A 72,089-nucleotide genomic window follows, 5' to 3' on the forward strand; every position below is an offset into this window, starting at 1 on the left:
TATATATATCTATATAGGTATACATGGCCATACATCTGTAGATAGCAATGGCAGATTAACGAATACACATATGTTCACATACACCGTAAATAGGGTTGAGAGGCCCCACACACTATACATTTCGTACGAATAGGCACCCCCCCCACAGCCAAACATGTGCACCCTGCAATACATTACTAAGTACAGTCTGCCTCCCATAGGACATGTAATATGTGGAAGCCATCAACATCCCCAGGATACAGATACACAGACACAGATATGCAGATACAGATATACATATGTGTGTATATATATATATATATATATATATATATATATATATATATATATATATATATATATATACATACACACACACGTGACTACACATACACACGCAGATATATGTACAGTATGATACATATGTAGAAGGTGCACACAATATGGAACAGCTACTATGCCTACAATGAACACCTGAACAAGTGAACACTGTATGGGCCACCCATACAAATGTCAATCGTTGCCTGCAACATATACCCATAGAAAGGTCATAGGAAAGATGCCATACACAGGTTTGCAGAAATGGGAAACCTTTAATTGTGTACTATTACAGTTCTATATGCCATGTCATATAGCTGTTCAGACACTGACAACCATATGAACAGAGTACTGCAACTGTGAAACAGTTACACTAATACAGTAGACTGGAAAGGTTCACAACTGTTGCTGTCCAGGCCACGCCCTTCAAATTGTACATTAGTGAAGACAGACTGGGCCACAGGATACCAAACAACCAACAGTATGTACTGCAGGTGTGTAGTTCAGTGGCCTCTATCTACACTCTGTACAAACTCAGTAGGTGGTAAAGATGTTATGTGATCAGATGGGTTGTAACTGGTACATAACAAGGCATAACTGACACCATCATGAGCACACCGACAAACAGAACAGTCTGAATGGCAGGAGTCAGTAGGGTTGCAGTACACCAATTAATGTAAGTAATGTAAATATAGATGAATTATATGGTACTGTACATCCAAATACCTTGCGGCAGCTCACTCCTGATACTCCCACATTTTGTAACAGCCTAGGTCATTTATAGTGCTCCCCACCTAGACTCAATAATACAGGCCCATATACCACTGTTACATACACTGGCCTCTGTAGTGCATAAGGACACACATGTATTGTGTAGGTGACGCCCACACATATATGGCCCCGGCCCCACTGTATGTGTGGGGGATACAACAGCAGTAGACTAATGGCAGCAGTGGTAGTGTGATATACTCACAGCCCACTTCAGAACAACCCCCAACAGCATGACATATGTGCAAAGCTTGGTATGTAGATGGAGGATAGAGGCTGGGACACAGGCACATATATGGAACAGTGTTGCCATACACTAAGCAAGGTGCTGGTGTTACAGGATAGTCTGCAACGTACCCTTAGTCAGGGAATTGAGGTTAGAAACAGAATTGGATGTAGCCTTGTACTGGTAGCGCGTAACAGACACACTGCCAGTGTAATATCTGACACAGGACCTGTGTGGTGGATGGACAACACATGATAGGCATACCTCTGTCCAGCAAGAGGATATGCCCACAGTAGTGAGCTATGCAGACAGACTGCATTCCAAGGTAAACTGGTATGTACACACACACACCCTGTAACACCAGTACTATAAACAGCATATCACAACTCTACTCACACTCTGTCTGTAGTTCCTGATCCTCCTAAAAAATATGTGGCTGCTTTGAGTGTGCAGGTTCTCCTGTAAGTGGTATTGCTACCTGCTGTCTGTAACACTGATGCCCACACACAGGAAGGATGTCCATCACACAGGAAATGTAAAGGGACCACACCCACATGATATAAGGATTCATAGTGGGTGGTTGCCATGACAGTGGTAATTGGAAGTACTACACATGTGTAATCATATATATATATATATATATATATATATATATATATATACACATATATATATATATATATATATATATATATATATATATATATCTATATATAGATCTGGATAAGTATATGTACATATATTTCCACCATATGTCCTGGACAATGAGTGTAGCCCTACCCCAGCCCCTATAGTCCCAATGTCGTAGTGCAAGGGGATGTCAGGTATGTATAACAGGTATATTACTAGACTATTGCTACTGTCATTGGGATTGTCTTCACAGACATGGTGTGTGTGGAAGGTCACATCTGCTTATGACATGTGTGCCATTGGCTACTGACAGACATCCTAAGGAAATCATTGTAATGTACCACTGCTAGCATGTAATGGCCATGTGGAATGCAGCAGAGATATTGGCCAATATATGTGGAACTTCAGACACACACACTGTACAGTCCAGAGGTATGCACATAATCCCTTAGTCACTTAGTCACTGTATGGCTTGTTATCAGATATGATGATAGTATTTATGGTGTACAGCACATATGCACCACTTCTTGCATGACATATGTACAAAGGTTGACAGAGATGTGGCTGACAGCACATACACAGGGCCAGTATAGACATGTTGCTGTGATAACCTCATACATTTTCCATTGTAATGGGGTTTGTTGCTACATATGTCCTATGAGGGATATGAAGTCAGTAACTGTCACGGCCTTCACCATCTACAGACTGCAATCCACACACTACCTTCTGCATTCCACAAATAGATGCACCGTGGCTAACATATGAAACCAAAGGCACAACACTCCCCAGCCTGCAGATGTCCCTGCAGATGGGGATTCCTCATATACATGGAACTGACATGGCAGATATTGCGACATATACAACAGGCATATCCAGACAAACACTGTTAAACCAACATTACTCCAAATGCAGTATAGCAGCACTTACAGTCTGTAGTCAGGTCAGGCACCCCCCCTCCTTTTTGTTGCCCTCTTTCCACAGTGTATGTTGTTAGAGGTAAATCCCCAATCCATCTGAGATGCTGTTTGCCAAACAAAAGATCTAGTTCCTGCTCTCAGTGACTGAAAAGGGCCAACACCACCATGATGCTCCTAGGTATTGGAGTATGTTTCCATGCAATTGGCTATGGGAATGTTACCATAGCTATTCCACATGCAATCAGCTAGAGGAGGGCTGCAATTCATGCAGAGGCCATCCGCTGATCATGAGCATCACTTAAAATACACATGCTGCTGCCTAAGCAAAGCAGGTGTGGGTCTCCACATCCACCAGAGAGAGAATGTGGGAGTCAGATAGAGGCAAATACATGTCAGGGAAGGGTGGAAGAGTAAAACTGAAGCATGTTTGTGTCACACACCTACCAACACAGGGTATCCAACCCCAAACAACTATGTAGTGTTATCACAATTCGATGCAATTACTGGATGCACCACATGGGTTACCTGATGTGGAGCACTCAGAACATATATGTGAGGGTGAGTGACATCTGCAGCAGGGATACAATAGATATACAGTAGGTGACGTACACGGGCCTGTCTGCATGAACAGGTGCCAGTGTCAACACAGGCACACTCACACAGGGATGCACACACATTGACACACTTGGCAGGGCCAGGAGTGCAACTCATCACTAGTGGGATTGCCACAACACATCAATGTGCAGGTATCACATGCACCACACAGGTCATACGGAGGTCGTATGGGCAAAGAGTATGAGGAGGTGTCAGACACCAGACAGCATACTTCAGTATGCCTTGGGGGGGTGTAGTCAGTGTGGATGTGGACATACGCACTATACAACACACCCACAAACACATAGGGTGGAAGTTCTGACATGCATGGGTGCATGTCTGCACGGGTGTGTGGTGGTCAACTGTGCCAGCAGGCTGCACAAGGTAGGCGATGGGTATACCTTGGCATCAGGCCACATGATAATGGTCTGCATTGTGGCTCAGGCCTGTAGTTTCTGCATTTGCCCACACAGGTGGGTATTGCATCCCCCATCCAGTCACCTGGGTGACTATTGTGTGTGGCCAATACTGTGCATCACTTGCCATGTATGTGTTCCTTAGTCCATGACATGGATGGTGTCTGGGATGTGCACACCTCCCACATGCATGTACACTGACATGTGGAACTGTACCTGGGGTGTCTGGCCCATGTTGTGAACACAGATTATCATCAGATGTGCCAGTCTTGCCGACCTGTGGCAGGAATTGGTAATGGGCAGCAGGTTTACCCTGCACCTACATTGATAGCATGCTAACAGCATTCCCTGATGTCAGTGTCATCTGTCCATACAGGGCATGTTGTCAGGCATGGCATGTCTGTTGTGAGTCACATATGAAAGTGCCACAGGTGGTGCAGGTGTCCATTGGGGAACATGGTGGAGGTGCACTGTCTGCATGTACATGCATATTAGACAGATGGGCAGGGTGACATGCCCTCTGTAGCCCACTGCTGTCACTGCATAGTTACAAACTGGGTAGTAGTGGGGTTGCTAACTGTGATTGGCTGGCTTTGATGTCACATGTATGGGTATGGCTTTGCACCCCAGCCTCTAAGCTGATTTACAAGTGTTATCCCTGTATGGTTGACATTGTGATATATAGTAGGGCCAACATAAAAGAAATAAGCAAAACCCCCTCCACATTGCCCACACACTCACAACCACCTCTACACAGGATATGAGTTACAAACACACACCTGTCATGTCTGGGAGTAGAACCCCTACCTAACTAGTTTATTACGCTATAGCCCTATGCAGTTATGGTACACGCCATGGATATTCCTAGAGACATCTTTCCCCAAAGGTGTATTTCACACTGAATGACATCAGCAAGTTTATCAAAGTAGGGCATTTCAACTGCACTGCGAGTGACTAGCCTAAAATGCATTGTGTTCCCTACAAAGACAGTGAGACACTCACAAAACATCTACAACTGACACGTGTGGGTATAGAACCACTGATCGAGGTCTATATCACACTATAGCATGGAGCTGTTATAGGATGCACCACAGGGATCACTAGAAACAGCCTTCCTCAAAGGTGTATTTCACACTGAATGACATCGGCAGGTTTACCAAAGTATGGCATTTCAACTGTACTGCGAGTGACTAGCCTAAAATGCATTGCTCCCTACACAGACAGTAAGAAACACACAAAACATCCACAACGGACATGTGTGGGTATAAAACCCCTGACTGAGATCTATATCATATTACAGCATGGAGCTGTTATAGGATGCACCACAGGGATTACTAGAGAAATCCTTCCCCAAATGTATTTCACAATGACTGACATCGGCAGGATTACCAAACTAGGGCATTTGAAATGTACTGCGAGTGAGTAGCCCAAAATGCATTGCTCCATACACAGACATTGAAACACACACAAAACATCCAGAACTGCCATGGGTGGAGATGGAATCCTACCACAGTTCTAAATCACACTACAGCAGTACGCAGTTACAGGACACACTACAGAGATTACTAAGCTACAACCTACCCAGAGGTGTATTTCTAGGTGGGTGATATCAGCAACCTTGCCAAAGTTGAGTATATGAATTCTAAGGAGTGTGAGTACCCTAAAAAGCATTGTTCTGTACTCAGTCAGAGACACACAGATTCACACACACACAGTTGCCAAGTCTGGGGGTTGGAATATTGACCTAACTACATTATCACACTACAGCAGTATGCAGTTACAGGACGCGCTACAGAGATTACTGGGCTACACCATTCCCAGAGGTGTATGTCTAAGTGAGTGACATCAGCAGCCTTGCCAAAGTTAAGTATATGAATTGTATGGAGTGTGAGTAGCCTAAAACGCATAGTTCTCTATGCAGAAGTACGCAATCACAGTTGCCAAGTGTGGGGTTAGAACACCTACCTAATTACTTTATCACACTAGAGCAGTATGCAGTTACAGGACACACTACAGAGAATACCTGGTTATAACTTTCCCAGAGGTGTATTTCTAGGTGAATGACATCAGCATCCTTGCCAAAGTTGAGTATATGAATTGTATGTAGTGTGAGTAGCCTAAAAAGCATTGCTCTCTACTCAGTCAGACACACATGCACACACACACATTCACAGTTATTAAGTCTGGGGTTAGAACACCTACCTAACTACTTTATCACACTACAGCAGTACACAGTTACATGACACGCTACAGAGATTACTGGGTCATGATTTTCCCGGAGGTGTATTTCTGGGAGAGTGACATCAGCAGCCTTGCCAAAGTTGAGTATATAAATTGTACGGTGTAAGTAGCCTAAAAAGCTTTGCTCTCTACTCAGTCAGACACACACACACACACACACACACACACACACACACACACTTGCCAGGTCTGGGGTTAGAACACCTACCTAACTACTTTATCATACCACAGCAGTGCGCAGTTACAGGACGCACTACAGCTATTACTGGGCTATGACTTTCCCAGAGGTGTATTTCTAGGTGAGTGACATCAGCAGCCTTGCCAAAGTTGAGTATATGAATTGTATGGAGTGTGAGTAGCCTAAAAAGCATTGCTCTCTATTCAGTCAAAGACAGATACACACACACACACACACACACACACTCACACAATTGCCAAGTCTGGGGTTAGAACTACTACCTAATTGTTTATCACTGCAGAAGTATGCAGTTATGGGACGTGCCATGGAGATTACTGAGCTACAGCTCTCCCAAAGGTGTATTTCACATTGAATGACCTCAGCAGGCTTGTCATAATACTGCTATGGGGAGGGCAGTGTGTGCATGGGCAATAACCCATTCACGTAGGGGTTGACATGCCACATGCGGGCACACACGGGATCATATGTCACAAGTACATGTATACAGCTACTAGATGACTACTTCCTTATACAATCATGTTGCACAGCTGGCACGTGCACCACATAGTCTGTCATGCTAACAGATACTGCACCACATAGTCTGTCATGCTGACAGATACTGGTGGCTAGCATCTGCAGTGAGTGACATCTGCACCGCATGTGTTTGGGGCCCTTTACTGTGTGCTGGGTGGGACAGGCCCAGATGACTCCTTGTCACGGTCACCCTCTTCCACACATCTATGTCCGTCTACATTTGGCTTATTATAGTGTGTTGTCCTTACATATATGTCTGTATTCCTATCCACTGTGTGTGCAAGGCAGGAGTGGTGCATACTGACATGTGTCTGCACTAAGAACTGCGACTTCCAGATATGTCTGGTCTACTGGTGTTTGCAGAAATGGCCTTCATGTTTTTAAGTGTGTGAGCATGCCCAGTATGGCCATCTGTATTGCATGTATGGATCAAGTCTAGGTAGTTTGTACTGTGGTGCTGACCTTTGTGTTGTACACCGACAGGTAGCATGCTGTGTCTGCAGGGTATCCATCGGTCATTTGGCATTGACTGTTGCTAAATTTCTGCATAGTGGGGGGGGCACCTGACTGTTTCTACATTTCTACACAGGTTTGGGGAGGGCCACACCTGACTGTTATGATATTTCTATGTAGGATGGGGGGAGGGCACACCTGACTATTTCTACATTTCTACACAGGAGTGGGGGGGGCACACCTGACTGTTACTATAAGTGTACGTAGGATGGGAGGCACACCTGATACTTGTACACATTTGATAGGACTGTACTGGTATGTCGGGTACTTCATTTCAGTCTGTAGTCTTACCTATCGTGCTGGCTAGAGGCATAACCAATGTACAACAGCTCTTAGCTTTAATTACCTACATATTGGTTTCTGACTTCCTAGCCTTCACAACTTACATCCAACTGCCTAGCCTGCTGTAGTCTGTCTGAGTAGGCTTGGGGGAGGGGTTACCCATAAGGCTCATTCAGAGGCCATAGTACAGCATTTGTTTGTGTTTGTCTACACCTATCCTGCTGGCTGTAACTGTTGTTAGGTATGTGAGCCCCCCAACTGGCATGTGTGTGTCACTTACCTTGTGGGTGTCCCAGTACTGAGGGTAGTGCTGCAGGACTTCCTATGTCTGATGCACATAGTACACTTCCTATACATGGTTGAGCACAGGTAGTGTCATGTTTGGCATCCCTTTTACTGTATGTGTGAGTCAGAAAGAGGTGTCATTCTGTGGGTCCCTCCTGTGTCAGTGCATGTGCTATGCAGTGCCTCTTTGCCAAGGCCAGGGCATACTGGGCATGCCTCCTTCTGCCTACTGGGGCAGGCTCTGGTTGTTCCTCCTATGAGTCTCTCTTTCCTGTGCAGGCCTTGGCAATGGTGGGGAGCTGTGTGGCCCTGCCCCATGCTGTTCCTGCTGCAGCTGTTTCCACAGGATCATATTGTGTAGCATGGCACGTACAAGGACAATTTGGGTACATGTAGTTGGTGAGTACTGCAAGGCTCCACCAGATGTGTTCAGGCACCGGAACCTTGACTTGAGCATCCCAAACACATGCTCTATTATGATTCGTGTTTGTGCGCATGCCTCATTATGGAGTTCTTGTTCGGGTGTGTGTGCATTTCTGATAGGTGTCATCAGCCATGGCTCCAGTGCGTATCCAGCATCCCCCACTAGGTGACCGTGTGGGATGTCCCCACTGGCAAATGTCTGGTACAGCTGCATCAGATGCCAGATGTGGGAATTGTGATAGCTTCCAGGGCAGCCAGCACACACATTCATTATTATGCCCTGGGCATCGCACACGACCTAGCAGTTGATGGAGGGGAAGCCCTTGCTGTTGATGTAGACCCTACCATGCTCACCAGGTGGTGCTTTGATGCATATGTGCATGCAGTCTATTGCACCCACTACCTCAGGGTATTCTGCTATTTGGTGGAAGAGACGCATATTGCTGGCCAACGCCTCATGGGTGATGGGGAAATATGCATGCTCACCGACATGTGCTGACATAGCATCCAGGAACTGGTGGAGTACCCTGGATGCTGATGCCTGTGAAATCTCCATCATATCCCTATTTGGCCTTTAGAAGGTACCTGTAGCTAGTATATTCTTAGGCCTACACATACCTTGGTATCCACTGGGATGGGTTCCCCTCTGTTAGTTCTGTGTGTGAGGCATGGCCGGCACAGCTCAACAATTTGCTGTAGGAGGTCCCTGTCTACCCTATAGTGCTCCACTATCTCCAGCTCATGTAGCCCTTGGTAGGTCACCCTGGGTCTATACACTCTTCTCCGTCTCCTCACTGTGGGTTGCTCAGCAGCATTCACATCCTCACCACTCTCAGCCTCTTGCACATGCTGGTTTATGATAGCAAAAGCAGCCCCTAACATTTTTTCTCTTGCTTTCATTTCGTAATATTTGCCTGTTCGTATACACCGGTGGTGCAGAGTTTTGGGGAAAAACAAGGGGGAAAGGTGTTTGCATAGTTTATAGTGGTGTGCTGGGCTGGTCTGGTCTGCTGCCTGTGTAATTGGCTGATTCTGATACATTTCACCTGTCAGCTGAGCTAGTTCTCCTTGATTACCTTCCTACTGCTGTTTTCCCCTCCTATTGCCTTCCTGTTTAAGCCCGTGTGCGCATTGCGCAAACACATGTATGTGCTGTAAGCACGTTTTACAGGATTTTGGCTTGTTCTACCTGTGTACACCATGATTTTCTTGGTGTAAGATAGGACAGCCCTAGACACACCCCCTGCCTTAGCTTAGCTTAGCTAAGGGCAAACATGAGCCACAGTGTTCCAATTAGTTTACAGCATGCCTGACACACCCCCTTCTGATGTCAGCTATGTCTAGGGCTTACACTCATAGTTTTCCTAGTCCTACACTCTTGGGTGTAGGCTTGCACTGACAGGGAATCTGGGATTCTCTATTCTTCCCCTCATTTGTATAGGATTGCCTGCTAATGCATAGTTGCATGTCCCACACTGAGCCTTCCCCCTTAGCAACCATTACTCACTGGCCAGGTTGTCTTCTGCCTGTCATTGACTTGCATGGCAAAATACTGCTTTTAGTTAGAATGCTTATTTTAGGTTTATTTTCTTATTTTCCCCCGATCACATTTGTACGCCGCTGCCCTATGCTTAAACAGGCGAGATCGGTGAAAAAATAAATAAAAGTTGTTTTTTTATTTTTTTAAACATTTTGCAATGCCAGTGGCCTTCTACTTGGCCATTGGCATGCATCCTCAATAATATACAGCCTTTATTTGGAGCTGTCATAGCTCTGTTTTGTAGTTTCTGCAGACTGCACTCATCCTGCACTGACAGCTGCTGGCTTCCTGAATCACAAATTACCCTCATTTGCATGGTTTTCACCTGCAAATGAGGGTAATTTGCATACAGGAGCTCAGTCCGCGCAGGATTAGTCTAAGAGCTCATGTGCACGTCCCGGGAGCTCGTTCTTGGATCGCACTTTGGCCATATTACCGAAAATAGCTCTTAGACTAATCCTGCTTGCAATAAAGGGCTTCGTAAATCCGGGGGTTTGTTAATGTTTATTTTGAATTGTCAAAAATGTATTTCTATTCTTGTTTTGGAGTTTTTCTCCCCAGGCCTCCAGTGAAAATTGGCATTTCAGTTCCCAGGCAGACTTTCCTGGTAAACAAAAGCATATTAATAAATAAATAAATAATATAATGTTTTTCTTGAATTTTAGTTTGCATCCTAGCTTCAAAGGCTTTTAATTTAAGTCCCTGCTTAATTGGGGGGGAAGTACAATAGCCGTAGCTTGAGTTATAAAATAACTTATTTCTTGATTAAATTGCACCATGTATATGGGCAGGATTCACGAAGCCTCCATGTAAGAGTTACAAGGCTTACACGGAGGCTGCAGTTAAACGGTGTGACGTCAGCATGTCATGCATATGCATGAGGGCATGCTGAATCACACCTAAGGCTAACACGGTCCGTGGAAGACAGTAGGGGGCGTGTCCGTAGGCCGAGCCCTGCAAATGGACACGCCCCCAGAAGAGTAAAAGTCCCGAAAGTAAACCCCCACGACAGAGCCCGTGTAAATGTGAATAAACACAACACAACACATGCCCCCACAATCTACGAACATAAAATGTAGAAATGAACATCTTATAATTTTTTTTTAAATTGTAAAGATGTTTGCCCATGAGTGTGCTCGTTTGCGCGGGCGTGCCCGTAGCTTAGCCACAGTTAGCAGTCAGTGGAAAAGCATATAAAAACTAAATATGCAAAGTAAGCCAAGAAGCAATAGCATAGCGGTAGAGACGTTGGCTGAAGAGCAGGCAGTCATGGTTCGAGCCCCCACAACATCAATTTTTATTTTTAGTGAAATAAGCACGAAACAAGTCCCTGACATATATGTACACATATAAAATTATATTTTATGTAAAATGTAATGAAATGGGCCATGTATTTTGAAGAAATGTGAGATAATAAAAAAAAAATGTCAGATGTGCCTATAGCTGAGCTACAGTCTAACAAGTTGAGTACATCTGCCTGTAGGTGAGCAGTGTTTTAACAGGTATAAAATCAGTGCCCGTAAGTGAGTAGTGGTTTAACAGGTGTAAAATGAGTGCCCATAGGTGAGCAGTGGTTTAATACGCTGAAACTGTGTGCCCATAGCTGAGCTGAGCGTAATATGCATGCTGACAGCCAAATGACGCATAAACCAGTGTAACCCGTTTGCGCAAAGCTGCGCACAGCGCCAACAAGCTAACCAACGGGCAACGGTGAGCAAGCTGTAACAAAACTGCCTTTACACAGACACACCTCCTAGCCTGTGTAAACAGTCATAAAATATAAAAAACAGTGGCCAGGTTCGAACCCAGGATACCATGCACCATAGTCAAGATACTGAACCACTAAGCCATGACAGTTGCACTTAGAAATGCAGTAATAGCATATATATAGGAATGAATAGAAAGAGGAGTGTGACAAAGCAGGTTTTGTGAAGCTGATACAATTCCAAAATGGCCAATCACAGATAAGTGCGGGAAAAACGGCATATATAAGCCCCATAGGTGGGAATACACAGCATAACCGATTGTAGAACCAACTTGCAGCCAGAATGTCAGGTGTAGGTGAGGGTAGTTGCTTCCGAGCACAGAGGTGGGGCATTGAGGAGTCCAAATATATGGTTTGGCTCCTTGTCCACAATCATGAGGCCCAACTCATGCAGGGCCAGGTCCTGTGGGGAGCATATAGGGCTGAGGCGTGAGACCGGTTGGCTCATGATCTCACCAGTGCCACAGGGATACCAAGGACTGGTGAGCAGGTCCGTCACCACCATGCGGACCTGAAGAGATGGAAGCAGGACCAACTGAACCGTTGGATCCAGGAGGCTCGGCAAATGCCCAATGCCCCGCTACTGAGTAAGTTACATGTAATTATTTATGTAAGAAATTAACCTAGCTGATATTATGGAGATGTGTATTCCAATATTACTTTATTTATATTACAGCTGCAGGTGTCCGTTCTGCGAACCGTAGAGCCTATGCCGATAAGCTGGCATGGTTGTGCCACCAGGCAGGTCAGTAATTCTCTCCCTGTAACTGTAAATAAATATATAAGTATGACAGTTAGCAAAAGAGTGCAGTGTAGTCACTAATTAATAAAATGTGCAAGTAACAGTGTAAGAGGGTTTGCAAGTATTGCTTGATTACAAAAGTGTGATGCAGCCTGTAATCCAAACATAAAAATGAAACAAGTCTGAAATAAAGATCTCCCACCTGTAATATAATAGTACATAACCTGCAGCAGGCTGAAAAGTACAGCTGCAGAAGCTGAGTAATACACATGTGTGAAATATATCCCTGTTGAAATACAGAAACATGACAGAAGTGAGACTGTTGGAAAGGATTGTTATAACTACAGGTAAAACATGTCAATAAAGCCTAGAATTAAGTACCATCCTGAATTGTAAAAATAAAACAAGTGAGAGAGTGTGAGAAAGAGTTATGAATCCACCAATAAAGTAGTAATAACTCCTGAATAAAGTATACTGCAGTCAGTACAGAATGAAATGAATGTGACAGGCAGAACCAAACAGTAGCATGTGTTGAAAATGGTACTGCAGCTGGAATGTGTATCCCAAAATCTGGATATGTTGCTCTCAGTCTGCAATATGCAGATAGTATGGTTGTCTGAAATACCAAACATCCACAGTTGTCTATAGCTATATAAAGCAAATGTAGCAGGATGATGTAGCTGAACAGAGCCAGATATGAATGTGTATGAATAAAAATGAAAATGTATATTGATGTAGCAGTAACATTCCTATCACCGACTTGAAGTGGTTATCACATAGGAAACTGTAGGCAGAACTGTAGTGTGTATATATCTGCAGCTATTAGAAATGTACAGCATATGTATTGGTATTTGAAGTTAATTAAATTTTCTTCACCCTACCCAATAACCACATATAATCCATTCCACGTGAAATTGGTATGTGCAATCACAATTAACACCCCTGGACATTTGTCCTGTTGGTTCATACATATTTGCATGTACGTTGATGCATCTGCCCTGTTCATACATCCAAACCTGATGGCCTGTTGCACTTCAATCCACCCTGCATGTTGTTGGACTGTGTATTGCTGTTCAAAATATGCATGTGTTATGCTTGCTGTTCAATGGTTTGAATAACTGGGTGTTTGGTTAATGGGAATACTAATGCATGCTGTTACAACTAATTGTGAATGGTATTGTACGTTACTAACCCAAACTGTCATGACATAATGCAAAACATAGGACGACAGGGAAGGCGGGTTCTAGCGGACCCACCTCTCCCTCCTCAGCTGGCGAGTGCACCTGGCAGTAGTGCCCAGGCCGGACCCTCCTCCGGTGGCCCTGTGCCACCTGTGGGTGGAAGCGCTGCAGGGGATGGGGCTCGTCCCCCCTCTGCAAGTGTGGCCAGAGGAGAACATCCACTCACCCTCCGTAATGTCCAGACTGTGGTGCGTAGGGAGATCCGGGACACTGTTCTTGGGCCCCTACGCCAGCTTGAGGCACGGGTGCCACAACTAACGGGTGTGCCTGCTGCCTGGCCTACACAGCCCCCAGCACAGCCCCGTCCTGGGCAGTGAAGGCACAGTGGCAACTGCCCATGGGTGGGGATATCAGTTCCACTGTTGCCATCTGTGGGCTCATGGGCTCTAGATATCCAAACATCTGTCCCCGTCAATTATGTAACCCCCCACATGTGTCATACACTGCCCCTGTATGCGTCTTGTTTGTCTTGTCTGTTAACCTACCCAACCTACCTCCCCAGCTATACCGACTTCCTGTACCTGACATACCACTCTCACCTGAAAAAAAAAAAGGGCACTCTGTACCCACAAAAAAATTATGCCCCATACATAGCTGCCCATTTCGCACACATGTCTGCTGGACATGGAAACTGTCAATTACAATTGGCTGTACAACAAGTATTATTGTTGTCCTTACACCTCTCTCAGGGGTGGAAGTTTTCAAATGTCACATCAAATTACAAACATATGCACAGCTGTTGCTGATGAAGAAATGGGCAGTTATGGGCCTTACCTACACCCCTCCTGCAAAACCCGAACTTGTTTCCCTGCTGTCTTACCCTCTTTGTGACCCCTTTTTCACCACTTTCCTGTCTCCCCATTTTCATTTCTTTCAAAGAAATTAGCGCGGGTGTGCGCAAGAGTAAGCACTTTTAAGCAGTTGTAAGTGGGTGTGCGCGGAGCTGAACACCAGTGCGCATGCGTGAGCTCTGCGCAAACCAGTGCTAACCCAGTTACAACTGCTTAAAAGTGCCTTAGTCACTCTGAATGACAAGGCCTGTAGTCTGCTCAAAAGCAAAATAAAATCCCACTGTCAGTCCCGAACCCAGGACCTTGGAAACAGTAGTCTGCATAACTTACCACTAAGCCATGACTGTTATATAAGAACATTGTGCTACAATAAATATATCATGTAATAGTAGGAATGAATGTAAATGGAATATAGGATGTGTAGTACACAAAGCATGCCATGTATATTTACTGTCAAATGTAGTGGATTTCTATAATAGTAGTGTGTGAACAGAAACAGCCATGCTGGTTGGTAGCTAGTAGGTAATAATGTCACTGTAGCACCTTGCAAGCCACACACATACTCACAGCAGGATAATCACTGCCCATACCCCACAACCTCTTACAGCAACACATCCGGACTAAGTAATAAAAAATGTGGAGCAAAGGCCCAAAAACAGGGACACATTCCAAATATTGCTCCAACAAACTTAGTTGAGAGAGTAACAGGTTTTGCATTATGTTGGATGTTTGGAAGGGTATGAAGTCTGAAACTGAAATGTTTGTCACTATAGTCTGACTTGAGCCCAGAGTGATTTGCCAGAAAAAGCTGTTTATGAGATATGGACCAAAATATGAGGCAAAAATGTGGACATCCTGCAAATATCTGTACACTTGAGAGGTCTGATACTGCCATATCTGAATAGTTAAGAGTCTAGACATAGCAACAGTGACTGAGTTACAGGGATGCCCCACAGACTCCCTGTGAAATGTACAAACAGTAGGCAGAAAGGTGTTACAACACATGCAATGGTAACTATGAAGTACTGGAAGTATGCACCACTTGCACTTCGGAAATAGTGTAGTAATACATATGTTCATGCTAACCCACAGTCACAACTGCAGAATACCAGGCAATTTAATGGGTGTACCCCACTGATATGTACCATTCCATGAGGCAGATAAAAGATGCACCTGAGAGTCTCTGGGGCCTACTCAGCAGCATACTCAAATACCCTAATAGATGTCAAGGCCCACACCATGGCCAGACCACACTGCATGCAGTAACACCCTAGCAGATATAGCAAGCAGTCCAAGGTGTGAATGTACATGGAAAATAGGAAAGCCACAGCAACACACTACAGTCAAGACACCTAGCAGGCATACAAGTAGTGAATGTAAAGGGCAAATATTGAAGCCATAGCAACAAAGTGCAAGAGCCACTGCTATATACCAGTTACACCACATGTCCCACAGGAAAGCACACACACCCACATTAACAGTAGTAGTAGTCTTAGGTGTCAGTGTACATACACACTTAGTACAGGAAACTGGAGAAATGAATGGAGAAATGTTAATCTACAACACAGCCAGAAATATGAGATACTAACCTTTACACTCACAGAACAGTGTCCACAGCATACCAGCATGGTCCCTGCCCTTAAACTCTGAAAGGGCTACGCCTATCTCACATACCTTTTTATAGCACTGTCCTGGAATCACAGTGAGAACTGCAATCAGTACACAACTGGCTGCATGCAATTAGCAAATGCTGGCTAACAATTGGTGCAGAGGCCATCACATGGACATATGCAGATACCTACAAAAGCATGCTGTACTCCCAGTCCACACATGCAATACTTTCATTGCACCCTCTGGAGGTAGGGAGAGAGAGAGAGAGAGAAAAAAACATACACAAACAAAAACACTCATCAAAACCGACTAGAAAGCTGACATCTGCCAACTGGAGCAGCAGCAGGACACCAAACCAAACGGCAATGCAAGCAGCTGTGACAAACACAGGTAATGTAAAGTAATACTTTAAAAGTCTACATACTGTGAACCCTCCATATGTGTCATTGGTCTGTATCCATATGTATATGAAGATGTGCATAGGGCAGGGGACATACAGCAACTATCAGTGAAGGCTGTACATACATATGTATGTGAGGGCATCTATGTGCACATATCAATGTAGGTTGAATGTAGGTTGTAGTGCAATGTACAAAGTAGGTTTCACAGTTATGTATGTTTAGCAGTATGTTAGTGTGTGTATACAGTTTTGTAAACAAACATGTTGATATACCTATCTATCATATGGATACGTATGTATGTCAATATATGTATGTATGTATATATATATATATATATATATATATATATATATATATATATATATATATACATATATATATATATATATATATATATATATATATATATATATATAATATGCATATATGTATATATACATAGAGAGGGATGTAGGAATACATAGACAGATGTAGATAGATAGAATATGTAGAAACATATATATGTAATACACACATACAGATATAGATATATGTAGATACATATACATAGACAGACAGATCTATCTACAGATATGACTGTATATGACGATCTCACACTCTCCCTGTCCCACCCCCTCTGTCACTCTCACTCCCTCTCTGTCACACTCCCCCCCCTCTCTCCATATCTATAGCAATATTTGTACATCGAGATATATATATGTGTATATGTATACAGACATATATATATATATATATATATATATATATATATATATATATATATATATATATATATATATATATACATATATATATATATATATATATATATATATATATATATATATATACATATATAAATATATATATATATATATATAGAGAGAGAGAGATGTATATATATTCTGAGTGAGGCACATGTGTACAGATGCATTGCAACAGGTGCCTGGTGACAAAGGCATGGAGTGAACACCAGTGTCGAAACTGGAGTACCATACCCCATTTCAAATCACCTACACCAGTAACCACCAGAAATGTGATTGGCTGCCCACCACTGCATGTGTCAGGGGTGAACAGGGTCATAAATGTGTACAACAGTCCCCCCAATGATAGTTACAGTGGCACACTATTCCTGGAATACCTGCACATGGTATGTGTCAGCAGACATGGTGTGTCAGCTATGGACATGTAGGTCAGTGTACCCCTCCACACCACACAATGGCTGCCACGGTATGTACCTCACATGACAGCTACAGATATGGAGAAGGACACAGTGACATGTACAACACTGTGACAATGCACTCAAACACATTACCAATGCACAGTGACTGACAACACCACAGTGTACACACATACTACCCACATAGAGGTTACCACTCCTGGATTTACATACTTAAGTCACACCCATGACAGATATCCAACAACCATAGTAACACCTCACACCATCCACAACCTAAATGACTGCTGTGTGTCATCCTTGACACCACAGTAGAGAGCACATGGTGGAGGTACAGGTTCCTACCCACAGATAAGACATACCCTGCAATAAACCACACAGCGTTAAGAAGCAAGACTCCTCATGAGTACATGTCACACACACCCCTGCTGAATGTTAGTCAGATAGGTAATATGCCATATGAGTCACCCTGTGTAACTGTTTGACAGGAGCAGGTACCATCACATCACATGTGTCACAATGGTCAGGGTAGCAGAACAGTATGCTGCTGTAGTCCCAGGGGCAATAGTATATTGTATTGTATTGTATGGATTGTGTTGTATTGTATTGATATGTAGAGGTGCCTCTTTCGTGGAGTGGAACCACTGCTGCTGTACGCCAGTGTACAGGTACATATCCTGTAGTCAGGCTAGTGTTACATAGCACTTCTATATGTGTGTTTAGCTCCTCTTGGAGTTCATGTAGCATGCAACCGGGGATACCATCAGGTCCCATTGATGCTGTGTTTTCTGCTTTTCTGAGGGCGGCTCTCACCTGGACATCTGTGATGACAGGGAGGTTACATTCAGCTGGGATAAGTATGTCTTAGTTTGGAGGAGAGGAGGAAACTTGCACTGAACCTGTCTGCCACAATGTTGCCAATATCTGTGGGTTCAGTGAATTATTTGTTGTTGTGTACTAACTATGAGCATATTGGAGGGTTTCTGACCAGGTTTCTAACATAACTGAAGAAGGCCTTGTGGTTATCTGTAGTGTCCCCGGTGATTTCCCTCTCAAAGTTGCCCATAGATGTTTGTATGAGAGAACATAGCTCTTTACTAGTGCTGATCAGACATGCCTTCCCTTTATGGAATTATGCTCTGTCTTGCAGTAGCTTCCATCTTTTGTTATACAATCTGTCTACGGCTGGGGTCCACCAGACAGGATGCTTTCCCTTTGTGGAGAGTGTCTTGGTCTTATATGGGATTGCATGATCCATGCATTCTCGGAGATGTCCGTAGAAATCATTTGTGAAGGAGTCAGCATTGTGGGTTGTGTCTTCCACTGGCCCAGTGGGCTTAAAGGATACCATCTCAGTGTTACGAAGTGTAAAGTTTGCATTTGAAATGTTATTCACTGTAGTCGTTTTGTGCTGGTAGTGGAGGTGGGATATGTATATCCAGGGCAATTAGTTTGTGGTCAGATCACAGTAGTTGATGATGTACCCCATACAGTACCTCGATACAAACCCACAGAGTGAGGAGGTGCTTTGGACCTGAATCAGTGTTCTGACTGCTGGGGTTTGGTAGTATGTCGTATGGAGTGTGCCAGGTACTGTTGCACAGTTGTTGGCTAAGCACTGATACCTGGCCATTTACATGTGTATCCACCAATAGACAGACAGATGCTATATATGTGAGATATGTTGTATCACAACAGTCAAGTAGCATGTGTAGTATGTGTGCCAAATTCTGCTGACATATTTTGCTGATATCATTTTATTTCCTTTTTCAGGACCATGGCTCACCAGCGCAATCCAGCATACTCTGCAGCTGAGGATGAGGAAATACACTAGAGCCTGGTGCGGGATTATGCAATACTCTTTTCCCGCACCAGCCAGAATCAGCAGGAGAGGGCTGCACTGTGGCAAGACCTGGTCCATCGGGTAAATGACATAGGCACGCATAATAGGACATATGAGCAGGTACGACATCACTGCAGTGATTTAATCAGAAATGTCCGTCAGCGTGCGTCGGATATCCACAGGCATCAGGTTGCCACAGGTGGTGGGGTGGCTACACATCCCCCACTCACCAGATGGGAGGGACTACTCATAAGTGTTGTGGCTTCAGCCCGCCAACAACAACAACAGCAGCAGACCTGCATTATGATGGAGGCTGGAGCCACACAGCACCAAGACTACGAGCGTGCAGGTAATATGCCATATGTATAGTTGACTGTTGTGTACACTGGTAGTTAATGCATGTGTGAGGTGTGTCCTTGGTTTGTAGCTGTCATCATAGTATTTAATGTGCAAGTGTGATATTCTCAATATCAGCAGCTGACCTGTGAAAGGCAACTGTTGTACTACTGACCTGTATCATACTCAGTAACAATGGCACAGTTGTGCCCACTGACATTAATTTCCTCACTTCTGCAGGTCCCTCCGGTGTAACAGCAATGCAGCCTATCCATGCTGGTGAGTGTGTATTAACAATACCTTTAATAGTCTGCTCAGACAAGCTCCATGTGGGTTTACAGAGTGGTCCTAGCAGCAAGGAACTCAAAAAAGCGACTACCTTCTGGATTTAAGTATCTTTGTTTTTTTTTCACTTGAAATAGCTTCTGTAGCTTACCTTGAACTAGCCTGAACTGTTTTTTAACTGATTGCTGCATTATTTTAAAATCTGCACTTAAAGTTACATTTTAGTCGAATTTGATCGAAAGTTTGCTTGTTTGTTTGTTTAATTTAACTGTGGAGGCTGCCCACTAAAGTGTGCTAGCCTGTGTAACTAATTTATCACTGTCTCTACATTTTCTGTGTGTTTCTACCGAAAAAACAAAAAATAATCCTTGTTTTCCCGCCTTCCTCGACTAGTTTAGACCAGTTTACAGGCATTGCTGTATTCTGGGCTGTAGTGTAGTTCCTGTGTTGTCCATTACCTTACTTGGATAGAAGGAAGTTTCTTTGCTCACCAGTGGGAGTGGGGAGCCTTGATCAGCCTACCTGTCCTTGGGGGAAGTGACCTCAGCACAAGAAGCTGTAGTAATTGGTTGTTTGGGACCATTTCTAGCTCTTTTGTAGTTCACTGTTTAAAATCTGCGTTTGCACGGCTTTGCGCGGTTGTGCGCAGATTAAACAAGGTTAAACTTTTTCTGGCTCCGGCAAGTCTGCTCTTCAAATTTTCCCTTAAGGAAGCTCTACTCTTAGTATAACCAGACTACTCACTGTATTGTAAGCCTAGCACTTGTTCTCAATACTTCTCTACTAAGTAAGCACTCTCGTACTAAGTAAAGCACTACATCTACTTATCACCCCTGTGAATACCCACTTCCCTTAAAGGTATACCACTCCCTTATACTGTTCTAGCATGTCGAGTGGTAGATTACTGGCGTCGTCTCCAGTTCAGCTGGTCAATCTGGGCATCTTGAGACAATGCTACAATTGTCTCATGTACACAGACAACCCTCTCCTCCTCCCAACAAACACAAATACATGTGAGAGATGCAACTATATAGCCAAACTGGAGGCTGAACTCTCTCAACCCAGGGCTGGCATGACCAGACCGGAGGAGATGGCAACCACACACACAACAATCCCAGTCCCACACAGACCTACTACAACTGCAAACCAAACACATAAAAACACAAAGACATACTCGGAGGCTCTAATAAAAAACTTACCAAAACAACAAAGGCTCCCAAAGCAGACATCCAAAAATCCACCACCTCAAAACAAAATACATGCAACACATACTTCAATAAATCAGTGTGTCGACCAATCGCAGCCCTTAAGGCCAAACACCTTGCCTGATACACTAGTAATAGGTGACTCCATAGTCAGACACACTGATGTTCCACTGACCAGGCTGAACAAGGAGAAGGTGACTGTGAGCTGTCTATCGGGGGCTAGGATCCGCCACATAACACATGCACTCAGGTCACTCCAAAGCAAGTACAAATATGACTCCGTCATTGTCCATGCTGGTGTGAATGACCTGAGACGTACCTCCCTGGACTACATGAAAAGAGACATAGAGGAGCTCTCCGATTATGTAGCCCAGGCTGGTATGACCCTGACCCTGAGCAGCATCTTGCCCTCACCAAGAATGATACCACAATACAAAGACAAGATGATCAGCTTTAACAATTGGCTCGAGTACTGGTGTCATTCTAAGGGAATCCAATGTCTGTCTGCCTGGGATGATATGTTGGACAAGCCACGCTGCTTCGCAAGGGATGGCTTACACCTGTCACCACTGGGCTTCCGGATATTGGCTAAGGCTCTTGCCACCCCCATAGTGCCTTTTTAGGCAAAACTCAAAAGACAAACCCACCTCCTTAGAAAACAAAAATGGAAAAAAACTAAGGGTAATGCTGCTCAACGCCAGAAGTCTAAATCTCAAGATGCAGGCACTTGATGCACTCCTCAGCATGGAGAACATCGACGTCTGTGCAGTAACTGAAACCTGGTTCAAGGCTCCTGAGAGCACCCCAGCGCTACCAGGCTATACCTCGTATCATGCTTTTTGGCCCCAAAACCCGGGCCGAACCACAAAGTGAGGAGGAGTGTCTATATTCGTAAAGGACACCCACACCTCCAGGTTAGTAGCAACACATGAAGCATCAGAGACCATACAGGTGCAACTAACCATAGGCAAAACTGCTATACAACTGGTAGCATGTTACAGACCACCCTCCCAATCTCAAGAACACCACTCAGCCTTCCTGAAGACATTGGAGGATATGAATGTATCACAAAATACCATCATACTGGGAGACTTCAACTACCCAAACATAGATTGGGTACATTATTCTAGCCCTAATACCCTAGCCCAAAGGTTCCTGGAATTCATAAATTCAAATGCACTGGAACAACTAGTCACCTCTCCCACTAGGGGAGATAATATACTAGACCTGATCATCACAAACATGGGACAAAATGCTCCACACCGGAAGTATACCCCTCACTAGTGAGATCTGACCACAAACTAATCACCCTGAATATACATATCCCACCTCCACCCCCAGCACAAAAGACCACAGTGAAAAACTTCTCAAAAGCAGACTTCACTCTTCTTAAGACTGAGATGGTATCCTTTAAGCCCACTGTGCCAGTGGATACCACATCCCACAATGCCTAATCCTTCACAAATGCTTTCTATGGACATCTCCAGGAATGCATGGATCATGCAATCCCAAACAAATCCAAGTCCCTCTCCACCAAATGTAAGCGTCCTGTATGGTGGACCTCAGCCATAAACAAATTGTATAACAAAAGAAGGAAGCTACTGCACGTCAGAGCGAAATCCCATGAAGGGAAGACATCTCTGATCAACATTAGCAGAAAACTACGTTCTCTCATAAAAACATCCAAGGCAAACTTTGAGAGAAAAATCGCTAAGGACACTAAAGATAACCACAAAGCCTTCTTCAGCTATGTTAGAAACCTGGGCAGAAACCCTCAGATATGCTCAGAGTTGGTTCACAACAACAAAAAATACACTGAACCCACAGATATTGCTAACATTCTGGCTGACAGGTTCAGTGCAAATTTCGCCTCCTTCACCCCAAAAGAAGAAATACTTATCCCAGCTGAATGTAATCTCCTGTCATCTCAGATGTCCAAGTGAGAACCGCCTAAACAAAGCAAAAACACAGCATCAATGGGACCTGATGGTATCTCGGGTGCGTGTTACGTGAACTCCAAGAGGAGCTAAACCCACACATAAAATGCTATTTAACCTTAGCCTTACTTCAGGATATGTACCTGAACACTGGCGTGCAGCAACAGTGGTCCCACTCCACAAGGGGTGCCTCTACAGACCCTGAAACTACCGCCCCATAAGCTTAACTAGCCTGGTCTGCAAAGCTATGGAAAGAATCATTATGGAACTCATAAACAGAGACATAGGGGACCTACAGACACTTGACCCCACCCAGTTCGGCTTTGTAAAGGGCAGATCCTGCCTTTTAAACCTGGTTGACTTTTTCGAAACAGTCACTAGAGCCATTGATGAAGGCAAAGCAGTCCATACAGCATACCTGGACTTGGCTAAGGCCTTCGACACAATACCCCACTCAGGCATCATAGATAAGCTAAACAGCTTAAAAGTAAACCCTTATGTCACTAGATGGGTTGCAAACTGGCTAAAGGACAGAACCCATAAAGTTAAAATCGCTGGAGCAATGTCAGACTCAAAGCCAGTCACAAGTGGTGTCCCACAGGGATCTGTCCTGGGACCCCTCTTGTTCGGCATTTATTTCTCAGATGTTAAAGCAAACATGGGAGGGCTGGCTGACAAAGTTTGCAGATGACTGCAAACTAGGTGCCATAGTCGATACACCAGCAGACACACACATCCTACAAAAAGGCCTCACTGAAACGGACAACTGGTGCAGTAGTCACGGCCTTAAACTAAATGCCAAAAAATGTATAGTCATCCCTTTTGGAAAAAACAAAGTACCCACAAATTATCACATAGACAGCAACCCACTGAGTATGGAAAAAGTAATCAGAGACCTAGGGACCCAAGTAGACAGCGACCTCTCATTTGACACCCACGTTGCCAAAGTGGTTAGAAAAACATTCTACCTTGCACACCTCATCATGAAGGGATTCACATCCAGATCCAAGGATGTCATTGTACCACTATATTCCTCCCTCATCAGACCCATGATTGAGTACAATGCCCCATTTGGTATGTACCTCACCCGGCACTTCCAACAGCTGGAGAGACCACAAAAGTATCTCACCAAAAGGATCAAGGGTCTCCAACATATGTCTTATTCCGCCAGACTAAAGAAACTTCAGCTCTATTCAGTAGCATACCGCCTGCTCAGAGGTGATCTCTTCCTGACGTACAAGGCCATGTCCAATCAGGATCTGATGGACATGCTCCACCTCAAAAATTCCAAATCCATCAGGACCACAAGAGCTAAAGACTTAAACCTCGGCACAAGTATGAATAGGACATGCTGGAGGGATAGATTCATAACCCAGAGGCTTCCCATGCTTTGGAACAGGATCCCAGTTCGTATTAGGCGGAGCCCCTCGCTGACTCTCTTCAAGAGAAGTCTTGATGAGTGGATGGGAGATCAAAAGTTTACCCCAGGGGTCACATCTGTGTCACAGCTAGACAGGGGCACAGTAAACTAATCCTATTATATAAGGGGACCTTCATTGTGTCACTACTAGACAGAGGCACAGTATTCTAGATTTATTCTGTACATTTTTGTACCATTTCATGGGGTGGCAAAAGCCACATCACTATGGCTAGGCTTACAAATGCCCCAGGGCAGAAAGCCTAGTACTATACTATGAAAGTATGAAACTAGTAATAGTAATATTAGGCTCACTTAGTAGTGCTCTGTGTATGCATGCAGGTGTGTCTGTGTGTTGATATCTCGCATACTGAGTAGTGTGCAAGTGTGCAACTGTGTGCAAGTGTGCAACTGTGTGCAAGTGTGCAACTGTGTGCATGTGTGCATGTGTGCACCTGTGCATGTGTGCATGTGTGCACGTGTGCACGTGTGCATGTGTGCACCTGTGCATCACTGGTAACATTGTGTAGACATTGTAAACTGTGTTTCCTGTTTCCCTCCCACAGGTTCTGGTGCTGCTCTGGTGTCATGCAGCAGGGAACCTGAATCAGGTGCCACGGGTACTGATAATGATGACATCTGTGTAATGGCACAGGAAGGTGTGCCAGGGTCCGTCATTGGTCAGCCAATTGACAGTACACAGCTGTCAACCCCATCAATGCGCACAGTCATCCTGCCAATACACCCTTTGTCACCAATGTCCCTAGGTGATGGACAGGATACAGTGGGCATTGACCAGGGTAATGTGGTATCTGTGGCACATGCTTCCCCACACAGCAGCCATGGGCATGGCCCTGAGATGGTACCACACAGACAGATGTCCAGGGTTCTCGTGGGAGCATCCGTGGGCGTACTGCCCCTGTCAGATGTGCCCACAGAGGTCTTACAACCTCAGCTATGTTTCGGGCTGTCATGCAGGCACAGTCACGTATGGAATGGTACACCAGACAGGGTCTGTGGGAGCTGACAGCATGTCACACAGCCATGACTGACAGTATGCGTGACATTGCGGCTGCCATCCGTAATTTCACCGATGTCATAGACAGACGTTGTGGGGACATATTAGATCAGTTCCACAACTACATGTCCATGAGCCAGGGCAATGGTGGATGGTTGAGGCGTCGACGTGGGCGTATGCCAACAACGGCAGCAGCTGGCAGTCGTTGCGGACGACAACAGGGCCACGGCCGCCCCCATAGTGCCAGCAGCAGCCCCAGCAATGCTGGGTCTGTGCTGTCATCAGACTGCCCCAGGAGACCACGTGCACATGGCTCTGGACAGGCCCAACAGGGATCTGTGTCCAGTCAATGAACACCTGCTTCTGATGACAGTACCCAGTCTGGATTGGTACCGGATATGGTCCGTAGCACCCCTGCAAGGCACAGGTACCATGTCCGTGGCCAGAGACACTGATCTGTATGACCTGGCAGGTGCAGTCTGTGGCTGTCCACAAACACCGGTATATGGCAGCCATGAGGTGGAACTGTGAATTGACAACACCTAGGGCTACCGCATACACGCACACACTGCATCAACATTGCCCCACCTTGTACTGCTGTCCCTCACCAACACACATACACATACATGTCAATTGGTGGTATCAGTGGCAGACTCAGGCATACCAAGTTCACACCCAGTGCATATGATGAAACTGTGCCACCTCCTGCAATCTGTAACATCAGTGCAGGTACAGGTTAACATGTTGCTGATGCACAGGGTGACTACATAGACGTGTAGTAATAGTATCATGTTGTTAACAGTACTGTGTGCTGATATAATTGTGGGTATATCCCAGCATGCCTGATGCAGTAAGGGTATGATTGTCTTGTACTGTTTTCTACACCCATGGTAAGTACCATAAAGTATCATCTGCACATGTTGGCATACTGGTGGTAAGGATGTCAACAGAAGGCTACATACATAGGTAGCACAGGGGATAAGGTAATGAAAGTATTGATACGCAATGATGGACATGTAAACTGCATGTGGCATGTTGCCCACACTGGACTCTGCAATGCGGATGTTTGAGGATGTTGATATGTGTGCAGTAGTACACGACTGGTACAGGACACACAGGAGCACCCTAGCACTGCAAGCTCACATCTCATACCATGCTAGACAGCCCCAACACACAAAACTAACTTTCACAGGAGGGAGAGTCCCCATAAATGTCAGGGATACTGTGGTGGCAGGACAGGTAGCATACATCCTACTAAGTATGGAACCAGTGAGTGAAGGCTCGGTGTCTGTTATTTGACATGTGTATTACTGCAGGTATGAGCACCTGGGTTTCCATCCGGTTATTGTACATCCTGACCGTACATGGTCTGTACACTTGTGCGCTGAGACTGGACCCTGGCCATCTGACCTGTGTATTTCCATGTACATGTGTATAGTGCCTGCATATTTGCACTGTTACCTACTGGAAGTGGTACAGCTTGTTTGTTGTACAATGGACTACATGCAGCCCTGCTTACTGTAGCTTTGTTTGCATGCATGTTTGCTTGCAGTTACCCTGGAACACTGATCCCACCTGCAATGCAGATTTACAGAACTTCTGTGGACTCCTAGTGACATCTGCATAGCTTACTATATGTATGTCCATGTCTCACTTGACAGAATGTCACTGTTTGTCCTGTTCGCATGTACGTTGCCTGTGACACATTGCATATGACTTACCTGGCATTTGACCACGTGAGCAATCATATATGCCAGTGCTAACTAATCACAGGCACTGCACCCTCACATACTCACCTTCTGTACCTTGTTCCCCATTGGCCCTATGTGCTGTTAATCACCATGGCAATCACAATACTATGGTAGCATGTGCAAAGGTCACTTGTCAGTCACCTCTATGGTACAGTTGTGGAATATGTGAATCATGTGGCAATGTCACAGCTGCCACATGTACACAGTCAACCCTCTCACCTACACATGGACGTACAACACATGTATGAGATGCAACCACATAGCCAAACTGGGGACTAAGCACTCTGAACCCAGTACTGGCATAACCTGTCAGGTGGCATGAAATACTACAGTGACTACAATACCAGTCTGATGTAGACCTACACTGACAGCAATCCAAACACATGAACACACCGGGGCATTTGTGGAGCCTCAGAATAGCATCCTGCCTGAGCAGCAGACACCTCTGCAGCTGGCACACACAGGCATACGTTAAGCCGGAACACAGCACGTGCAACACATAGCACACAAATCCTGTGTGCCAAACAGTCACAGCCTGTACGGCTAGACAACACACCTGCTACAGTTGTGTTAGGTACCTTTATTGTCCAGTACAGTGAGGTCCCGCTCACCAGGCTGGTCACTTGTCAGTCACCTCTATGGTACAGTTGTGGAATATGTGAGTCATGTGGCAATGTCACAGCTGCCACATGTACGCAGTCAACCCTCTCCCCTACACATGGATGTACAACACATGTATGAGATGCAACCACATAGCCAAACTGGGGACTAAGCACTTTGAACCCAGTACTGGCATAACCTGTCAGGTGGCATGAAATACTACAGTGACTACAATACCAGTCTGATGTAGACCTACACTGACAGCAATCCAAACACATGAACACACCAGGGCATTCATGGAGCCTCAGAATAGCATCTTGCCTGAGCAGCAGACACCTCTGCAGCTGGCACACAGGCATACGTTAAGCCGGAACACAGCACGTGCAACACATAGCACACAAATCCTGTGTGCCAAACAGTCACAGCTTGTACGGCTAGACAACACACCTGCTACAGTTGTGTTAGGTACCTTTATTGTCCGGTACAGTGAGGTCCCGCTCACCAGGCTGGACAAGGTGAAGGTCACAGTGATATGCCCGTGGGGCACTATGGTCCACCACATAACACAAGCATACAGGTCAGTCAGAGGCATGGACACATATGACTCAGTCATTGTCCATGCAACTATGGCTGACCTGTGATGTACCTCCCTGGACTACATGATAGGGAACATAGAAGGGCTCTCTGAGCATGTGGCACAGGCTGGTATGACCCTGACCTTGGTTGGCATCATACCGTCACCAGGAATGCTGACGTATTACTGAATGCTGATGAATTACTGTAGCTACAACACCCTAGATGAAAGGTTCCTAGCATGTAGTCACTGCATTATTGTGAGCAACCCACACACATGGGCATTCTGTGTGACAAAAACACACGTGGCATGTGTGGAATTCAAAGCCATAACTAACTGTGCTATGACAGTAGTGAGAGACGCAGTAGCAGAGCGTGCTATTTGCATTACTGGGAGATTTGCCCTCTTCTGCTGTACTTGTAGGGTGCTGACATCATCTCTGTGTAGAGATTGGAATATGCAGCAGCTGGTGTGTTGTACTGGTTGCCAAAAGGGTCAGTTCTCTCACACATGTAATTGCACACACCCTTTGGAATATGCAGCAGCTGGTGTGTTGTACTGGTTGCCAAAAGGGTCAGTTCTCTCACACATGTAATTGCACACACCCTTTGAAATATGCAGCAGCTGGTGTGTTGTACTGGTTGCCAAAAGGGTCAGTTCTCTCACACATGTAATTGCACACACCCTTTGGAATATGCAGCAGCTGGTGTGTTGTACTGGTTGCCAAAAGGGTCAGTTCTCTCACACATGTAATTGCACACACCCTTTGGAATATGCAGCAGCTGGTGTGTTGTACTGGTTGCCAAAAGGATCAGCTCTCTCACACATGTAATTGTACACACCCTACTTCCACCCCCACCACCACACACACACTTGCAGGATTCAAACCCCTACCTAACTATGTTATGAAACTCAAGATGGATGCATTAGCAGAGTGTGCTATTTGCATTACTGGGAGCTTTCCCTTCTCCTGCTGTACTTATAGGGTGCTGACATCATCAGTGTTTAGAAAGGGGAATGTGCATCCTGTAGTGTGTTTTCCTAGTTGCCAAAAGGGACATTTCTCTTACACAGAATTGTACACACACTAACCCCCCTCACCCAAACCCACACACTTATCATTTGCAGGATTCAAACCCCTACCTAACTATGTTATGACACTCAAGACAGACGCATTAGCAGAGCGCACTATTCATATTACTGGGAGGTTTCCTTCTCCTGCTGTACTTATAGAGTGCTGACATCATCAGTGTTTAGAAAGGGGAATGTGCATCCTGTAGTGTGTTCTGCTAGTTGCCAAAAGGGACATTTCTCTCACACAGAATTGCACACACACTGACCCCCTCATCCAAACACACACACTTGCCATTTGCAGGATTCAAACCCCTACCCAACTAGGTTATGACACTCAAGATGGACACATTAGCAGAGTGTGCTATTCACATTACTGGGAGGTTTCCCTTCTCCTGCTGTACTTATAGGGTGCTGACATCATCAGTGTTTAGAAAGGGGAATGTGCTTCCTGTAGTGTGTTCTCCTAGTTGCCAAAAGGGACATTTCCCTCACACAGAATTGCACACACACTAACCCCCCTCACCCAAACACACACACTGAGCATTTGCAGGTTTCAAACCCCTACCTTACTATGTTATGACACTCAAGATGGATGCATTAGTGGAGTACACTATTCACATTACTGGGAGGTTTCTCTTCTCCTGCTGTACTTATAGGGTGCTGACATCATCAGTGTTTAGAAAGGGGAATGTGCATCCTGTAGTGTGTTTTCCTAGTTGCCAAAAGGGACATTTCTCTCACACAGAATTGCACACACACCAACCCCACTCACCCACACACACATTGAGCATTTGCAGGATTCAAACCCCTACCTAACTATATTATGACACTTGAGGGAGACACATTAGCAGAGCACACTATCCGAATTACTGGGCATCTGTTCTGCACCTGCAGTATTTATAGGGTGCTAACATTATCATTTATACAGAGGTATGTACATCTATTACTACCTGTCAGGTGGGGGATAGCATATATATGCATTTGCAGCCACCTACTTCAGGGTCAGATATGCACATCAGCAATGGCAGGTTATGTTTTATACCATGCTTCATGACCACAGGACCTGTAACACACAACACAACCAGTTCAGACCACCCCTCCCACATCCGGGACACAAACTTTGCTTCCCTGGGAACAGTGCCAAGATATGAAGGTGTTCACATACACCATTCCTGTTGTTAACGTCAGGTACAGGTATATTGTGTGTGGGAACTACTCAGGCCTCTACAACATTACCCTACAGCCACTACAATTTGTAAGTCCATGTGCTATGGCAGGACCACTCACCACAGCCACAAGGGGGGAATACATATTGCACCTGACCATCTGCAACATGGGTACTCACTGTTCCACACCAGAGGTAGACCACCATTGTTGATATCTGACCAAACCCACCTTTCCCTGGACATCCATATCCCATCCCCACCCCCAGGCAAGGTTGTCACTGCAAACAAAGTGTATTTATCAAAAGCAGACTTTGCACTTGTGAAGACTGGGGTGGAAGACTTCAAAGGACCCATGCTGGGGGAGTATACAGGCCACTCTGCATAATCCTTGACAATTGCATTCTATGAGCATGTGGAAGGTTTGCATTGATCATGCCATCCCAAATATACCCATGACTCCTCCACAACAGGACACCCTGTCAGGTGTACACCAGCCATATATGGGCTGTCCAACAGATGGAGTGAGCTAATACATTGCAGAGCAGTAGCCCACAGAGGGAGGACATCTCTGAACAGTACTGGCATGACACTTCAATCCCTCATAATCATCACAACAACGTGTTGACAGTGAAATTGTCCAGACACTGCAGATAAGGCTCCCCTCAGTCTGTTATTGATGCCCACTTACTGTTAGAGGTCCTCACCAACCCTCTTCCAGCACACACCAACAACATGGATGTGGCATAGCAAATTCAACCCCTGGGATCTCCACTGTGTCCCTGCTTGACGGAGGCACAGCACACTAGCCTCAAACAGTGCCTTATGTGACCTACTTTACAGTGGCACAGTAGCCTACTGTACTGGGGATGCAGACGCCAAGCACACTCTGGCTAAGCTTTCATTCCCTATGGCAAACAGCCTAGTATTGACCTCTACACCCATATGTTTAATTGTCAGATGCACAATATTTGTTGCTGATAGACTGTTTGCAGGTCTTTATTGCCATAGCATTCCCTGTTTCTATGAACAACTTGTGTATCTGTGGAAGATGTTTGAATATGAGAGGGATCCACTATATCACTTATGTCTCTGTAGTCATTTAACTGTGTGCACTGGGCAGATTGCTGTAATGTGGTTGGTTCCTGGAATAACACGTACAAATACCAGATATGTGTGGCCAACTGCTAAACTGAGATATGGCCTAAGTGTGTGAGCATGCCCAGTTCAGCCTTTCCATGGCATGTTGTCTGACATATGTCTCATTTATCAAAGTGTGCGAGATGCCCAGTGTGAGCTTTCCATATGTTGAACTCTGCAGTCCACCACATTTGTGGATGAGTGTGAACTTCAGCAATATCTCACGTTTATGGTTGTGTGTTGGGTGTCATGTTGTGTACTTACTGGCCAACTGCTTCGTGTCTGAACACAACAGGGATTATACTGTGCCTGCAGGGTTTGCATGGGATACTTTGCATACAGTTGTCAATATCCTTTCATACTGACCTAACACTGTAGTACCATATAGTGTACTGGTTCAGTACCTTCACTGTGGTGGACAGTATCCTGGGATTTAGTCCTATCACTGCTTTAAATTTTCATAGTGAGGGGCTAGTTGTGCACATATGACCATGTTGCATTATGTTCAGATATGGACTACTTAAACCAGGCTTGTCCAACATTGGTAGTGTATTCCACAACATAGGTGGACATTGGCAAACACTAGCGATGTGCCCTAGGCCATTTCTAATGCTAGTCAGAGAGTGTGTTTGTCCTTTGACACACATTGTAACTGGAGTTTGCCATGACATATGTCATGGTTAGTATACTGTGCCTCCGTCTACCCATGACATAACAGTGATACCCAGGGTAAACCTACCATCTCCCATCCACTCATCAAGATTCCTCTTGAGGAGAGTCGATGGGTGACTCTCTGGCTAACCTGTACTGGGAGTTTACTCAAGAGTGGGGGTGGCTTCTGTGTTATGGATCATTCAGTACAGCTTGTCCTATGTATGTCAGTGCTGGGGTTCAGGTCTCTCATGTGCATAGCTCACTACCATTCAGATTGTACAAGGTGCAGCATGTTCATTGATTCCAGCTTGGACATGGCTTTATACATCAGGCACAGCTTGCCTCTGGGTGGGCAGTATGGCAGTGTGTGGAGCTGCAGTTTGTTTAATCAGGCAACACATGGCATCTGTTCAAGCTCTTTGATATTCCTGGTGAGGTACTTTTGGGGTCTTTCCAGTTGATGGAGGTGTCTGCTGAGGTACATCCCACAGGGGCCATTGTAGTCAATTGTGACGCTGATGAAGGATGACTGCAGAGCCACAATGACCTCCCTTGATCTAGATCTGACTACCTTCATGATTAGGTGGGTATATGGTATGTTTCTGTAACCACTACAGCCACATGCTTGTCCAATGCAAGATATCTATCAACTTGTGTCCCCAGGTCTCTTATTACATCTTAAGTACTTAATGGGTTAACACCTATGTGGTAATTGGTGGGCACTTACTGTATATCCACAGGGGTTGACTATACACTTTTCTGCAATTAGCTTGCTGACATGGCTATGGCACCAGTTGTCTGTTTCTATGTGGCCCTTTTGTGGGATGCTTGTGTCAGCTGGAAGGTCAGATATGGTGGCCAGTTTGTAGTCCTCTGCAAACTTGTTCCGACACAGTCCTTCCATGTTGGCCTGTACCTATGGGACATATATACCAAACAAGGGAGGTCCCAGGACCGAGCCTTGTGGGATGCCAGTTGTATCTGGTTTGTAGTCTGACATGGCTGCAGCATTTCTGACCATGTCAGTTCTGTCCTTGGTCTGGTTTGCAACCCCTCTACTGACATAGGGGTTTATATTTAAGCTGGTGAGCTTATCTATAATGAACACGTGGGGTATTGTATGGAAGCCTTTTGCAAGGTCCAGCTAGGCTGTGTGGACCACATTCCCCTCATCAATGACCTTAATGACTGTTTCAAATGAGTCAAACATGTTTAAGGGGCAGGATCTGCACTTAAGAAAGCCACACTGGGTAGGGTCCAGTGTCAGTAGGTCCCCAATATCTTTATGTCTGAGGTACATGCTGATCCTTTCCATAGCTTTGCAGACCAAGCTTGTCAGCATTCTGGGGTGGTAGTTTGCAGTATCCATTCAGGCAACACCTTTGTGGAGAAGGACCACTGTTGTTGTACACTGCTCTTTAGGTACATATCCTGTGGTAAGGCTGACATTGAGCAGTAGTGTTATTTGGCATTCCATTCTTCTTGGAGTCCATGTTGGACTCAGCCCAGGACACCATCTCATACCATTGATGCTGTGTGTTTTGCTTTGTAGATGCTGGCTGTTACCTCAGCATCTGCAATGTCAGGGGGCCAGCACTCTGCTGGGATAGATATTTTGCATTTTTGGGGGGGAGGTTGCACTGCACCTGTCAGGTTGGATGTTGGCAATATGTGTGTGTGTTTGGTATGTTGTTTGTAATATTTGAGTGATTCAGAGCATATCTGTGAATTCCCAACAAGGTTCCTACCATCAGTTAAGAAAGCCTTGTGATTATCCTTAGTGTCCTGTACAATTTGTATCTTCATAGGTTCATAGGTTCATACTAGGCTATCCACCCTAGGGCATTTCTAAGCCTAGCCAGAGTGTGTGTGGCTTTTGCCACCCCTTGCTATGTGAATATTATGGCCATTTATGATTTACTTTACTGTGCCTCTGTCTGGACGTGACACAGTGAAGACCCCAGTGTACATCTACGATCATCCATCCACTTGGCAAGATTCCTGTTGAAGAGAGTCAGTGAGGGGCTCTGCCTAACATGGAGTGGGATTCCGTTCCAGGGTGTAGGGAGCCTCTGGGTTATGTATCTGTCCCTCCAGCACAACCTATTTCATTATGTGTTGAGGTTGACTTCTCTCACTCTCACAGCTCCGATGGATTTGGGTTTTCTGGGGTGGAGCATGTCCATTACTCCTGTGTTGGACATGGCCTTGTACAACAGACATGCAACGCCTCTGCGTAGGCAGTATGTGACTGCATACAGCTGGGGTGTCTACAGCCAGGCAGCATATGACAAATATTTGAGACCCTTTATCCTCTTGGTGAGGTACCTTTGAGGTTTTTCTAACTGCTGCAGGTGTTGGGTAAGGTACATCCCAAATGAGGCAATGTACTAGATTATGGGTCTGATAAGAGAACAGTATAGGGGCACAATGACCTCTGTTGACGTAGATGTGAATCCTTTCATGATACGGTGTCCAATATAGACAGTCTTCCTAGCCACGTTGGCAATGTGAGTGTCACATGACAGGTTACTGTCCACTTGTGTCCCTAGGTCCCTGATTACTCCTTCCATACATAATGGATTACCGCCTATGTGGTAATTTGTGAGTACCTTGTTTGGTATTTGGTGAGACATTCATACTGTCCAGTGTCTTCAGGATGGCTGAGTGGGGTTCCTGTGTGTGAGAGTGTGGTCTGCATCATGCTACAGACTGTACAGCAGTTTTGCCTATGGTTAGTTGCACATGGGTGGTCTCTGATGCTTCGTGCATTGTCAGTTACCTGGATGTGTGGGTGTCTGTGCTGAATATGGATACTCCCCCTCCTTTTATGTTTTGGTCCAGGTTTTGGGGCCATAACTCATGATATGAGGTATAACCTGGTAGTGCTGGTGTGCTGTCAGGAGCCTTGCTGCAGGTTTCTGTCACTGCATGGACATCTATGTTCTCCATACTGGGGAGGGCCTCGGGAGCATGCATGTTGAGGTTTACACGTCTGGCATTGGGCAGCATTACCCTTATGTTTCTTTCCACTTATGTTTTCTAGGGAGGTGGGTTAGTCTTTTCAGCCTTGCCTACGAAAGGCTCTATGGAGGTGGCAAGAGCCTTATCCAATATCCAGACACTCAGGGGTAACAGGTGCAAGCCATCCCTGGCACAGCAGCGTGGCTTGTCAAGCATGACATCCCAAGCAGACAGACATTGGATCCCCTTGGAATGACACCAGTAATTGTGCCACTTGTTAAAGTTGATCATTCTGTGTTTGTACTGTGGCATCATTCTTGGTGAGGTAGGATGCTGCACACAGTCAGTGTCATACCGGCCTGAACTACATAATCAGAGAGCTCATCTATGTCTCTTTTCATGTAGTCCGGGGAGGTACATCTCAGGTCATTCACGCCAGCATGGACGACTGCATCATATTTCTACTTGCTTTGGGGTGACCTGCGTACCTGTGTTATGTGGCATATTGTAGCAGCCTACAGGCAGCTTACTGTACCCTTTCCCTTGTTCAGTCTGGTGAGTGGGACAGCAGTGTGTCTGACTATGGAGTCACCTATTACAACTGTATCAGGCATGTTGTTTCTCCTTCTGGCCTGTGACTGTTTGGCACACCAGCTTTGTGTACTATGTGTTGCATGTGCTATGTTTGGAGGTAGTGGTTGCTTGGGTGTCTGCTTTGGAGGCCTCTGTTGATGTGGTGTGTTTGTAATTAGGGCCTCCGGGAATGTTTTCCTGTGTTTATGTCTTTGGTTTGCAGTTGTGATAGGTCTATGTGAGACTGGGTTTGTGGTGTGTGTGGTTACCTTCTCCTCCTGACTAGTTTTGACAGTACTGAGTTGAGAGAGCTCAGCCTCTGGTTTGGATAAATGGTTGCATCTCTCACATATATTTGTATTTCTTGGGGGGAGGTGAGGGTTGCCTGTGCACATGAGGCAGGTGTAACATTGCCTCAAGATTCACAGATTCAACTTGCTGTAGCTGGCCTTAGTGGATTGTATGAGTGGACATATTTTATTGCCATACTACTGATCAGTGATTACTTCCCTTTTTATGTTTGCTCTATCATGTAGTAGCTTCCTCATTCTCTTGCATGGTTTGGTAATGGCTGGAGTCCACCATGCCAGATGCCTGCATGTATGGCATTGTGTCTTGGTTTTATTTGGGATTGCATAATCCATGCATTCCTGGCAGTGTTCATGGAATGCCTGCATAACAGGTTCTGAGGTGTGGCCCATATTTTGCACCTGCACAGGGCCTTTAATGGATTCCACATCAGTTTGGAGGAGTGCAACTTTTACTTTACACATGTTTTTCACTGTGGTTTTCTGGCCAGGGACTGTGGTCAGGATGTGTATATCCGGTGTGATTACTCTATGGCCTGGTCTTACCAGTGAGGGATACACTTCTCATCTTGCCATCCAGTACCCATGTTGCTGATTATCACATCCAGTATGCTTACCCCTCTTGTGGGAGTGGTACGTTGTTCCTGGGCATTTTGGTTTATGGATTCTAGGCACTTTTGTCCTACAGTGTTGGAGCTAGAATAATGCTCCCAGTCTATGTTTGGGTATTTTCAGTCACGCAATATAATGTGGTTTGGAGGGCTTGATATATTCATGTATTCCAACATAGGCCAAGTGCAGTTCCTGGTGTTAGGATGGTAGTCTGTAGCAGGCTATAAACTGGGAGGCAGTTTTAGCCACTGTTACTTGACCATGGCTAGTCCATGCTGCTTCTTGTTGTGGTACCAACATGGGTGTGTGGTTATCCTTGACAATTATTGCTAGTCACCCTCCTTTTGTAGCTTGTTCCATGTTTTGAGGCTGTACAGCACAGTATGAGGTGTAACCTGGTAGTGTTAGGGTGCTGTTGTGAGCCTTGACCCAGTTTTCTGTTACAGGACAGATATCAACATTCTCCATACTGGGGGAGTTTAGACTGCATGCATCTTGCTGTTTAGACTTCTGGCATTGGGTAGCATTACATCTAGGTTGTTATCCCTTGTGATACCTATGGAGGTGGGTTTGTGTTTTGAGCCTTACCTATTCAAGGCACACTGTGGGTAACAACAGCCTTTGCCAGTATTCATATGGCCAGGACTGATAGGTGCACGCCACCCCTAGCAGGTGGAGCATCATGTCATGCTCAGCATGTCATCCCAGGCTGGCACACATTGGATCCCCTTTGACTAACAGCAATACTTCAGCTAATTATTGCAATTGATCATCTCATCGTCATATTGTGGCATCATGCTTGGTGAGGGTAGGATGTTAGTCAGGGTCATTAAGTTTGCATATACTACATGGTGTTACATTGCTTAACACATGGCATTCATGCCTCAGGTGGTGCTGCAGGGCTGCCTCTGTCGGATGCACATACTACATTCCCTGTACATGTTTGAGAGCAGGTTATGTCATTTTAGGCATCCCTGTTATTATATGAGTGAGTCAGAGAGGGGTATCATTCCCAGGGTTCCTACTGAGCCAGTGTATGTGTTATGCGTTGCCTCTTTGCCAAGGCCAGGGCATACTGGGCACGCCTCCTTCTGCCTACTGGGGCAGGCTCAGGTTGTTCCTCCTCTGAGTCACGCTCTGCCTGTGATGGCCTTGGCAATGGTGGGGGGCTGTTTGGCCCGGCCGTATGCTGGTCCTGCTGCAGCTGTTTTCGCAAGATCATATTATGTAGTATAGCACATACCATGACAATTTGGGTACATGTAGTTGGTGAGTACTGCAAGGCTCCACCAGATGTGTCCAGACACCGGAACCGTGACTTGAGCAGCCCAAACACACGCTCTATTACATTATGTGTTTGTGCATGTGCCTCATTATGGTGTTCCTGTTCAGGTGTGTGTGTGTTTCTGATGGGTGTCATCAGCCACGGCTCCAGTGCATAACCTGCATCCCCCACTAGGTGTCCATGTGGGATGTCCCCATTGGCAAATGTCTGGTACAGCTGTGTCAAATGCCAGATATGGGAATCATGGTAGCTCCCAGGGCAGCCAGCACACACATTCATTATTATGCCCTGGGCATCACACACGACCTGGAAGTTGATGGAGGGGAAGCCCTTGTGGTTTATGTAGGCCCTACCCCGCTCACCAGCTGGTGCTTTGATGCGTATGTGCATGCAGTCTATTGCACCCACTACCTCAGGGTATTCCGCTATTTGCTGGAAGAGACGCATATTGCTGGCCAATACCTCACGGGCACTGTGGAATTATACATGATCACCGACATGTGCTGACATGGCATCCAGGAACTGGTGCAGTACCCTGGAGGCTGATGCCTGTGATATCCCCATCATATCACCAGTTGGTCTCTGGAAGGTACCTGTTGCTAGTATTCTTAGGCCAACACATACCTTGGTTTCCACTGGGATGGGTTCCCCTCTGTTGGTTCTGTGTGTGAGGCATGGCCTGCACAGCTCAACAATTTGCTGCAGGAGGTCTTTGTCCACTCTATAGCGCTCCACTATCTCCAGCTCATGTAACCCGTGGTAGGTGACCCTGGGCCTGTACACTCTTCTCCGTCTCCTCACTGTGGGTTGTCTGGCACCATTTGCATTGTCACCACCCTCAGCAAATAGCCTATGTCTCCTTATGACAGCTATGGCAGCCCCTAGCATTTCTGCTCTGAGTTCAGCTTTTTCAGTTTTCACTTCTAATAGCTTACTCCTGTCTTGCAGTGTCTCTTGAGAGAAACATCCTGCACTGCTGTTTGCAGAGTTTTAAGTGCTTGGCTGAGCTACTATTCTGCCTGTGTAATTGCCTGCTTCTAATTGTTTTCACCTGCTAGCTCCAGCAGTATTCCCTGCTAGCTTCCTACTAATTCTGTTGCTTCCTTTTTCCTTTCTGTTTCCTCAGGGGGGAGCAACGCGCATATCAGCAGAAACACGCTCACAGTGGCTTACACACGCGTACACATGCTTACACAGTTTAGCATCTACTTATTCAGGATAAAACATGCGCACACCGCCGCAAACAGTCTTACAAGTCTGCCAACAGGCTCCCACATGCTCAGTCTGCCTTACACGCGCACACACTGCCCTACTCGCGCCTCATGGCGTGCACACATGCGCATGCATGCCCAGCAAGAAACTTTGGTGTAAGCAACAGTGTACACCTTCCATTTCTTGACTTTCCCATGCTTATCTTGTGGCACTCCTCTTTCCATGATATGTGTCTGACATCTGTCATGTAACACTGACCTCCAATGAACTGCATTTCTTTCTGCCATTCCCCCCTGTGATGTCACCTATCTCCTACTCTGTTCCTCCCCCTTATGTAACTCTTACACTACTCAGAATGTGCTCATTTGCTATGTGACAGTGGAATTCAGTATCCTAACACTCATTTACATCAGATTGCCTACTAATGCTTAGTTACATGTCTTAGACTCAGCTTCCCTCCTTAGCAACCACTAAACGGTGGCCATGTTGTTTTTGGTCTGCTGGTCCCTGCATTATAAATCCATGTATTGCATAAAACCCACATTTGTGGGTTTATAACCTTCATTTTTATATTTTATATAGCGCAGCCTGTTTGCGCGGGGCTGCGCTGTGTTTAAACATCGGCGATCGCCGAACAAAAACATTTATTTCTCATATTTGCATCGGGGTACCTTGCCAATGGCCGCATATTTGGCCATTGGCATGCTGCCTGACACATATGCACCCTTTATTTGGAGCCGATATGGCTCCATTGTGTTATTTGCAGAAACGTACTCAGTTGTCAACTGAGTACATTTCTGCAGCTAAAACGGCTCTTACACGGGCTGGTTTGGGCTTCGTGGATCACTAATCTACCTCATTTGCATGCCTTTCGGCTGCAAGTGAGGTGATTAGCATATCCACGCCCACTCCATGTAAGAGACGTTTTAGCTGGTCTCTTACACGGAATTACGGGCTGTTCCTGGATCGCGAGGGCTGCATGGAGTCTTACACTACTCTTAGACTCCCTGCAAGCCTTCATGAATCCTGCCCATATATGTTTTTAAGCAGACCTATTTCTCTAAATAAAATAATTTTGAGATTACTTAGATACTAATTACTTTGTTAGTAACCGATTAAAATATAGGGGCAACAGTAAAGCAACACATTTAATGTCACAGTGGCTGAATGTCAAGATTATTGCATTTTCTGACTTTGCTATGATTATACCCTTCACATTACCACAACAGTTTATTTTTCTACACACCTGACTCTTAGTAAAACTTGCTCTTTAAATGCACTCATGGGTACTTTTGCTTTGTAATGCCACCCCCCTTTTTTCTTCATTTACTTTTCATACTTTTATGTTCTTTTGATTCATCTTCTTCTTGGATCTTACTTTCCTCCTTTATATTTGTCTTGGCCGGTTGCCTCTATTACAGGACTGTCAATGAAGTTCAGCTTTTTGCAGGAAAATGGAAGAAAAATGAAACTGAATATTACTATTCTGGGGGAGACTTGGTATACCATATCTAAGACAGTACCTGATTAATTGTTATAGATTTTTACTTCAAGCTCATACTTATCTAGCTCTTGTTTTGTAGAATATATGTATGTATTCTTGCATTTTAGTTACATGGTAAAGCCCACTGAGCAAACTGAACTTTTCTTGGCACGCACAAGGGATAGTCATACTACCAGAGACACTGTGTGGGAGACTTGGAAAACTTAACTGCTGATCTTGATGCAGAGACAGCAGGACTCTGTCTATGAGCTGTGCTGCATTTCCAAGATGTCAGGAGGCGGTGTGGACTGAACTGACATTTGGGATTCCTGGCAAAATAGAATATGTCTTCTTCTAAGTGAGTAATATGAAGAAAGAGGACTTCATATTGGATATTTAGTGGTCAATAGTCATGGAAAAATCTACTAAAATGGCACCAGGTATAAAGCAGACAGATGTACTGAGTGCTTTGGGTGGAGAACAAAGTGCAGTGGCTGTTATTTTTCCTGTTGCACTGGAGAGGTCATTGATGGAGGAACATATTGTTTCCAAGTTGGTTCCTATATAGCAGTAAAATGTGACAGAAAGGATGTGTTTTAAGGCCTAGACCATGGGTGAGTGGCAGATGAGTCTTTGCAAGTGTCTATGGAATGGACAATGCTGTAATGCACTTTGGTAGGCAAGAAGGACTAGGATTTTCAGCAGGCAGGGTAGATATATTAGTGCCCATTTATCCTAGAGAATGAGTGTTGTGTGCATTTGATATGTTGCTGAACAGGAACCTGGACCCTAGAAAGTACGTGTTAAGGCATTTTCTGAAATTAGTTAACAACCTTGCTATACATAATGTTTGCAATGTACATTGAAGAGTAGAAAAGCAGTATAGCAGAAAACTTAAAACTCTTGACACCCTCAGCCACTGTGACATTAAAGATGTTTTATGTTGCCCCTATATTTTATTCAGTTAGTAGGAAAGAGAAATGCTCAGCATTAGAACTGTTGAATAAAGTCACGGATAATTTGGGAATTCAAATTGGTGTTGGAAGATGAAGATTTGTTTGCTTTGTAGGATGATAATATTGTAAAGCTTCCACCTGTTTTTTTTTGTGACAATGGAGGGTATAATTTGTTATGCTGGAAAAACAAAGCATATTGAACAGTGGCAGACTTGTCTATGACATAAAGATTATAGACTGAGAAGCAAATATTTCATCAAAAGACATGCAACACCTTTTGAGTTGAATTTCCTAACATCCATGTCTTGAACACTGAACAACATTATGACTGGATACTTGATCACAACCTTTTTGTTAGATATGGTCTTTGCTCTCACATGTTATATAGACAAAAAAGGAACTAAACAAGGTTGTCCATTGCTACCTTTAATGCTTACATTAGCTATAGAATCATTCGCAAATCCAGTCCGAAACATCAAGAAATAGGATTCAAATTTTCTTTTCTGAAAAATATCAATTTAAATTTAAGTTATTTACTGATGATGAATGTTTTAACTATAATGACAAACAATTTGATAAAAGCAGTAAATAATTTTACTAAACTTTTTCAGGAAGTCTCAGAAATTAATGAGAGTAAAACAGAAATTATACTTTTATATCATAAGATCAACACTAGCCTAAAAATGCAGCATATGTTTAATTGGAACAAAACAGAGATAAAATATCTAGGAATCAAAATCCTGACTGATATAAAATGTATTATAAAAATAATCTTGAAGGATTTTATAAAAAAGGTTACTAATCTTGTTAAAAATGGAATAATATATATTTTTCATTTGAAGAAAGATTAACCTTGATAAAAATGATAACATTACTCACCTGTTTTCATGTCTTGTAGACTGTATCACCAGTCACAGATAAGAAGTTAATAGATATAACAAGTAAAACCATTGCATCATGTTTGTGGTATCCAGCTAAGGCACGATTAGCTTTTATGAGTCAGATAACTAGGGAGCAAGGCTTGAAATTACCAGATATAAACACTAATGTAATGGCCACTTTATTTAAAACCATATCATCCTGGAGAGATAAAACATACAAGGTCAATGGAAGTTGATTCATAAAAACCTTTGTTGCTCATCAAGAGAGAATGAGAGTTTTGATTGTTTAGAAATAGTTACTCATAAAATGTGATATCTGAAATGTTGTTTAGATGGAAGTTACAGTGAAAAGTAAATCAAGTTAGATACCGCTTATACTTAAAAGAACTAAAATTATTTAAAATTTTTTAAATGGATATTCATAATATTTTCAATAGCCAATATAAAGGTTTATATTGATAGCACAAATATAACCAATAATGTGATATTAAAAAGCAATAAATTAATTTATTGGGTAGATTGTTATAAGCACAATTGCAAATACAAACAGCTATATGAAAAAATTTTATTTCAGCAGTCCAGAATAAATTCTATTTAGTAATGCGAAGGAAGTTTTAAATGGTAAAGTACTAGTCAGATCAGAAGGAGAGGAAAAGGAAACCCCAGAGCTTATTGTGTGTATATTTGATATACTTAAAAGAGAAGTCTGTCCTAAAAGTATAAACAAAATTTAAACAACAATAACATTAAAAAATAATTGCTGGGATTTCTTAGAAACAAATTATTTAGCTGACTTAAAAGAATATAAAATGTAAAGTTGATATGGATAGTACTGTCTTTAATATGTAATAGTATATACTGGAAAATATTTACATGAAAGTATATACACAGAATATATATATATATATATAACTTGTGCTGCTGGCAGTATTAAAAGAAATTACAGCAGACTGGCAACATGTCTTTTAGACATGTCAAATACTACAGAAAGCTTGGTTAGATGTGAATAATTTTTTCATTGGCATTATTGAAAGAAGAAACATTCACACTTCATGATGTTGGGGCAGAAATGTGTTTAGTGATAATATATAACTAGATTTCATTCAGGATTATGATTCACAATAATAGCAAAAAATTGTGAAAGAACATGTGATTGTTTTCCAGAAAACAAGGAAAAAGTTGGCTGAAAGATCAGCGGCTATGTGGGACACTCAGAGAGGGATGGATTAACTTATGGCTTGGAAAAAGCTGGAAGAAAGTAGAAATAATGGTAGGCAGAGGTGAACACTGGTAGTATAAGTTAGTGCAAGAACATTTTGAAGTGATATAAGGGGATTTGGTCAGAATTCTAAACAGAGGAGTTTGGGAAACCTGTTGTTTGTCAACCTCCATTAAACATGGCTCTGAATATCATAATTGGAAAATTGCTGGTTAGTTTAGTTAATTTATTTCAGAGTTAAAGAGGTGGGAGAATACACACACACACACACACACACACACACACACACACACACACACACACACACACACACACACACACACTATCTCTCTCTTGGGGCTGTTTGGCAGGAAAAAAAAAACAAGTTTTCTTATTTTTGACCTTTGAAATGTTGCTGTTTTGAGCCATGACTGCCCAACATTTTAAAAGGTTTAAGTCTGCAAAACTAACTAAACTAGATTCAGTTATTTATAGTAAATCCACTAAGTTTGTAAAAAAAGGTTATAGTATTTAAATGTTAAAGAGGAGGGCACGGGAGATAATCAGAGATGTTTGACGATGATGTGTTGTGAGGATAAGGATTTAGAAGTTAAACAATATTCCCTAAGCAGCTGAAAGTTAGGGGGAGTATTGTGTGATAATTATAGGCTGGAGGGGAGTTTAAAAAATAGTGATGATTAGATTTTAGATAAATTGGCCAAATTGTAAATGTACTACACTTTATAATAAAAGAAACATACCTTTTTATTTAAACTCCCAAAAGCCCCTACACCAAACCTTACTGAATTTATGGACTACAGACATGCCAACCTCAACTTACCCTTTGACAAAATATCAAAGTTCGCGTATGACTGCATCGCCCTCAACAGTGATATAACAGCAAGATTCACTAAGGAATTTTATACCATTTAGAAAAATGCATAGAGCTTCCAGTCCCTACCAGAACCAAGTGTCATGCGAAATTCAAAAAGCAAACTATTGTGGTTGTCTACCACCAAGTGCTTAGTAGATCCAAAACCCTACTTCTCAGGCATAATATCAGATCCCATGATCTTAGGCTGACTTCTGAAGCCATTGATAATTATAAGTCCTTCTTTAGCTCTGTCTGAAAATGAAGAAATATACCCTACACTGCTGAACATAACCGTAATGATGTCTTATACCCTGAGACAATAGATATTGTCAATATCCTTACTATCAAATTTACCTCTGAGATTTCTTTTCAAGGCCCTAAAATGTCTAAATCTGTTACTTTCCCAATTAATTTTAAAGATCATTTAATGAAGGTGCTAACCAAAAACAAAAATATTTCCTCCATGTGACCAAACAATATACCTGGTTGCTTAATCAATATTAGAGAATAGGCTTACTGTACATCAATACCCTGACTGAAGAACAAGTGTTCTTCCGCAGGGTATTAATGTACAAGCAATGCCTGCTGACAAACAAGTCCACTCCTTCATGGCAGCATATCAAGCCACCATGGAGTTAGGACTGAGAAAACGGAACGTCCACCATTATTTTACGCTTGTTAAACAGCACTTCTGCTATTTAGTGGCTGTAAAATGTAAAAAAAGTAAAGTAAAATAAAAAAATGTGTGTGCATTTATTTATGTCTGTGTGTGAAAGTGTATGCATGTATGAGTGTGAGAGAGAGATCAGTTGAGCTACAATTTTACATTCGTTAAGCAGCACTTCTGCAGTTTAGTGAGTATAAAATTAAAAGCACGTGCATGTGTGTGTGCGTGTGTGCATATGTGTGTGTGTGTGTCTGTGTATGAGAGAGAAAGTGAAGAGGGAAAGCGATCGAGTGATCCCTGGCAGCATCACATAAGAGCTTTGCATACCTCTCTGCCATAACTCTTGGCACAAGAAATCTGCACAGAGCCACAAATAATGAGGAAACAAAAAGCTAAAAATATGGACAGATTTTAAGTATTGCTCTAATAAACTTAGAAAGTTACTAGAATAACAAAGTTTTCATTAGCATGCATTTTTCTGAAGCAGCGGTGTGCGTGAGTGAGTGAGTGAGTGAGTGAGTGAGTGAGTGAGTGAGTGAGTGAGTGAGTGAGTGAGTGTGAGTGAATGAATGAGAGTGAGGGAGTGAATGAGAGTGAGTGAGTGAATGAATGAGTGTGAGGGAGTGAATGAGAGTGAGTGAGTGAGTGAGTGAGTGAGTGAGTGAGTGAGTGAGTGAGTGAGTGAGTGAGAGAGATGACTACTGGTAGCAACAGCAGTAAACAGGTTTGCATACTTCTGGACCTTTCATCTGAAGAAATCTAGATAAAGCATAAAATAAAGGAAATAAAGGGGGAACAAAGGCTCTAAAATAGAAACAGAGTTTAATTATCGGTCTTAATAAAATTACAAAGTTGCTTAAGTAAAGGATTTAGGTTAGCATGAGTTTTCTGAAGGAAATAAAAGCCTGAAACTCAAATGTATATCATTATTTAGTAATTTCAATCTCCAATGACTACCAACCAAATGTTTTAGGAGTAAGGGACCAAATAATAAAGTAAATATCTGATTATTATTTTAAATGTTATATTTTGGATGTAGAATGCTTCCTCCAATACCATTAACATATACTACAGCAAGTTTGAAACATTAGGCAGAGAAACTATTTTACATCAAAAATATACTAAAAAAATGTAGTAATAAAAAAATCTATATATAAGTAAGTAAAACACAGCAATTTTACAGAGAGCCTTTCCCTAAGTGCAATAATGCCCTCCAGTGTGTGTGTTAGTGTGTAATTAATGCCATTTCAAGGGTGTAGAGGCCATCCACCTGCAGCGTTGGGCCTCATAACACCTCTGGGTAGGCATTAATTACACATTAACACATACCCTGGAAGGCATTGTTGCTCGAATATTAAACATGTCCTTGCAGATACACTCCTTAAATTGTTTAAGATAAGTTTAACTACTGGTGTTGTCCCTAATGAGTTGAACACTGCAGTGGTGATTGACCTTCATAAGGGTGGCCTTACAACTGACCAAGGTATTTACAGACCTATAGGCCTTACAAACCTTATAAGCAAAGCCTTGAAATATATTAGAACCAACTTCATAAACATAATATCAAGATTCTTATTAGACTTAAACTCCAACACTTTGGCTTTGTAAATGGTAGACCTTGTCTATTAAATTTGGTAAACTTCTTTGAAATGGTTAGTACACACATAATATCTTCATCTAGCCAAGGTTTTAAACATGGCTCCCCATGCTGGCCTCATACAGACTAATTATTTTAAAAATTGTCCTATAGGTGGTAATATGGATAGTAAACTGGCTGAAAGACAGAATCCATACAGTGAGAGTTGCATTAGAGAGTGCGACCAGCAGTGTCCCATAGGTCTTGGTGCCGAGATGTCTCCTAATTGACATCTACTTCTCAGATTTCCAAGCAGTGAGTGAAGAGCACAGTCTAACAAAGTTTCCAGGTGACTGCAAACTAGGGGTTGTTATTAATTAATCATCTGACAACCCAAACCCTCCAGAATAAACTCTCCCTAGGAAATTGATAACATGCAAATAATGGGTTTAAACTAAATATAAAAACATGCACTATCATCACTTTTGGTAGACAATCTCTCCTCTCATCATATTGTATTGACAACATATCACTACAAAATTAAAATATAGTCAGGGACATAGGAACTTGGGTCAGGAACTCCCTATGTTTTAACCATCATGTACAGTGCTTGTCAGGAAATGTTTATTTAGCACAGCTATTTTACAAAGGAAATTCATCAGAGTCTAAAGAGGTAATCACTTTGTTCTACTCAACATTGATCAGACTGATTAGTGAGTAGAAAGGCCCCATTTGGTATGTGTCCATCCATCTTCAACCTATTTTTTCCCATGGGGTTGGGGTGTCACTTTCAATAGTGACAATCATCTCAAACCAAGGTTTACACTGCTTGGTGGTTAGCCCTGCCATGGTAGCTCATCCATACCACTTACTTACACCTACAGCCTATTTAGAGTGTCCAATCCACCTACTGTATGTCTTTGGAATGTGGGAGGAAACCCATGTGACCACAGGGATGACATGCAGACTCTGCATAGAAAGCACCCCAGGCAAGAATCGAACTGAAGAACCTCTTGCTATAAGGCGACAACTCTAACTGCTGCACCACCATGGCAACCCTTTGGTATGTGTGTCGATTAATATATTAAGCAATTCTAAAGATCCCAAAATGTTCCTAAATATAAAGATTACACGCCCGAAGTCTGTGAATCAACAAGATAGGCTGGAAGCTCTACCTCTGTGTTCAGTGTCTTATAGACTTTTTGGGGAAGATCTCTGTCTCACAGAGACATTAGAGACCCTGAACCTCCTGTATCTGTATAAGTTCAATATCGCCACAATGCTAAAAATAGACACTTAAACCATCACCAACAATAAATAAAACATAGTGAAGAGATAGATTTAAAATCATGTGTTTACCAAACCCCTGGTATAAACCTCCCCCTGCATATTAAGAGCAGCAGCCCACTATTTCCTTGAAATAAAACTTTGATGACTGGATGGGTAGCCACACATTTACTCAAGGACTGACTGGTAAATTCTTTGTGGAAAAAGGAGGTGCAGTATTAGGTAGAGGACTGACAGGAGGTGAATGTTATATAGGACTTAGTGGTCTTGGATTATCTACGAAATCTTTGAAATAAGCAGTGCCATGAATGATGCGGAAATATCCTACACATTTGTGAATACTGACTGTAATACTCTCAGATAAATAGATATGCATATGCTAGATGGTATGCCACTTAATCAGCATTTTAACTTAAAATATGCAACAGATAATGCATGCAGTTGGTTGTTTGTGTACCTTTTAATGCGCTTTAAGGTGTACTTGCATGAAGTTATAGCTTAGCTATCATATTTATTATTAGGAATAATAACATTTAGAAACAGACATACATTGTGCTGTTGATAATGCAGTTACATTGCTGCAATATTTCTTCTCTTGACAGACAGAGAGAGGAAACCAGATGGTAAGAACAATTACAACATGGGGGAACGCGTTTATTTTCCAAAGTATTGACTCTATCTTATGGCATGCACGGTATGCACCCCGGCAATAAGAAACCAAACTATTACAGCATGCATCCATCAGCTTTATTTTTAGGCATAGCTTTGCGTAAATAAATATTCATACCATAAGGTGGCGCTGTTGCTCCATTGAGCATTATACTGAGGCCTCTCCAGTGAAAAAAAAAAAAAAAAAAAACAAACAAACAAAAAAAAAACACCAAGACAAGGCTGACCTGCCAACATGGATCACATACCAGCGGATGAAAATGTTGTACTGATAGGATGCTGAACTGTTTTCCGTTTTTGTGAGCACACGTTTCGATTTTATTCGCACAGTATTTCACATCTTTCTGTGGAAATGGAGAATCTGATGCAAGTAGCTTGTATGTCTATTCTTGGCTTGACTTCTGTTTTGGGGCAGATCCGTTATACCGTGCTGGAAGAGAAAGAACCTGGCACTTACGTAGGTAATGTCGCTACCGATATATCATTAGATATTAAAAGTCTACCTCATAGAAATATTCATATCGTTTCTTCTACCCAAAGTCAGCATTTTGATGTAAACCCAGTGAATGGTAAACTACTGATAAAAGACCGAATAGATCGAGAGCAGCTTTGCAGCGTAAACCCTGTATGCCTTATGAATATTGAAGTAATGTTAGAGAACCCAATTGAACTTTATCATGTGGAAATCAATATAGTAGACATTAATGATAATGCACCAGCATTTGATGAAAATAAAGTAATAATCAATATTTCGGAGAATGTTGTGCCTGGGGCCCGTTTTCCAATTGAGCGAGCCTATGACCCAGATATTGGAACGAATTCCGTCAGTGTTTATCAGCTTAGCCCTAACAAATATTTTACTCTGAAATATCCTAACCCTAAAGATAATATCGTGTTCCCAGAACTTCTACTAGAAAGAGCACTTGACAGGGAGCAGGATAAAACGCACCTGCTAACAATGACAGCTTATGATGGGGGGCACCAACAGCATTCTGCTGTGGCTAAGATTATAGTTAACGTGTTAGATGCCAATGACAATCCTCCTGTATTCAGCCAGAGCCAGTATGTTGTAACCCTGGAAGAAAATGCTCCCAAAGGGAGTTTAGTCATTAAATTAAATGCCACTGATTTAGATGAAGGTACAAATGCTGAAATCATTTATACTTTCAGTGCCAGAACCGCTCTGAAGGCGCAAGCGACTTTTAGCTTAGACACTTTTAGTGGTGCAATCACATTGAACGGTTCAGTGGATTTCGAAGATGCCAGCATATATGAACTGTATATTCGTGCCATGGACAAAGGACCGTATTCCGAGGCTGTCCACTGCACAGTATCAGTAGAGATTGTCGATGTAAATGACAACAGCCCACAAATTACTGTAAAGTCTGCATCACATTCAGTCCCGGAGGATGCGCCTTTAGGTACTGTAGTCGCCATTATTAATGTTGGAGATAAAGACGCTGGTGCTAATGGTCGTGTTAGCTGTAGGGTTTCTGATAATCTTCCATTCCAGCTGAAGCCCTCCCGAAATAATTACTACAGTCTTGTAACTAGTGATCTTTTGGATCGAGAGCTGGTACCAGAGTATAAAGTATCAATATGGGCCAGCGATCAGGGGTATCCAGTCCGATCAGCTTATAAAACGGTGGATATCAAAGTGGACGATGTCAATGATAACCCACCCAGGTTTTCTAAAACCTTTTACGAGGTATATGTCACTGAAAATAATGTTCCAGGGTCCATAATCGGTAGAGTAACTGCCGAAGATCTCGATTTAGGCCAGAATGCTCAGATTTCTTACTCCTTTATTGGAAACCAACTAAAGGCTGAACTCTTGTCCACATATTTCTCAGTGGGGTCAGAGGATGGTGCCATATTTGCGTTGACTTCTTTGGATTATGAGAAAATGAGAGAATACAAGTTTGAGATACAAGTCAGAGATGCTGGTGTCCCACAGCTAACCGGAACAGCCACTATAAATGTCTACGTAGTAGATGTAAATGACAATGCTCCAGAAATACTGCAACCATCCGCAATGAAAGGCTCTGAAGTAGCTAACAGAATACCTAGATCTTCAACTGCAGGATACTTGGTAGCGAAAATATCAGCAGTTGATGCTGACGTGGGTCATAATGCTTTGCTTTCTTACCAGCTTCTTAAATCAGATGCACTTGAACTCTTCACTATATCTAAGTACACCGGAGAAATACGAACTACAAGGCAATTTCTAATTAATGACTCATCAGCTCACACTCTAGTGATCATGGTTAAAGACAATGGGCAACCAGCACTGTCAACCACAACTGTTCTGCACTTGGTCCTAGCAGACAATGATCCAGAAGTTCTTCCAAATGTTAACAGGCAGTTTAGCAGCCAAGAAGGTATCTCAGACCTCAATGTATATTTGATCATCTGCTTACTATCCATCATCTTCTTGTTCTTTGTAATCGTTTCTGTAACTGTTGTCCTACGTTGTTGCTACAACACTTCAGACGTTGGTCCCCGGATTAATTTATGCTGCGCTTGGAAGAAGGCTACATCTTGTAGAGGCCAGCAAATCAGTAACTTTGTAACACCTCATGGTCACGAGGGTGTTCGGGCTTATGTGGAAGTACGTAGCAGCGGTTCTTTCTATAAGGTAGACACCTACAGAATGTCCGTACCTCAAACACTGAAAGACGATTTTATTACAATTGACTTCCCAAGTGCAAATAATTCAAACCCTTGTATTCAGCAGCATCAGCCATGTCTTCTTTATAATTGCAGCACTGGACCCCATTCACGATCTGAGGTAAGATCTAGACATGTATAACCTAATGCGTGGCTTTTCTGCTTTAATGTGGAGCTTACACTTTAGTGTTACTATAATCACGTCAACAATAATTATTACTTTCATGTAATAAGATGCAGTTACATGATTATATTCATGTATATCAATATCCAACCAAGTAAGTAATTACTTACACAAACGAATGCCTTCCTGTGCTTTCTAAAAGACAAAATAAATGAAGCTACCAGAGCTGGACCCCTTCCCAGGTGGGAGGTTTGCCATCAGATCAGATTGCCACTACTGCAGGTTCTAAATCTTACAACAGTATGCTATTAAATCTGTTGGGTCAAATAATGTAACTAAGTTTGACTACATATAGATGGTAAGAGGTAACTTTTACAGAAGACTTGTCATCACCTGGCTTTGTATAAGTTACTAAAGGTGAAGTAATTGTTTAGGTATTTGCAAAAATTAGTTATGAATATTTAAGTGATGTAAACATTGACTACGTCACCTGAATTGCTAGGTGTTAACATAATGTTCATAAAAGAACTTACTTAAAATAAATGTTGTGCACCAAATATGTAGAAAAAAGTGATTTGTGGATTGGTTTGTAGATAATTGTATTTTCTTTGTTTATTTTAAGAGTGTTTCCCCCAACTGAATTAATATAATTTTTTATACAAGTGTTGTTACCCGCGGGAATACGTCTCAGGAGGTATTACTTTTTTTCACAATATGTTTTATTTCTTAAATGTGATGCAGTCTAGACAACCCAGTGCTCAGACACTATTTGAAAAGAAATTCAGGAGTATAAGTAAATAATGTTCTTTGTTTGTCAATAATAAGAGCCGGATTTAGGATTTACACTAATTCAAGATCTAAGTGATACTTTCTGTTTGGAAATAGCCAAGTCTTGCTGGAAAATATTTCCCACAATTTTGCCAACACCCATTATAAAATCTCATTATAAAAAAATGAAAACACTTCTATACAGATCACACATGGTAAACTGATCTTTTCACCCAGTATCTCCAAAGACTAACCTTTTTATTCCAGACTCTTGAATGTGTAAATTTCTTTGGAAATGCTAAGTACCAGTCAACAAGAATGACCCCTAAATGAGGCTACAACTGAAGAAAAGCAGATTAGGGAAAGGCTTAAAAGAGCCTTGTGGGGGAACTGGCAGGTGTTATCTACTATCAAACAGCAGTACCTTGACAAAATGCTTGTGTATTTATAAAAGTCAACACAATAATAAGGTGCCTGTTATTTCTGTGAGAGTACTTTAACTGCAGACATTTATCCAAACTCAAGAATGTGGGGAAATGTTAGACATATTCTTTCAGACTTCAACAACCTGCAGTCTGCAATACTAAAATATTGCACCCTTAGTTACTAGTTTCTGTAACCTTAATGACATAACAGTTCCCAGAAACTTAAGCTTGTATGGGTGCTAATGCATTGTTTGAACATTTATAGCTAGACAAGGAGGGGCTATAGGTTTTGCTTTCCATTACTAAGAGTTGTAGAGTCTAAAGTTTTAGGTGGAGACTTAGAAAGTTAATTGTGGGAAGTAGACATACTGATGTTTTTCTCTCGTGAAAAATGCAATCTAGTCAAGCCCCCAGAGAATAAAATAGAACTTTATTTCTGTAGAAGGGACTCAGAAAATATATTTATTTTGATAATGGAGCATGTAATGTTACCATGCATCTAGATTCCAGTGAAACATGTATACTCAAATCTTTCTTCAAGAAATATTTTTTTTACAGAAAATGTACAAATTAGATTTGAGAATGGCAGTTACATTAATCCCATTCTATTAAATCATGATTCATTTATCAGCTCATATGTTCCCTAACAGACATCACTAGGACATGAGCTGCAAATTCAAGAAAAAATTATTTCCTAAGTGTTTTCCTCTCTTTAAGATGCACATGCACAGAACACATAGGTAATTGTTGAAAGTAGTGGAGTTGTTCTGCTGTATCTTCACATATACATTTGCAGGGAGTGATTTATCACAATACAGCTTTATTTTGTCAAAACTCTGCACTTTTCTTCATTTTTCAGAGAGCTGTGTTCATGTGGTTACAATTTAATGACAAAGATACCGTTAAATCTCAGGTACCTCTTTGGTTGTTTGAATGCGATTATGTTTTTAAGTGGTTACCATCTTTAAGTACTTTTATTTTGCTTCTAGATATTAATCAGATGATGCTTTTTTAAAGCCACAATGTAGTAGGGAAAGTATAAACTGAAAAAACAGTTGAGATAATATGAAATGACTAGTACTAATAATATCTGTGACAGGGTTCCCAAAGTCTTAATAAACAGATGAAATATAGAAGTGAGGAAATGAGTTACAGCAAGTTGAGTGACTTACTATGTTTAACACTGGAGAATAAAGGTATAAAAAACAGCAATGTCAGAGCTATTATTGGAATATGTATATATGTATGCGTGTGTGTGTGTGTAAGGGATTTAACCTGTAAATCATGAGAGGAAAGACAGTATTTTTAATTGCTCATGATTAAAAACTTAATTATTTTAATCCATTCCTCTATCATCTTTTTGCCTAATGAATGAAACTCCTTCATCTAAATTCATTTTTTAGTTGGGCAGCAAAGTTGGATGACTCACTCCCCATTAGATCTGCTGTTATACATTTTAACTGGTGGAGTGCACTGCTGGTTTTAGTAGGATTTGCAATTCTTTGTAGTGATTCAGGAAATCCTTGTTGGAAGCCCCATTCCTTGAATTTAGACACTAAAATTCTCTGAAGCGCCAGTCACTGAGTTAACATTAAAGCCCTTGACATATATGGTTGTTTCCAAGGTGTATAAGACTATTTATCAGTAACAGCAGTGAGAGCAATTGTTTATTTTCTATTTGTTAAGCCCCATGTATAAAGGGTCCTTTTCAAATGATTATTTCTGCTTCTAAAACATCAGTTTTAGTAGCTTTCAACCTACCTCCACAACATATATTGTCCTCAACATTTCATCATGTTAACTTTTCCAGAGAGAGAAAAGGGGAGACACTTTTTATTTATTTTTTTAACACAACAGTAACTTGATTAATCTGTCTTTTATTTTCTTCAGGTTGAGACGTTTTTGAACAACAACTGCAAACTTTCTAGAACCATTTTTGTCCAAAGCTGTTTTTTTTTTTTTTAAGAAAATCAGTGGGAAGTGTACATTTTGCTGTAGTCTGTGGAATTATTGCAGTTTTACTTATAAAACAAACACCTTTTTCATTCTAGTATTACTCAACATTATGATGTTTGGCATGTGCAGTTTTTACTATGCAACATAGGTTATTAGCTGCATTATAGAGTTGTTAGGGCTTTTACATGGGAAACACTATAAAATGAAACAGAATATATTAATATACATATGCAATTAAAAAACAACATTGAATATTATTATATAAGCATGCTGTTAACTGTTTAATGTAACAAGAGTTTATAACTCCATTAGACTGAAGAGGAAATATTAATTGTAATGCAGAAATTAAACTGATCTTTTTCAAATTCTAATTGAAGCTAATAAATACCCAGGTCAAAATTAAAGCATTAGCTTTCCACCTCTTCTTAAGAAGATAGCTTTAATACACTAACTGTTAATTTTGATGTAATCTAAATACTCCTATACTAAAGTATTTCTTTTAGCAGTCTGATTTGGTCTGATACAGTTACACACTATGAAATTGCTTATCACCAGTTAACTATGCACATTAATATTACCTAGTTGGTTGTGTGTATCATAGTTATGTCATCACATTATTTTGGGAGTTTTAAGCATTCCATTATTTACTTTTATTGCTGAGGAAATTTGCCAGGATATTTTGCTGACTTATGATGTACACTGAAGCTCAATGCCAAAAAGTGCATAGTCATCCCCTTTGGAAAAAACTCTGTACCATTGAACTACCACATAGGTGGTAGTCTACTTAACACCGAAAGTATGATAAGAGACCTTGGGACACAGGTGAACAGTAGTCTCTCCTTTGATAATCACACCACCACAGTAGTCAGGAAATCCTTCTACATGGCACACCTCATCACAAAAGGTTTCTCATCCAGAAAAAAAGAGGTCATTGTTCCCCTCTACTCATTACTCATTAGATCCATTATAGAGTACAGCGCCCCTTTTGGTATGTACCTCACAAGACATCTACAACAACTGGAGAGGCCACAGAAATACCTCACAAAGAGGATTACTGGCCTCAAACAGATGCCCTACACAGACAGTCTCAAAAAACTCCAGCTTTACTCCGTCGCATATCACCTACTCAGAGGCAATCTCTGTCTAACATGCAAAGCTATGTCAAACCCAGAGCTGTTGGACATGCTCCACTTAAAAAAATCCCAGTGCCTCCGAGCTACTCACTGTAGGGACCTGAACATTGTCGCCACAATAAATAGAACATGCTGGAGGGATAGATTCCTGTCCCAGAGACTTCCCATACTCTGGAACAGACTACCTATCTATGTAAAACAGAGCTCCTCATTAGCACTCTTCAAGAAAAATCTTGATGATTGGATGGGAAATATGAAATTCACCCCAGGAATCACTTCTGTGGCTCTTGACATGGGCACAGGAAAACAATTTTCTTGGGTGGCAAAAGCCAAGGTACCTTTTTGGCTAGGCTTATATATGCCCTAGGGCCAATAGTCTAGTACCTACCTGTGATTGAATAAATAAAATCTTCATGCTGAATAGCCCAGTCCCAAATTTGCAGCACTTCCTTACATAGGTGATAAGACTTGGTTGCCCCTTTCTTGTTAGTGTACAATATTACCATTGTGCTGTCTGAACTGATCTGCAACAACCCTAGAAGGAAGGGTTTTTTTTTTTTTTTTTTTGTAAAAAGCTGTCAAAGTGATTTGAAAACCATTTTCTTGTTGTGCCCACTGAAATGTGTCCTCTAACCATAATACAAGAAGTCTATTTCCTCATGCTGTATTTTTCTTTGCCAAGATGGGAATATTTTGCTACCTTCTTTGCTGAGCATTGTAGCTGAATCATTACCTTAGAATCCTTTGACTGACTTCTTGTATTTTTCAGGATCACCTGTATTTTTTTCTGTGTAAAGTCTTGATTGGGTGCCAGAAGAATACATGACATCATGTACTCCAAAGCAATGTGATGTTGCCTTACTGTGATTGCTAGTTGTACAGAAAGACATTTTGTTAGATCCTGTATCTCTTAATTCTTTCTTCTGATCTAAGATGCCTTTCATTGGAACTGAATCTATCACTGCCCCGCAGGAGGTTACTGTCTAAGCCTGACAAAGGGAAGACTTCACATAGTTTATGCTAATGTCCAGGATTATACTGTATGAGCACTGAAATAGGAAGCATTTGTTGCACTCAGTTTTGAACATTATTTTTTATTAATTTTAAAATATTTTTAGACAAACTATTGTCAAAAGCAAGTGGCATAACTGTAGTGGGGTAATACTTTTATATTACCAATAAGCCCTCCGTCATTGTTATGGAAACTTAGGGACCCGTGGGACTGTCTACTAAAGTAAACTCCTGAGTCCTTTTATTGAATGTCCCACACTTGTAGAATAATTTTAGCCTTTCTCAAAACTGGGCCAGTGTTGGTGCTGTCATTATTCTTAATAGCATTTGAACTATCACTTGTGAGTCTCATTTGGGTGGTTCCATGATAGTTGCAAAGGTTCATAGCTAAGTACTACGCTAGCTGCCCTTGCAGACATTTTAAGCCTAGTCAGTTTCCTTTCAAATGTGAGAATCGGACCCTATACCTTGTGCCTGTGAGGTAAACACCTTAATCATTGTTCTACCCTTTAACCCTGAAGTATAGTAGTTCATGAGACATATGAAAGCTAAAGCCCTTTTTTCCAAATAAGTCTGTGAAGTACTTTTTTCTGCTTTTTTGATCTTCCTCTTTTCAATTTTGTTGTTAATAGATTTCTTTATTTTCATCTCCACTTTGTTTAGACAACTCCTAGGTTTGCGAAATTCATTATTTTTTAAATATTTCACCAATCTCTTTTCGTTTATATATAAAGATAGTGGTCTAGCGACTTTATTTAATTATAAACACGGTTCACAATTTTCTGTGTCATGGTCAGACTCTTAACGAAAAGACAATACATGTGAAAGCCTTTTAGAGCTATTTGTCTATTACAAGGATTCTTAATCATAGACTTCAAAAGAAAAACATACCCCTTAAAGGAGAAGATGTGAGCAATGACTTTCTCAATGTTTTCACCAACAGGCAGAAAATGACACCACTGTGAATAAAATGCAGATGCTCTTCTCTAAAACATAGCAGAATGAGCAGCTATTTTTCAATGGAGAGAAAAACAAACGAGAGTATGTGCCATGTATGAGACCCTCATGGAACCTGTGTCAGTACCTTCAATGGTGCTAGACCAATGCTGTCCTTCACAGGGATGAGAATTGCTGCTGACAGAAGTAGGAAGCTAAAACAGCTTTAAAATATTATAAAAGACTTTAGGCTACCACAACTTTATTGTGTATGACACAGTGAAATGTATTTCAGCTTTTAAAGCTGTTATAAATTTAGATATATTTAATTGTTGGCCATTTTAAGGTGATGAAAATCTAAGTATGTTACAGCTTTCAAAGTTGCAAACCAGTTTGTGCTGTTATAGTTTCCTTTTCTGATTTTTCTTTCTATCTTATAGTACATTAGTATATTAAGAACAGCTAAAATAATTTCAATGGTAGCACCAAAGCTTTTAAAAATGTAAAATATTTGGTTCTTTTAAATCTTTCTTGCTCTCTATCTGTCATTTTCACTCTCTGTATCTGGTAGTTTGTAGAACAAGTAAAGTTCCATGTACAGTAATGAGTTATGATCAAGTGCCCCCAGACATAACCCAGGTTGTTATATGTTCTTAAAATGTATGTCAAGATACACATCTCAAACTTTGCAATGTCAGTGTGGTTCAGTAGGTAGCACACTTGCCTTTGGCGCTGAAAGACCAAAAGATTGTGGATTCTATTCCCCCTCCAAGTGATTTGATTAATCTTCACATTGATGACACTGCAATGTGGCACTAAGTAGTACTGCATTCCTGAGTGTGCTCTCCTTCAGATGAGATGTTAAACTGAGGTCCCATCTACTCAGTTGGTGGTAACTCAGATGGATGTAAAAGATTACTTGACACCCATTTAAAAGAGATGAGGAAGTTCTCCAATGTCTTATTCAAATGTTCATCAGTAGTATTAATACCACCTTGAGTCTGCCCTGAAAAGCGGCGACTAGCCTAATGGGACTAACACAATCAAAAAGGGGTGAATGGATAAATAAAATTTGCTCTTAAGAATTTTTTTGCAAAGCTTTTTTTACTGAGTTTAACACATATACAATATATACATATATATATATATATATATATATATATATATATATATATATATATATATATATATATATATATATATATATATATATATATATATATATATATATATATATATATATATATATAAAACTCAATAAATTATTCAATACAGATTAATAATGTTCACAAATTTGACATTTCAGTATATTTATCTATTCATTTTTCTAAATTTTCCCACTAACCAAAATCCACAATATTAATTTCTGAAGAAATTCTTGACATCCATTTCTCAAACATTTAATAAATAGGTTATCATTAAAGATGCCATCATAATCCTCTGTGTTATGATCTAATGTTACAATGACCTTCACTGAGGAAACATCATTCACTGCAAGTAAATAAAGCATTGAAAATAACATCTAGTATTGACTGTATGTGTAAGTTGGTGATGGATCAGCTCTGAAAAAAATAATGCTTTAATACAGTATGAAAGGTAGACATCAAAGGTAAAAATATTTTATTTTAATAAATATATTGTTTATGTTAGCATTTGAGACACTGTGGATAACTATTTTCTGCTGTGCTGAATACTGAAGGACAGTTTTAATAAACTTCTTGTTGCAACTTATTGACAAATGTCATGATGTCTTTAATATATACCTGAATTACCACCATTTCCGATAAAATAAACCTCTGTTTAATATATAAGCCATAGGCTGGCACCCCAGAAGAACAATACTCCCATCATGCTAGTCTGCAGTGTAGTTCTGGATAATGAACCCAAGTACCACTTGTGGAGATAGAACTCACAATCCCCTTATCTTCTGTAAACAAATGCAAGTGGGCACTGATACTACAGTGATAAACCACAAAAGTACTAGAGGAAGGAATTCAAGCAATGTTGAATTATCATACACACACACACACACACACACACACACACACACACACACACCTTAGAAATTAAGGTAAATAAAATCTTATTGCTGAATTAAATAATCATATTTCACTAAGTGCATAAATAGAAAATGAATTCTTAGCAGACTGTCAATTGCTTTGTTGTAATAGTATGTGCTGTACTAAATGAAGCAATCATACACTTTTTGAAGTCTGACTTGTAACTTTATTTGGATCAAACTGGCAACATTTAGCAAATGAATTCAGAGAATGTTTATCAAAGTGGGTTATGTATGACAGTACATAAAGAAACAAGTGTTGCTAGAGAGAGGCCTAGTATGTTAAAGTCTTTGAGGTCATGGTGAGCTGACTTTAACAAAGTGATTAACCACAGCAAAGGATTCAACATGGTTTATTTATTGCCCAAAATGAGACATAACATTAAGTGGTCAGAGATCAGACATGTAAGCTGTCCCCAAATTTATGCATTCATTAACAGACTGGTAGATGAGAAATGTTCCATTAAATGTTTTGATGATATATGTAATGTTGCAAATTAAAAAAAAATGTTTATGTTGATGGGTTATTTAAATATATTTGTTTTGAACAAGCAAATGAGAGAGAGAGAGGGTGTGTGAAAAACTTGTTTCTGTGTTTACGCATGCTCTACTGCACTGCAACCTATGAGAAAATTTGCAACTTGCTACTGTATAAAGTAATATAAATCTTGTTCTTTTATATGCACATTTTATCAAAGGTCTGATAAGTTTTGTTCTCCAGAGAGAAATTCTGCACAAATGTTTTATAATTTCATTTCCAGATTTTTGAATAGAGCAGTTTAAAATAAATCAACATTCATATGTGTTTGGAGAATAATTAATTAAAAAGTCAAATGTATGCAGGTACTGCCCCTGTGATATTAAATGTTTGGATTTGTATCATTGTTTTTCAATGTTATTTAAGTTTATTTTTTCAGCTATTAATCCTAAAACTACTGTGAATGCTCTAGGTTTGTGTCATTTGAAAAACTTGTGATTGACATGGATTCCAAAACAAAGTGTGAGAAGGTCACAGTGAAAAAACAATCAGTAAAAACTAAATGGAAACTCCAGCGAAGCTAGAACTTCCACTGAATGACACCTAAAACCTCTTGTATCAGAGGCACATGGGATATACAAATGACCTTTATGAACATCAGGTGTTTCAACTATATGGCAATCCTGAATGCCCATGACGTATTTTTTAAGTCATTTGAATGGACAGTTTCAGGCCAATAAAAACTTAGCACTGCACAAGCAGAGTGTCTCAGTAAAATTAAGAAACACAGGGCTGTTATACCCAGCTGATGTCAATTAGCATTAGGATGACTGCAAAATATCCCAGCTAGCAAACTAAAACAAAGAGTGAGAAGGTCACACAGAAAAAACAATCAGTAAAAACTAAATGAAAACTTCAGCCAAGCTAGAACTTCCACTGAGTGACCTCTCAAACCTCTTGTATCAGAGAGACTTGGGATATATGCAAATGACCCTTATGAACATCAGGTGTTTCAGCTATATGGTGATTCTGAACGGCCATGACTTGGATTCTGGAAAATATTTTTTTCTTTAGGAACTTGTCTCACCCATAATCATCATTTACTATACCTTCAAGATTTAAAAATAACTATGTTGATACACCTCAGAACAAGAGCAAATGGGGGGGCGTGGCCAAGGATGAACACAGGCTAGCAGCAGATTTCTTCAGCTCCACCAATTTCACAGCACTGACAGGAAATAATTACTTTAAAAATTAATTTATGAAGTAATTTTCTTTCTAAATACGTTTGGAATATCTATTTCTTAAATAATATCTAAAAAAGAAAGAGAATTTTAATAATATTCCTGTCAGAAAACACCTTGGAAATTTTTTTTTGTCAGCTCCTCTGTTTGAAATGAGTTCCAGTAAGACAAATTCTCAAGATTCCAGCATCAAGAAAGAACTTCAGTCTCTGATATCTACAATCCAGCAACTTACTGCCAAAATGGATAAACTGGATACTAAAATTGATACCTTCATAGAAAAAACAACAAAACAAATAGACTTGTTACATATAGACTTGCAACAACAGAAGACTCAGATTACAGGCATAGAAGAGACTGTAAATGACATGGAGAATAGAATCCAAGAAGAAGAAATCAACATTGAGTTTTTGCTGAAACAGAACACACATCTACAAACTAAACTTGATGACCTGGAAAATAGATCTAGGCGCAATAACATTAGGATTTTTGGACTGCCAGAAAATATTGAAGGTAACAATGTTACTTCTTTTTTAAATACATGGCTCCCTAAAACTTTAGACTTGCCAGAATCACTTTCTTTTGGTATCGAAAGAGCCCATAGATCCATATCTAATTCTAACTCTAACAAAAAGTATCATAGATCAGTTATAGTTAGATTTCTATCATCTTTTGATAAAGAGATGGTACTTAAATCTGCTTGGGCTAAAGCACCTGTTAAAATTAATGAGGCAACTGTGCGTTTTGGCAATGACTATTCTTCCTTGGTAATAACTAAAAGAAAAGTTTTTCTGCTATTAATAAGAGAGCTTAAGAAAGCACAGTTTAAAACCTACCTTCTGTTTCCTGCCAAACTAAAAATCTTTCTTCCTGATGGCCCCAGAATTTTTGAAGACTTAGACTCTGCATTGCTGTTTATCAAAAAAAAATAAGATTTTGGATAACATAGAGGAAATGGAATGGGTTAGTCCTTCATTAAAGAGGTTGGCAACAGAAGCTTCATGGAAGACTTCAGAGAAGAAAAAAAGACTAAAAAACAAATGACTTGTTCTATGTTTTTTCTTTTTTTTTCTCTCTCTCTTTTTTCTTCACTATTAATCTTCTTAAATACAGTTACTACATTTTCAGAAAGCCACAAATATTCTGAAAAAGATTTAATCAAAGTTATTTTCTGTGTACAAAGAACTGTTTTTGTTTCATAAATAGTCAACATATCTGAGGAACTAATAACAAGCTATCAATCAATCTGTTTCTCTTTGTGACAAAGAGACTCAAGGTTAGTAATGTGATACATTTTTTTTCTTCTTTTGTTTTAAATAATGACATTCTTTTTAGATTATGCATTCAGTAAGGGGTGGGGGAGGGCAGGGAGAGAAGTGTAATGTAAATATGATAAGTGGAATAATAGCTTATTAATTCCTTGTAAAAAAAGTATATGTGCTGTTTAAATACTGTTGCTAATTATTTTCCCATGATTCTATTGCTTATACTTGTTTGTAAATAATCTGTCATGCTTTAATTACTAATAATTAGAACTAAATAGTAGTAAATATTATGTTTCATATCTGTCTTTATTAATATAAACAGCAAGTAATATTCCACTGTAGATACTTTTTATAGCTTTCTTTTTTTTATTTTTCTATTTTTTCTCTTACTCTCTTTTTATTTTCTACTCTCTCTCTCTCTTTTTCTTTTATATAAGTACATTTACATGCTTTTGATATTACTGATACAGGCAAATAATAAGATTTGTATAAAAATTGAATAGGGGCATAAAAAATTAATTGTATTATTTATTAATAACTGTGGGCTTAGTTTCACTGTCATGGAGGCTGTAATAACTTGTAAAATACTTCGCAAAGGTTTTGCTCTGTTTAGTTTCATTTATATTGCTAAATGAATGTCAGTCACTTGCATTCATCAAAATTCCCGCCAGAATGTTAAGGGAGACAATTTGGGATGTGGTTTACCTCGTGAATAGTGTCCTCAAGTTGTTTTAAAAGCTTCAACACTCAGAATTCATGCAGAGAAGCTGAATACAGTCAATTTGAACTTTGACCCCTGAATTCACACTGACACATCGCAGGTTCAAGAAGAACACTCTACCAGGAAGTAGAACTGCTGCAAATGCGACTCTGCGATGGAAAATGAACTCTATAACATTAAATGTGAGTTAATTTTTATAATTACTTACTTATTCATGTTATAATTTATAAAATATGAAAGTTATAATGATTTTAAATGATTCAGTATCCCATAGTAAGCAAATGTGATATTTTAGAAGGCATAGAAAGTAAAACATATATACATATGTCTTTGACAGTTTACTTGACTGTAACATATTAATGTATGTAAATACTTATGATTTAAACATATACAATGCTACAATTCATTTGACTTATCTAACTGACAAGCATAAATATCATTATGATTTTATTTTAAAAGAAGTTGTCATGTGACATATTTTAAAGCAGCAGTTCAGATATATAAAATACAGATGGCGTTCTTCACAATAATGCAACTATATCTGGGAATTTGCTTAGCTATGCAGTATGATTTGTAACCATTTTTATGAACATATATATTTTATTTTACTGGCAATAATAAGTATGAGAAAAAAGCTTTGATGCAAGTAATTTAAAGTCTTTTAGAAGCTGTTAACTGCATTTCTATGACAGAAAATAGGTACATCTTAATATATGTAATGTCTGAACCATAATAGCCTACGTTATTGACTTTAAATGAACATCAGAACTTATTTTTTGCAAATTTTGAATAAATTAATAGGTAGATATGCCCTCTTTTTTTTTCTCTCTCTTTCTCTCTCTCTCTTTCTCTCTCTCTCTCGCTTCTTTTATTTCTCTCTCTTCTTGGTTCCTAATATCAAGTTTATTTGAATGTTATTTGATTCTAAATGTATTATATTAAATAGATGTACATAGCAGTATGAATTGTTTTTAAAAGTTTCTATTTGTTTATATGATGCTGATTTATCTAATGTTTAGCTTTGTCTTACTAGATAATCTAATTGAAAGATGTTAACTTTAGTTAATAATAACTAGTATTAAATTGATAAGGTGGCAGATGTGGTACTGCTGCTTAGGGTAGGGGGTTAACTTGAGTGGTATGTGCTACTCAAAGTTGGAGTTTTTAACTCCAGGCTGGGTGCAAGGTTTAATCCTTATATTATTTTCTTCTGTTTACTGTTGTTTGTATATAGTTCTGACATCCACAATACATTTTGTAAGCTCATTGTCACTACAAACAAAATTGAAGCTTATACAAAATCTCATAAGAGTTTCAATAAATACAGCTATAGTTAATGGTACACTTAAATGAGGAGGTATAACACTACTTATTTTGTTAATTGTTATTCTGATTATAAGTTTTATATGTTTTAAAAATGCCAAATGACTTCCCTAAAAGGAATTTCTTTAAACATTAATGGACTGAATAATCCATGTAAAAGGGCAAGCTTAATGAGATACATTCATTTACATAAGGCCAACTTAGTATTCCTTCAAGAAACACATCTCTTGAAAAAAGATATTGATAAATTAGACACAAATAAATATACAGTATTAGTTAGTTCAGAGCACACTCAGAAAAAAAGAGGTGTGGCTATTTTATGGAATAAAAGTATACCCATTCCTAAAACTATTAAGTCTTATGAAGATGATAAAGGAATATTTTGTATGGTTACAATACAAATTAATGGAAAGACATATACATTAATCAATGTATATTGGATACCAGGAATTGGTATTAACACAGTGAAATACCATCTTAATAAGATCATATCATTCTCTACAGGAGATATTATTTTAGCAGGTGACTTTAATTGTATCCTACATGAAAAAGATACTACTACTATAGGAAAAAGGAAAATTACATCTAATGCAAAACATTTAAAGGATTTTGTTAATTCTTATCATTTAAATGATATTAATAATCAGATAGACTCAAAATCATTACCATACACCTTTTTTTCTAACAGATATAAAACTTATTCAAAAATAGAGTCTTTATTTCTAACCAGATGGTAACAGAGTTAGTTAACTCTAAAATCATTTTGTGTCCTATATCAGATCATAATTCAAATGTTTTTGAGTTCATGATAAAAAGTACTTATAATGTACAGATCAAAAGGATACCAGCATACCCAACTCAACTAAAAGACTATAAAGATTATATACTTTCAGAAGTGCAATATTTTTTAGACATAAATAATACTTCTGAAGTCTCCATTGTTTATGTCTGGGATGCTTTAAAATCATATCTATATGGACAAAGTATCAGATGGTATAATAATAAAAGGAAATCTTGGGATAAAGAATTATTAGATATTCAAAGTAAATTAGACTCTTATAAGCATAATAATAAAAAAAAATATTATGGACAAAAAAGTCATTGAAGAACTAAATGAGAAATACAAAGAAATTTTAACTCATAAAGTTAAAATAACTTTAGAGAAATACAAGTTTTTGTCTTACTCAATAAGTCCCAAATACTTACATATACTTAAGAATAAAACAAAAAGGTTGAATAAGCAAAATCATATCAAAGAAATTTTCTCTCTAAAGAAAAAGAAGAATGTTTCTAGTCTACCAGAAATATTAGATGAATTTAGAAATCACTTTCACAAAATTAATCATAATAACATTAACATGGAACCTAAAGATAAAATAAAGGAATTTATAACTACAAACATGAATAAAAAACTTAATAAACAACAGACTAAACTATTGGATAAAAGTATTTCATATACAGAGGTTGTTACACAAATAAACAAGCTTAAATCAAACAAAGCACCAGGTAATGATGGTATTATACCAGAGATATATAAAATTCTTTCTAAAAGTACATACTCATTAATACATAAGGTTTTTATTTTGGCCCAAAATGAGCTAATAACTCCCCCATCTTGGCAATACACATTTATTTCGGCAGTTTTGAAACCCAATAAAGATCCAACTAGATGCACTTCTTATCGACCCATTTCATTACTTAATGTTGATTATAAAATGTTTATGAGTATTTTTGCTGATAGATTGAAGACAATCATCCCAGGCATTATAGATATAGATCAGACAGGCTTCATTGTAAATAGAAATACTTTTGATAATATAAGAAGAACTTTAACATTAATTGATTTTGCAAATAGGAAAAAGAAAGATTTAACACTTATTAGTCTCAATATAAGTTCAGCATTTGATTCAGTAAGTTGGGACTACTTGTTTACCTTACTGAAGTGCACAAACTTCTCAGATGCATTTGTAAATCTAATTGAACATCTATATAAAGGAGCATTGGCTTACATTAAGATAGGAACATATGTCTCACAAAAAATACCCATTTTAAAAGGTACAAAACAAGGGTGTCCACTCTCTCCACTATTATTTACTTTAATAATGGAGCCTTGGGCTAATCTGATCAGAAACAGTACTGATATAGAGGGATTTGAAATAGATGAAAATACATCATCTAAAATTCAACTTTTTGCAGATGATGTTCTAATTACATCAGCAGGATCTAATTCTTCTATGCAGTCCCTATTTGATAAAATGATGAATTTTAAAAATATTTCTGGTTTAATATTCAATGAAGAAAAAACTAAAATATTACCTATATATACACGAAAAAATGTTCTCATTAGTGATTTTAGTAAATATATACCCAATTCAGGTCAGATAACTTACTTAGGTATAATATTAACTAAGGATATCAAATCTATTATACATAATAATTATAATACCTGTCTTCTAAATATACAAAATCTTTTCAATATCTGGAATAATATGTTTTTTACTATGGAAGAGAGACTTACAATTATTAAAATGATAATATTCCCCAAGATATTATACTTAATGCAATCAATAATACTCCCACCTACAAAAATAATTATCAAGAAATTGAATACACTAATGTTAAATTTCTTTTGGGCACCTAATAGACCTAGGATTGCATTAAAGAAACATACTAATAGCTGGTCTCAAGGAGGCATTTCTTTTCCAGACTTTAACTTATATACTATCTCTTCTATTATAAAAGTTATTACTTTGTTAATAGATCAGTCATATGTTGCAAAATGGAAAGATTATTGGGAACTAATTAGTATTCACTTCATGAAAATCTCTTTAACACATAAAAATATGATTGTAAATAACTCCATGCTATGGTTACTAAAAGAATTCTGTACTTCACCTATTACACCAAAATATATAGTTAGTTATCCATTAAACATTATTATTAGTTATCGTAATTTTATATTCATGCATCCTAAGTATAAGGAATGGAACTTTATTATATTCCCTATAATGTATACACGAGGTATGCTTTTGTCATCCACTTCTGAAAGAACTCATTTAGTCACAGAAAATGATCTAAAGTACTGGTATCAGTTGCTATCTGATAATAAAGTTAAAAGTTTAGACTTCTTAAAACAAGAATTTGATCTGAGAGAAACTTGTTGGTTAGAGGTTCAGACCTTTAGACAACATCTCATTAATAAAATTGATTTAATATCTATAACAGTTAAATAATCTATTCCAACACTGATTGATTACTTGATATTAAATTTACAACATAAAGTTTCTGATAAAGGTAAGCTTTCATACATACATAAAATTATTAGAGAAGAAACTTTTTACAATGTAGATACCTACTGGAATTATTTTACTTCCATTAATGGTGAATTACCAAATCAACAAGATAAACAATATATATTGGAATCTGCCTATAAAACTACTTCTTCCATTATCTGGAGAATTTTTACTTGGAAATTTTTACAAAGATCCTTTTATACACCTTTGATGATGAATAAAATAAATAATAAAGACAATCTATGTAAAAGATGTAATGTAGAAATGAATGCTGATTGGGCACATATGTTTTATGACTGTATAAAACTGAATGAATATTGGATGTCAATTAATGATTTTTTGCAGGCTCTTTTTACATATAATTTCATTATTTCTAAATCTCTTATATTATTCAACACTCCTGTACCTCAAAGTGTTAAAAAGGTTAAGCTTCCCTTGTTATGGTCTATTCTAGCAGTGGCTAGAAAAATAATAACCAGAAATTGGATTTCAGATACGCCTCCTTCGTTTAATGAATTTAAAAATTTTATGACTGTAGTGTGCCATATGGAATTGATGACAATAAAATCAAGAACTACTAGAAAAACATCTTACTATATTATATGGGATACTTTACAAAATTTGTTAAAAAAAATCTTAACTTCAATAACATGTTATTTTAGTTTAATTACTTGATTTGATTGTAGTGGATGTCTTTGTAAATACTTTGGTTATTTTATTGAATGTTATAACCATTTCTACTTTAATTACTTGTATAAAATTGTTATGATATTTATCTTTTATGTTAAAAACAATAAACTTGTTTTAAAAAAAAGAACAAGAGCAAATGTTATTGCAGTGAATTGATTCCATGAAAGTATGTTTCCCCAAGAGTATATATATATATATATATATATATATATATATATATATATATATATATATATATATATACACACACACACACACACACACACACACACACATATATATATATATATATATATATATATATATATATATATATATATATATATATATATTTAGGCACTCATCCATCACACTTCTACATTGATACCATTGAGTTAAGTGCCCTACTGTCACTTTAATGCAATTCACTGGTTTTGTTCTTAATCATTAACTTTAGTGACTTAAACACTGAAGTGGGAGGAAAGTATTGAAGAATGTATTTGTATTGTTTCATAGCAGTCCATACCATCACACAGAATGGATCCACTAAGGATCTTTCTGCTTAATTGACCTTGCAAAAATTATAACTAAGTAGCCCTGTTACTACAGAAGGAACATCTTATTTCTTGTACAGAACCATACCATATGACAAACAGTGAGAAGCTTAGCACATCTCTGGTTATCTAATGGCAGTCTCTGCTACACAGGACAGTCCTTGTAGCAGAGGCTGTATTCTAATGCAACAACCCCTATGGCATACTGGCAGCTGTTTTTGTCTCCCACAGAGCTAATTATCAATGGACTCCAGTGCTTCTCAATTGCTGGGTCGACCTATCCTTCTTGGACTACCCAGGCTATCTAACATTAAAAACTTAGGCTGACAAAAGAGGCCAACATACCTTGGGTCCATATCATATTGCTGCCATTGAATAATTTCCCTACCTTCTCCCCAGAGCATATGCATATAACACCCTGTGTGTGGGACCTGCAGTAGGCAGGTTACATCAATCTGCTCCTCAATTCTGCAAGGAACTGATGTTGACAAGCCACCCTGACCACTTCTTAGGAAGCAATACCCTGTTGTTTGCCTGGCCTTTCCCAGGGGAAATCCTACAGCTTTATGTGGCTGTGCCTGCTTCCCTCCCCCAGGATGGGAATGCCCATCCTCCCTAGCTGTGCCTCAAGACACCTATGCCACTAATTGAACCCAAGTCACCTAGGCCATAGTCAGAATTTTATCCCTCTGTATTCCAGGATGAGCAAACCTGTCCTGTTCTGTGAGTGCCTCAGACACCAAAGGTGCTAACTGAACCCACATCACCTAGGCCAGTCAGGGCTTTATATCTGTACACTGTTGTGCTGGTTATCCTTCATGCTGTTTCACAATACTGTTCTTTCATCACAGGTTACTGTGTGGTTCACATACACTACCATTACAGTAAAAGGAGTTAACACAATGAGCTGTTAGCAAGCTTCATCCTGTAGTCCTGTATTTGATTTGGTTTGCATACTGTGCAAATGTGAGCAAGCCACTTGGCCAGCGATGGCTTCTAGGTGCTCCATGTTAAAATCCAGTTGTGCCAAGTGGTCTTACTAATGTAGCACATTTACATGTTGCCAGTGGTGTGTAGGGGTGTCACACAGTGTAATAGCTGTGTATGCATGTGGAACTCACTGCATGAGTTTGTCATAGCAGTATTGGCAGGATAGGCATAAGCTGTAAATGTTTTACCACCATGTCAGTTATATGACAGCACTTGCTACAACTGCAGAACATCCTGTCCAGTCTGTATGGACCCTTCCATTTCTGTTTCATTTTCAATACGTGTAAACAGGCTAGCTGTGAGTACTGTATTGCTCTTTACAACAGTACATAGCTTGCCTGTGGCATGGAGGGGATTGAACCCTGACTGTAAGGCACTTCACATGCTTCAGAACTGTGGATTGGGCTGCTTGCTTGCTGGCAGCAATCCTTGTGGAAATTAGGGATGACCAGGTCAGTGCATTCTATGGTCCCCTTTCCATGCTTACCTAGTGTATGTGGAGAAATAGGACATAAAAGAAAAAAAAGACTTAAACCACCTCTAATGACAGTCTAAATGATTACCTTTTCTGGTCAATCCTTGTGAACTTCTGCTATCTCTGAAAAAAACAAAAAAAATCTTGCTTTTTTCCCACTTTTCTGAGATTTAAAAAAGTTCAGTTACAGGCTTGCTGTTCTTGAACTGTTTGTAAGTTTCTTGGAGGCCATTTTTTTGCTTGGGCTAAAGGGAAGTCTCTCTGTTGATCAGTGGCAGTGAAAAACATTGAGCAGCCTGCCTGCCCCTGTGGGAGTGGTTACTGACTTGAAACTGTAGTTTTATTGGCCATTTTGGGTCAATTCCAAACTCCTTCATCTTCCTCTCTTAAAACCCTCTTTTGCGCGGTTTTGCACATTTTTGTGCATAGTGCAACAGTGGGCAGCGCCACTTAATTGAGTTTAAACTATTCCTGGCTCCAGAAAGTCTGCTCTTCACTTTTTCCCTTAGAACTGCTCTATCTCTCAATTTAAACACCATATTCTCATTCTAAGGCCCTTCACTGGTCCAATTAAGTAATCCTACAAGTTAGCACTATTAAACCATAAGCACTACTTACTCTTATACTCTCTACAATTACCCTATCCTCTATTGGTCCGTCTTAAATTCAGTTTCCCTATATTACTCTGGCATGTCCAAAGGTCAGTCAATGGTTTCCTCTCCAGTCCAGCTGGTGAATCTGGGAATTTTGAGGCAATGTTACAACTGTCTCATGTACACGGACAACCCTCTCCTCCTCCAAACAGTTTCAAATATATGTGAGAGATGCAACTATTTAGCCAAACTGGAGGCTGAGCTCTCTCATCTGAAAACTGGTGTAACCAGTCAGGAGGAGAAGGTAAC

At 40.5% G+C, this 72,089-nt stretch overlaps 1 protein-coding gene across 1 annotated transcript; it reads left to right on the forward strand.

Moving 5' to 3' along the window:
* Positions 1-49,334: 49,334 nt before the first annotated feature.
* On the forward strand, positions 49,335-52,123 carry LOC122800075 (protocadherin gamma-C3-like). Its single transcript, XM_044069582.1, has one exon. It carries the CDS (start codon positions 49,446-49,448, stop codon positions 51,903-51,905), a length of 2,460 nt encoding a protein of 819 aa, XP_043925517.1. The 5' UTR covers positions 49,335-49,445; the 3' UTR covers positions 51,906-52,123.
* Positions 52,124-72,089: the final 19,966 nt, after the last annotated feature.

Source organism: Protopterus annectens, chromosome 4.part0 (assembly GCF_019279795.1).
Source record: "Protopterus annectens isolate FY-2018-M chromosome 4.part0, PAN1.0, whole genome shotgun sequence".
NCBI classification, from domain to species: Eukaryota; Metazoa; Chordata; order Ceratodontiformes; family Protopteridae; genus Protopterus; species Protopterus annectens.

Bases quoted from the DNA above. Each gene is read 5' to 3' on its own strand.
- LOC122800075 (XM_044069582.1), top strand. From the start codon at position 49,446: ATGGAGAATCTGATGCAAGTAGCTTGTATGTCTATTCTTGGCTTGACT.